This window comes from Phoxinus phoxinus, assembly GCF_949152265.1.
Source record: "Phoxinus phoxinus genome assembly, chromosome: 16".
Classification (NCBI taxonomy): Eukaryota; Metazoa; Chordata; class Actinopteri; order Cypriniformes; family Leuciscidae; genus Phoxinus; species Phoxinus phoxinus.
The window spans coordinates 10,201,192-10,273,280 of NC_136891.1; the positions used below are offsets into that span (position 1 = coordinate 10,201,192).

General features: G+C 35.7%; 4 protein-coding genes across 4 annotated transcripts; all 4 read left to right on the plus strand.

Annotated features, from left to right (window-relative positions):
• Positions 1 to 967: 967 nt before the first annotated feature.
• Positions 968 to 4,627, plus strand: LOC306983643 (adhesion G protein-coupled receptor F5-like; the record flags this gene model as incomplete). Its single annotated transcript, XM_079584199.1, has 5 exons — positions 968 to 980; positions 2,286 to 2,429; positions 2,547 to 2,711; positions 3,290 to 3,439; positions 3,534 to 4,627. 5 exons carry the CDS (start codon positions 968 to 970, stop codon positions 3,734 to 3,736), a joined length of 675 nt encoding a protein of 224 aa, XP_079440325.1. The 3' UTR covers positions 3,737 to 4,627.
• A 20,297-nt stretch (positions 4,628 to 24,924) lies between these two features.
• On the plus strand, positions 24,925 to 28,276 carry LOC306983644 (uncharacterized protein; the record flags this gene model as incomplete). The annotated part of the gene is made up of 5 exons (XM_079584200.1): positions 24,925 to 24,985; positions 25,150 to 25,296; positions 25,432 to 25,578; positions 25,798 to 25,944; positions 26,114 to 28,276. 5 exons carry the CDS (start codon positions 24,925 to 24,927, stop codon positions 26,299 to 26,301), a joined length of 690 nt encoding a protein of 229 aa, XP_079440326.1. The 3' UTR covers positions 26,302 to 28,276.
• Positions 28,277 to 33,168: 4,892 nt separating this feature from the next.
• On the plus strand, positions 33,169 to 37,608 carry LOC307012703 (uncharacterized protein). The gene is made up of 7 exons (XM_079639663.1): positions 33,169 to 33,309; positions 33,417 to 33,563; positions 35,787 to 35,933; positions 36,212 to 36,358; positions 36,454 to 36,600; positions 36,914 to 37,060; positions 37,239 to 37,608. Exons 1-7 carry the CDS (start codon positions 33,249 to 33,251, stop codon positions 37,400 to 37,402), a joined length of 960 nt encoding a protein of 319 aa, XP_079495789.1. The 5' UTR covers positions 33,169 to 33,248; the 3' UTR covers positions 37,403 to 37,608.
• A 19,257-nt stretch (positions 37,609 to 56,865) lies between these two features.
• On the plus strand, positions 56,866 to 70,809 carry LOC307012700 (uncharacterized protein). The gene is made up of 24 exons (XM_079639659.1): positions 56,866 to 57,006; positions 57,180 to 57,326; positions 57,609 to 57,755; positions 58,038 to 58,184; positions 58,358 to 58,504; positions 58,782 to 58,928; positions 59,394 to 59,540; positions 59,714 to 59,860; positions 60,143 to 60,289; positions 60,572 to 60,718; positions 62,224 to 62,379; positions 63,030 to 63,139; positions 64,155 to 64,216; positions 64,314 to 64,453; positions 64,577 to 64,789; positions 66,703 to 66,906; positions 67,037 to 67,183; positions 67,293 to 67,468; positions 67,559 to 67,729; positions 67,903 to 69,266; positions 69,550 to 69,591; positions 69,699 to 69,761; positions 69,858 to 69,924; positions 70,289 to 70,809. Exons 3-20 carry the CDS (start codon positions 57,695 to 57,697, stop codon positions 68,122 to 68,124), a joined length of 2,691 nt encoding a protein of 896 aa, XP_079495785.1. The 5' UTR covers positions 56,866 to 57,006; positions 57,180 to 57,326; positions 57,609 to 57,694; the 3' UTR covers positions 68,125 to 69,266; positions 69,550 to 69,591; positions 69,699 to 69,761; positions 69,858 to 69,924; positions 70,289 to 70,809.
• The last annotated feature ends 1,280 nt before the right edge of the window (positions 70,810 to 72,089 follow it).

Sequence of the window (72,089 nt, forward strand, 5' to 3'; positions counted from 1 at the left end):
CTGATAAAGTGTGTAACTATAATAGCCTCTTTCCATAATATGCCAATAATGGATTTTTGAGGGTAACTGATATGTGATTTACTCCTGATAATGTAGCCCACAAGACCTTACACTGTTTATTTAAAAACTCAGCCCACTTCTCTGTTCTCTTCACCCAAGAGAACAAGGAAATAATAGGGATAATTAAACTGGTCTAGCAGGTGAACCACACGCAATCACATTATTGTGGTGACCTGCACAAAGACATGCTAATTCCAGGAAGATTTTGTGGGTGGATCATTTGACAAGGAAACCTGAAACTAGTTCGGCATCTCTTCATTGTTGTTTCCAGAGGTAAGGTAAGGTGACAAATCAATGTTTATTCTTTTGAATGTATAACTGCTTTAAATGTCCTTTTTGAAATAGGCCTACATTCATTGAAAGCCTTGACTTTAAAATGTGCTGTTCAATGCTTTACTTTTGAAAGTCATTTCTGTCTGTTATTAATATAAACGAGCAGAAATTTGACCTAAATTCAGGTGTGCGATTGCTGTTGACTGGTGCGCAACCAATCCTTATTTGTGTTTGCAGTTTGTGTCATTGTAATATATTATGAAACAATGCTTTTTTATTGCAGGGTACTTTACTTCCATAAAAAAATGGACCCTAATGTAGATATTTAAAAATTAATGGATAGAACGGTCAAACATATAGTTCCTCTGATTTTTAAGGAATTAATTATTTTTAAGTCATGTAATGACAATTTCTGCTGATTTGTGACAAATAGCACGAAAATTTGACTGGCTTGAGCACTGGACATTAAAAGACCTTAAACATCTTAAATCAAAATGTTATCATTGTCCACTGATTATCTATGACAGAATTTCCTATTTTACAGATAAAAGGTGTCTGGATGATCCATAAAATTGCCTTTTGTTCTGAAGAAATATGTTGAAGTGATTTTGACTAACATACATCAGTGAGAAACATGGCCGGTCAAGGTACGATCAACTCAATTATTTTTGGTTCACTGTTACTACGTTTCTCACAAAAAATGTAATGCAAGTCATTGTAGTCAATTATCTCAAACCACTTGAGCCTTAAGGTTTTAGATCTTATATAATGCAAAATATTTTCTGGGTTTGTTTACGATATCTCACTAAAAAATGGATTGAATTTGGTGCTCTTACCCTGCAAAAATGCTTACTGTTGAAACTTTCAGTTTACATATTTGCATTGAAGACAGAATTCATGCAGTAAATTTCATTATCTTTTCCGAGACCGTAATAAATGTGTTTTTTTTTTCTGATATCTGATTATATGCTATATATTTATGTATGTTTTATTTCTCAATTTCTCTGATACAGGACAAGTATTAAAGTACTTTGCAGGAATCGTAATAATGCTCCTGCTGGCCCATGAATGTGTTGTTGTGGAAACACTTGATTTCCCAGAAACAATAGATTTAGAGGTAAGGGAAGGTTCTTTTTTTCCACTGCGGGAACATAAACATAAACCATGTACTGTATGAAAAACAACAGATTCCTGTCTTTTTAAGATTAACTTGCTATAATATAGTTTTCACTAATAATTAAATATGTTGTAAAAGCACTTTTAAAATGTTTAACATGAAATGTATAGCATAAAACAAATGTATTGTAAAGAGCCATGGTTCAGTGTTATTTTAGTTTTATTATAGTTGGATTCAAATTTTGAATGTGCATTTATTTTTATAATTTTTAATTGTTTATTTTTTAGTAATTTTATGTGCTTTTGTCTTTTTATCAGTTTTTCTTAAAATTTATTTTTATTTTGTGTTAGTTTTTATTTATTTCTAGCTAATAATTTTAGTACTTCAACATAAACTTGTGTCAGATTATTGCCACGGCAACATTTCTAGTTTCCGTTTAGTTTGTTTTTCAACTAATTTATATTTTATTTTATTTCATTTAGTTAATGTTATTAACCCTGCCATGGTCACATGATCAACTCACATTCTAAAAGTTTATATATAAATAGATAAATGTATTTTTGTGTTGTTTTATTTTTACAGCTTAGCTTCATTGACGGGCAACTGCATCATAGATTACCAAGAAGCACAGGTCAGGATTCACTGTTTTGTCCTCTACTCACACACTATTATAATAATTGTTTGATGTTATTTATATAAGAATCAAGACATTAACTTACCTTGTTATTTTTGTCTGGGATTTTGTCTGTCAATGTTTTTGTCTTACCTTCAAGAGTACAGGTCTCCTTATGACCGCACAATGATTAAAATCTCATTAATTTTCTCATATGTATAGAGCTATTGGAGTTCATTGTGGTTGTGGAATTTAATGCATCCCAAGCTGTGGTGATTGAACAGATCAGAGCGTCATTGGCCTCCATCACGTTTCCTCTTCGTTTGGACAATAGTACTGAAATTACTGCTGCGAACATCACAACAGGTGAGCCTGTTAAACCGGTGATCAAAAGCTATTTACGTAATTCTTACTGCTTCATTTTCATCTTTAATTGTTGTGCAAATATTCTGTTGCTAACCAGTTCTGTTATATTTACATTAGTGTGCCAGCCAAATGTGACCGAATACCAGTGCGTATGTGAAGATGGTTATGCATGGTCATACAACAACTGCAAGACATATGAGGCCTGTGATGACATCCGTTTGGGCTCATGTGGATGTATCAGTGGTATTCCGAGTGATGGAGAGATGTGTGTGCTGGAGAGCGGTAAGAATCATGACCAAACAAACCAACTGCAAATGTACTCTAGAAAGCTGTTTATGTAAAAAATGCTACAAAAAAAAAAAAAAACCCTGTTAAATGGTATACTGTAAGTTACCTTAACATACAGTAAAAGTATTAATTTGCATATAATTTAGTGAAAATCTATATTTTAATTAACAAGACCATATACTGTATGCATGTTTACATTCAAATATATGTTTAAGTAAAAAAATAACTTATAATTTATGGTAAAAAGCAATGTTACCAAAAGTCCCTGTGTCATGCATCATATCAATATAGATATATTTTTAAATAGTTATCAATTATGTAAAAATGGACGGTGTTATGGTTTTTAAGGTAAAAAATAAGATTTACTGTAGGTTGGTACATTAACATATCAGTTACCAAAATGTACAAATATATACTGTAAAATATATGGACACCAAAATGCCTCTCATGATGCCTAGAAATTTTTTAGGTTTTAGGTTTGTACTGTAAATTGAACAAAAAACTACTTTTGGAACTACTTTTGATTTTTTTTTATACAAAGTACAATAATATGCTTGTTGTGTCTGTCACAGAACTGCCCTTCACAGACATCTTGTTTGAAATTGAGATGGAATCATCAAGCATCTCTGTGATCGATGAGATGAGGAGATATTTTCAGAACATCACCTTTCCACTTCAGTTAGATGAGCTGGTTGAAGTATTAGATGTGGACATCACGACAGGTGAAGAACATCACATGACCTTCATGATCTTCTGAACACAAACACAGCAGTCCTGATCTGTTAAAAAATGACCTTACGTTTAATCCTTTCTTAGTGTGCAATTTCAATGACAGTGGATACAAGTGTGTATGTGAGGATCAGTATTTCTGGCCGTGTGAAAAGTGCGCAGAATATGGGAGCTGTGATGACATCGCTAACAACACATGCAGATGCATTAATGATATTCCAAGTGATAGACAGTTCTGTCAACCAGTCAACGAGATAACAAGTAAAATAGTTTTATACATTTCTGTGTAATCACACAGAAGATCTCTGTTATTGTTATATATTATTTCTAATCCATTCTCATCCTTTTCCTGGAAGATAACACTGCATGTGGGCAACCACCAACAGGTACATAAAAACATCTGATTTAAACACCGAAGTTCATATAACTTCAGTATTTTCATGCACATTGGAAGAGAAGAGTGAATATTCCTAACTCTTTTTATCTTTCCTACACTCACTCCAGTTCCAGCTGAATATATAACTGAAATCCAGATAGATGCCGAGAATACTGCCATCATTGATCAGCTGATGAGCTATTTGATGTCTTTGAATTTGCCCTACACAGTCAGTGACAGCACTAACATCACAGAAATCAACATAACTACTGGTACGAGCTCTGTCTCTGCTTTGACTTGTACTTTCTTGTACATCATATATACTGCTATGAATGATAAACGTGTGGATTCTGCTTTTCAGTGTGTTCATTGAACCAAACTCAGTATCAGTGTAAATGTGAGGGTCTGTTTGTTTGGCCAAATGACACGTGTCACTCATATGAGGCCTGTGATGACATCATTGATGGTTCATGTACATGTATCAACGGCCTTCCAGTGGATGGACAGTTCTGCCAGTTAAAAGAAGGTGAGCCATTACATTCATAAATCTGTAAAACAGCAGCATTCTCCCGTTAACTTTTTATATTTGACTTATGACTTGTAGCACCCCAATGCAACTAAATATCATGAACAGTGATTTCACACTTTTATTTTTAAGCACACTTTTAATCTTAAACTTAATTGGTTATCTTTTCTTAATATCTGGTATACCGATAATTGTAACCATTTTAGTGAGTCTCTAAAGAAAAGTTTCCAACAACAGTTTTCACAGTAACTTATTTAATGAAGTGTTTGAATAATTTCTCAACTTAAAAAAACAAACAAACAAAAAACAATTAATTAAAATGAGAAATGTAAAATGAGAAACTGGAAACATAGAAATTCATTAATTAATAAAATATTGGCAATGGATATAATGTTTTTTATATTGGTAGTCAAATTATTATACAGATATTGTGTCAAAAAGCAGAAATCACATAAAAATGGGTTCAGCATATCACTGCATAGAGATCGGCCGATTATGATTCAGATTATTTTTATACACCAGAGTAAGAACTTTCATAAAAATACAGCAACACAACAACATTCCAGAAGAAGGCCGTGGCATCAAGACAAACCTGTTTTTGACTGTGAGGCTAGTTTCACTTTTGTTCTGCTATACTTGCCTCTGTTCTTTCTTTCTTTTTTTGCAGCACCACCTTCTAACTACGAGATTGACATTGATGTGAGATTCTTTGACTTGTTCCTGGTGAACTACTTAAGAAGTCTAATCACGAACATCAGCCTGCCTCTCATTCTGAGCAACAGCATAAATATCACAAATGTCGATGTGACTACTGGTGAGAGCAGAAAGCTTTGTTACATCAGTGTTTGCACAAAATTTTGTAATTTTAATACGATTGTTATATATTTCTTATCATGTATGATCATAAAATCATAAGATTTGGGGTATTTTGAGGTGAGACTGTATATTTCCTTCTGCACTACTGAATGTCTTTGGATATTAACATGCACATAAACACAAAGTTGCTGCCATAATATATGTTCACCTACAAATGCAAAGATTCAGAAATGCTTTCTTGGTTTTACACTTAACACTAATGTTTTTAAGTGACTTCTATTGATTGTATGAATATAGCCAAAAAGTCACCATCATTTTTTTTTTCACAGTGTGTGGGTTAAATGGAACACAATATGAGTGCAAGTGTGAGGAGCGTCATGTTTGGCCCAATGACACCTGCAGGGCCTATCATGAGTGTGATGAGATTGTGGGAGGCACTTGTGGATGTATTCAAGCTCTCCCTTCAGAGGGTCCGCTTTGCCAGAGAGGTGAGAAAACACATTAGATCACAAATGTACTGAGTGTAATTGTGGTAACATGACCAGTAGGATTTTACTCAGTGACACTTGACACGTTTTGGTGGTTTAGAAATCGTAAAAAAAAATTCAATAGCTTCTCACTCCTTTTTTTCCCCAGACATCAATGAATGTGAAGATGCAGTGTCAGTTTGTGGTCAATACTCAGATTGTATCAACATCATTGGGAGTCACATGTGTTCATGCTGGAGTGGATTTAATACCTCCAATAAAGACAGTCCTGTGAGCCGCAACAACTCATGTCAGGGTGAGTATTATCAACTGATTTTGTTTTCTATTTTTATCTCATAAATTTGAGAGTACAGAGCTGTTGTATCTTTGCAGTTTGTGTGATTACTAGTGTGAGTTTTAGCTGTTCCTGTTTGAGGAGTAACATCATCACCCATGGTTTTAGGTGTTTGTCTAATTTAAACCAGTAAAAATATATAGTTTTGTTATTTCTCTTCTTTTTTTTCCTCCATAGATATAAATGAATGTCTGGTCAGTCCATCTGTATGTGGTCCATATTCCAACTGTACAAATGAAATAGGAAGTTACAATTGCTCATGTTTGGATGGATTCACTGTAACAAACTCAAATCTCACCATCAGCATCAATAACACATGTAGAGGTAAATCCTATGTTTATATATAGTATAATTTAGGAAAATAACCTAGTGTAGTTTTTTAGACTTTTAATTTTTTTAAATAAAATCATATTTAACACTGTTTGTTGTTTAATTAAAAATTGAAAGCAATTAGGTAATTAGTTTTTTAACTGTTGCATACTACATTTTATTCGTCCTCTATTTATAGTTACCAAAACATAAGAAAATTGACATTCATATGTCAGTGTTCCTGATAACAATAATACCTTTTTCATATCGTCTTGTAATATAGATGTGAATGAATGTCTAAAGACATCAGAGTTCTGTGGTCCAAACTCTCGTTGCATCAACTCAATCGGGAGTTACAACTGTTCCTGCTTAATTGGGTTTTCTGAAACAAATATGAATCAACCAGTCAGTACCAGTAACCCATGCAATGGTAAGCATTTAGAAAATATACTTCATCATGATGTATTTGATTAATATTGTATGTAGATTTGACAGAAATATCAATTCAATCTATTATATGGTTTGTTGTGTGTTTTTGTCATTTCTGTTTTTATCCATGATAAAAGCTGCTTAAATACATAATCAAGTTGTTTTTAAAAAAACTGTTACATAAAATCCTATTGGCCTGAAAAAAACATTGTCTGTTAATAATTTTATTTTGTGAACTTTGATTATTGTATTTGTAGGTAAAAGGCATTGTCATGATTTCTTTTTTAAAATCTTTTTTTCTACAGTGACTCTTCCTTTGACTGAATATTTGATTGAAATTCAGATCAATAGTGTGGATAGTCGCATCACTGATCAGCTGAGGACCCTTCTGATGTCTTTTAATTTGCCCTACATACTCAGTGACAGAACTAACATCACAGAAATCAACATAACTACTGGTACGAGCTCTGTCTCTGCTTTGTAATGTTAAATAGCTAAGAATAAACTCTGTACATCATGAATACTGACATAGATTATTTTATGTTTGGACTCTTCTTCTGCTTTTCAGTGTGTTCATTGAACCAAACTCAGTATCAGTGTAAATGTGAGGGTCTGTTTGTTTGGCCAAATGACACGTGTCGCTCATACGAGGCCTGTGATGACATCACTGATGGATCATGTACATGTATCAATGGCCTTCCAGCGGATGGACAGTTCTGTCGAGGTGAGACACTGGCATCATTCTATGACAACATCAGTTTTATCCCTTTAATTAATTTGTTCTGGTTCTTTTTCTGCTTTGATTTAACTGCATATTGACACTGGGATTTCAGACTGATTATGTGTTTATGTATTGTTATTAACATTATTTTATTTTTCTTGCAAATAACTGTAAGGCACATGGTCTATTATATGGAGTTTTCATCATAAAAATATGAATTTTCACAGTACACAACAACTCAACCTGCTTCTGTTTGTTCTTGCAGTGCTGCCTTCTAAGTACATGATTGACATTGATGTGAGATTCTTTGACTTGTTCCTGGTGAACTACTTACGAGATCTCATCAGAAATATCAGCCTGCCTTTGACTCTGAGCAACAGCATAAATATCACAGATATCGACATGACTACTGGTGAGAGCAGAATGTTTCATCATGTCACATACTAAGATGAGTTCAGTATTAGGACAAATTGACAGTTTGAACACAGATTAATAAATCCTATTCTATTACAGTGTGTGGGTTAAATGGAACACAATATGAGTGCAAGTGTGAGGAGCGTCATGTTTGGCCCAATGACACCTGCAGGGCCTATCATGAGTGTGATGAGATTGTGGGAGGCACTTGTGGATGTATTCAAGCTCTCCCTTCAGAGGGTCCGCTTTGCCAGAGAGGTGAGAAAACACATTAGATCACAAATGTACTGATTGTAATTGTGGTAACATGACCAGTAGGATTTTACTCAGTGACACTTGACACGTTTTGGTGGTTTAGAAATCGTAAAAAAATGTCAATAGCTTCTCACTCCTTTTTTTTCCCCAGACTACAATGAATGTGAAGATGCAGTGTCAGTTTGTGGTCAATATTCTGATTGTATTAACATCATTGGGAGTCACATGTGTTCATGCTGGAGTGGATTTAATACCTCCAATAAAGACAGTCCTGTGAGCCGCAACAACTCATGTCAGGGTGAGTATTATCAACTGATTTTGTTTTCTATTTTTATCTCATAAATTTGAGAGTACAGTGCTGTTGTATCTTTACAGTTTGTGTGATTACTAGTGTGAGTTTTAGCTGTTCCTGTTTGAGGAGTAACATCACCCATGGTTTTAGGTGTTTGTCTAATTTAAACCAGTAAAAATATATAGTTTTGTTATTTCTCTTCTTTTTTTTCCTCCATAGATATAAATGAATGTCTGGTCAGTCCATCTGTGTGTGGTCCATATTCCAACTGTACAAATGAAATAGGAAGTTACAATTGCTCATGTTTGGATGGATTCACTGCAACAAACTCAAATCTCACTATCAGCATCAATAACACATGTAGAGGTAAATCCTATAATCATGTTTATATATAGTCTAATTTTGGGAAATAACCTAGTGTAGTTTTTTAGACTTTTAATTTTTTTGAAATAAAATCATATTTAACACTGTTTGTTATTTAATTAACAATTGAAAGCAATTAGGTTATTATTTTTTTTAACTGTTGCATACTACATTTTATTCGTCCACTATTTATAGTTACCGAAACATAAGAAAACATAGATTTGAATTAAAGTGACATTCATATTTCAGTGTTCCTGATAACAATAAAACCTTTTTCATATCTTCCTGTAATATAGATGTGGATGAATGTCTAAAGACATCAGAGTTCTGTGGTCCAAACTCTCGTTGCATCAACTCAATCGGGAGTTACAACTGTTCCTGCTTAATTGGGTTTACTGAGACAAATATGAATCAACCAGTCAGTACCAGTAACCCATGCAATGGTAAGCATGTAGAAAATATACTTCATCATGATGTATTTGATTAATATTGTAAGTAGATTTGACAGAAATATCAATTCAATCTATTATATGGTTTGGTGTGTGTTTATGTTATTGACCTTTTCATCCATGATAAAAGCTGCTTAAATACATACTGGAGTTATTTTAAAAAAAATCTGGATGTTTTTATCTTTTTTTTCTACAGTGACTCTACCTTTGACTGAATATCTGATTGAAATCCAGATCAATAGTGTGGATAGTAGCGTCACTGATCAGCTGAGGACCCTTCTGATGTCTTTTAATTTGCCCTACATACTCAGTGACAGAACTAACATCACAGAAATCTACATAACTACTGGTACGAGCTCTGTCTCTGCTTTGTAATGTTAAATAGCTCAAATTAAACTTTATTCATAATGAATACTGACATAAATTATTTATTGTTTGGACTCTTCTTCTGCTTTTCAGTGTGTTCATTGAACCAAACGCAGTATCAGTGTAAATGTGAGGGTCTGTTTGTTTGGCCAAATGACACGTGTCACTCATACGAGGCCTGTGATGTCATCACTGATGGATCATGTACATGTATCAATGGCCTTCCAGCGGATGGACAGTTCTGTCGAGGTGAGACACTGGCATCATTCTACGACAACATCAGTTTTATCCCTTTTATTAATTTGTTCTGGTTCTTTTTCTGCTTTGATTTAACTATGTATTGATACTGGGAATTCAGACTGATTATGTGTTTATGTATAATTATTAATATTATTTTATTTTTCTTGCAAATAACTGTAAGGCACATTGTCTATTATATGGAGTTTTCATAAAAAAAATATGAATTTTCACAGTACACAACAACTCAACCTGCTTCTGTTTGTTCTTGCAGTGCTGCCTTCTAAGTACATGATTGACATTGATGTGAGATTCTTTGACTTGTTCCTGGTGAACTACTTACGAGATCTCATCAGAAATATCAGCCTGCCTTTGACTCTGAGCAACAGCATAAATATCACAGATATCGACATGACTACTGGTGAGAGCAGAATGTTTCATCATGTCACATACTAAGATGAGTTCAGTATTAGGACAAATTGACAGTTTGAACACAGATGAATAAATCCTATTCTATCACAGTGTGTGGGTTAAATGGAACACAATATGAGTGCAAGTGTGAGGAGCGTCATGTTTGGCCCAATGACACCTGCAGGGCCTATCATGAGTGTGATGAGATTGTGGGAGGCACTTGTGGATGTATTCAAGCTCTCCCTTCAGAGGGTCCGCTTTGCCAGAGAGGTGAGAAAACACATTAGATCACAAATGTACTGAGTGTAATTGTGGTAACATGACCAGTAGGATTTTACTCAGTGACACTTGACACGTTTTGGTGGTTTAGAAATCGTAAAAAAATGTCAATAGCTTCTCACTCCTTTTTTTCCCCAGACATCAATGAATGTGAAGATGCAGTGTCAGTTTGTGGTCAATACTCAGATTGTATTAACATCATTGGGAGTCACATGTGTTCATGCTGGAGTGGATTTAATACCTCCAATAAAGACAGTCCTGTGAGCCGCAACAACTCATGTCAGGGTGAGTATTATCAACTGATTTTGTTTTCTATTTTTATCTCATAAATTTGAGAGTACAGAGCTGTTGTATCTTTACAGTTTGTGTGAATACTAGTGTGAGTTTTAGCTGTTCCTGTTTGAGGAGTAACATCACCCATGGTTTTAGGTGTTTGTCTAATTTAAACCAGTAAAAATATAAAGTTTTGTTTTTTCTCTTTTTTTTTTTCCTCCATAGATATAAATGAATGTCTGGTCAGTCCATCTGTATGTGGTCCAGATTCCAACTGTACGAATGAAATAGGAAGTTACAATTGCTCATGTTTGGATGGATTCACTGTAACAAACTCAAATCTCACTATCAGCATCAATAACACATGTAGAGGTAAATCCTATAAAATCATGTTTATATATAGTCTAATTTTGGGAAATAACCTAATGTAGTTTTTTAGACTTTAATTTTTTTTTTAATAAAATCATATTTAACACTGTTTGTTATTTAATTAACAATTGAAAGCAATTAGGTTATTATTTTTTTTAACTGTTGCATACTACATTTTATTCGTCCTCTATTTATAGTTACCAAAACATAAGAAAACATAGATTTTAATTAAAGTGACATTCATATTTCAGTGTTCCTGATAACAATAATACCTTTTTCATATATTTCTGTAATATAGATGTGAATGAATGTCTAAAGACATCAGAGTTCTGTGGTCCAAACTCTCGTTGCATCAACTCAATCGGGAGTTACAACTGTTCCTGCTTAATTGGGTTTACTGAGACAAATATGAAGCAACCAGTCAGTACCAGTAACCCATGCAATGGTAAGCATGTAGAAAATATACTTCATCATGATGTATTTGATTAATATTGTAAGTAGATTTGACAGAAATATCAATTCAATCTATTATATGGTTTGGTGTGTGTTAATGTTATTTACGTTTTCATCCATGATAAAAGCTGCACTTATTAAAAAAAAAATCTGGATGTTTTTATCTTTTTTTTTCTACAGTGACTCTACCTTTGACTGAATATCTGATTGAAATCCAGATCAATAGTGTGGATAGTAGCGTCACTGATCAGCTGAGGACCCTTCTGATGTCTTTTAATTTGCCCTACATACTCAGTGACAGAACTAACATCACAGAAATCAACATAACTACTGGTACAAGCTCTGTCTCTGCTTTGTCATGTTAAATATCCAAGAATAAACTCTGTACATCATGAATACTGACATAGATTATTTGATGTTTGGACTCTTCTTCTGCTTTTCAGTGTGTTCATTGAACCAAACTCAGTATCAGTGTAAATGTGAGGGTCTGTTTGTTTGGCCAAATGACACGTGTCACTCATATGAGGCCTGTGATGTCATCACTGATGGATCATGTACATGTATCAATGGCCTTCCAGCGGATGGACAGTTCTGTCGAGGTGAGACACTGGCATCATTAAACGACAACATCAGTTTTATCCCTTTTATTATTTTTTTCTGGTTCTTTTTCTGCTTTGATTTAACTATGTATTGATACTGGGAATTCAGACTGATTATGTGTTTATGTATAATTATTAATATTATTTTATTTTTCTTGCAAATAACTGTAAGGCACATGGTCTATTATATGAAGTTTTCATCATAAAAATATGAATTTTCACAGTACACAACAACTCAACCTGCTTCTGTTTGTTCTTGCAGTGCTGCCTTCTAAGTACATGATTGACATTGATGTGAGATTCTTTGACTTGTTCCTGGTGAACTACTTACGAGATCTCATCAGAAATATCAGTCTGCCTTTGACTCTGAGCAACAGCATAAATATCACAGATATCGACATGACTACTGGTGAGAGCAGAATGTTTCATCATGTCACATACTAAGATGAGTTCAGTATTAGGACAAATTGACAGTTTGAACACAGATTAATAAATCATATTCTATTACAGTGTGTGGGTTAAATGGAACACAATATGAGTGCAAGTGTGAGGAGCGTCATGTTTGGCCCAATGACACCTGCAGGGCCTATCATGAGTGTGATGAGATTGTGGGAGGCACTTGTGGATGTATTCAAGCTCTCCCTTCAGAGGGTCCGCTTTGCCAGAGAGGTGAGAAAACACATTAGATCACAAATGTACTGAGTGTAATTGTGGTAACATGACCAGTAGGATTTTACTCAGTGACACTTGACACGTTTTGGTGGTTTAGAAATCGTAAAAAAATGTCAATAGCTTCTCACTCCTTTTTTTTCCCCAGACTACAATGAATGTGAAGATGCAGTGTCAGTTTGTGGTCAATATTCTGATTGTATTAACATCATTGGGAGTCACATGTGTTCATGCTGGAGTGGATTTAATACCTCCAATAAAGACAGTCCTGTGAGCCGCAACAACTCATGTCAGGGTGAGTATTATCAACTGATTTTGTTTTCTATTTTTATCTCATAAATTTGAGAGTACAGAGCTGTTGTATCTTTACAGTTTGTGTGATTACTAGTGTGAGTTTTAGCTGTTCCTGTTTGAGGAGTAACATCACCCATGGTTTTAGGTGTTTGTCTAATTTAAACCAGTAAAAAATTATAGTTTTGTTATTTTTCTTTTTTTTTCTCCATAGATATAAATGAATGTCTGGTCAGTCCATCTGTATGTGGTCCAGATTCCAACTGTACAAATGAAATAGGAAGTTACAATTGTTCATGTTTGGATGGATTCACTGTAACAAACTCAAATCTCACTATCAGCATCAATAACACATGTAGAGGTAAATCCTATGTTTATATATAGTCTAATTTAGGAAAATAACCTAGTGTAGTTTTGTAGACTTTTAATTTTTTTAAATAAAATCATATTTAACACTGTTTGTTGCTTAATTAACAATTGAAAGCAATTAGGTAATTCGTTTTTTAACTGTTGCATACTACATTTTATTCGTCCTCTATTTATAGTTACCAAAACATAAGAAAACATAGATTTGAATTAAATTGACATTCATATGTCAGTGTTCCTGATAACAATAATACCTTTTTCATATCGTCTTGTAATATAGATGTGAATGAATGTCTAAAGACATCAGAGTTCTGTGGTCCAAACTCTCGTTGCATCAACTCAATCGGGAGTTACAACTGTTCCTGCTTAATTGGGTTTACTGAGACAAATATGAAGCAACCAGTCAGTACCAGTAACCCATGCAATGGTAAGCATGTAGAAAATATACTTCATCATGATGTATTTGATTAATATTGTATGTAGATTTGACAGAAATATCAATTCAATCTATTATATGGTTTGTTGTGTGTTTTTGTCATTTCTGTTTTCATCCATGATAAAAGCTGCTTAAATACATAATCGAGTTGTTTTAAAAAAACTGTTACATAAAATCCTATTTGCCTGAAAAAAATCATTGTCTGTTAATAATTTTCTTTTGTGAACTTTTATTATTGTATTTGTAGGTAAAAGGCATTGTCATGATTTCTTTTTTAAAATCTTTTTTTCTACAGTGACTCTACCTTTGACTGAATATCTGATTGAAATCCAGATCAATAGTGTGGATAGTAGCGTCACTGATCAGCTGAGGACCCTTCTGATGTCTTTTAATTTGCCCTACATACTCAGTGACAGCACTAACATCACAGAAATCAACATAACTACTGGTACGAGCTCTGTCTCTGCTTTGTAATGTTAAATATCTAAGAATAAACTCTGTACATCAAATACTGACATAAATTATTTAATGTTTGGACTCTTCTTCTGCTTTTCAGTGTGTTCATTGAACCAAACTCAGTATCAGTGTAAATGTGAGGGTCTGTTTGTTTGGCCAAATGACACGTGTCACTCATACGAGGCCTGTGATGTCATCACTGATGGATCATGTACATGTATCAATGGCCTTCCAGCGGATGGACAGTTCTGTCGAGGTGAGACACTGGCATCATTCTATGACAACATCAGTTTTATCCCTTTTATTAATTTGTTCTGGTTCTTTTTCTGCTTTGATTTAACTGCGTATTGACACTGGGATTTCAGACTGATTATGTGTTTATGTATTGTTATTATCATTATTTTTTTTTTCTTGCAAATAACTGTAAGGCACATGGTCTATTATATGGAGTTTTCATCATAAAAATATGAATTTTCACAGTACACAACAACTCAACCTGCTTCTGTTTGTTCTTGCAGTGCTGCCTTCTAAGTACATGATTGACATTGATGTGAGATTCTTTGACTTGTTCCTGGTGAACTACTTACGAGATCTCATCAGAAATATCAGCCTGCCTTTGACTCTGAGCAACAGCATAAATATCACAGATATCGACATGACTACTGGTGAGAGCAGAATGTTTCATCATGTCACATACTAAGATGAGTTCAGTATTAGGACAAATTGACAGTTTGAACACAGATGAATAAATCCTATTCTATTACAGTGTGTGGGTTAAATGGAACACAATATGAGTGCAAGTGTGAGGAGCGTCATGTTTGGCCCAATGACACCTGCAGGGCCTATCATGAGTGTGATGAGATTGTGGGAGGCACTTGTGGATGTATTCAAGCTCTCCCTTCAGAGGGTCCGCTTTGCCAGAGAGGTGAGAAAACACATTAGATCACAAATGTACTGAGTGTAATTGTGGTAACATGACCAGTAGGATTTTACTCAGTGACACTTGACACGTTTTGGTGGTTTAGAAATCGTAAAAAAATTGAAATAGCTTCTCACTCCTTTTTATTTCCAGACATCAATGAATGTGAAGATGCAGTGTCAGTTTGTGGTCAATACTCAGATTGTATTAACATCATTGGGAGTCACATGTGTTCATGCTGGAGTGGATTTAATACCTCCAATAAAGACAGTCCTGTGAGCCGCAACAACTCATGTCAGGGTGAGTATTATCAACTGATTTTGTTTTCTATTTTTATCTAATTAAATTGAGAGTACAGAGCTGTTATATCTTTATAGTTTGTGTGAATAGTGTGAGTTTTAGCTGTTTCTGTTCGAGTTGTAACATCACCAAACAAATAATTATTTTTAATTTTTTCCCCATCTTGGAATTATAATATCAATACTTTTGTTTAAATACCAAAAGTCTTTCATGTCTTTAGCCTCTTTGCCTTAATACAGTCAAAACAATAGTTCTATTTTTCATTTGTTTTTTTCCCCCCATAGATATAAATGAATGTCTGGTCACTCCATCTGTATGTGGTCCAGATTCCAACTGTACAAATGAAATAGGAAGTTACAATTGCTCATGTTTGGATGGATTTACTGCAATAAACTCAAATCTCACCATCAGCATCAATAACACATGTAGAGGTACATTCTATAATCACATTTATTTATAGTCAAATTTAGGGAAATAACCTAGTGTAGGTTTTGTAGACGTTTCATTTTCAATCAAATCATATTTAACACTCTTTGTTGTTTAATTAACAATTTAAAGCAATTAGGTTATTTTTTTAACTGTTGCATACTACATTTTATTCGTCCTCTATTTATAGTTACCAAAACAAAAGAAAACATAGCTTTAAATTAAAGTGAAATTCATATTTTAGTGTTCCTGATAACAACTATACCTTTTTTATATCTTCCTGTAATATAGATTTGAATGAATGTCTAAACACATCAGAGTTCTGTGGTCCAAACTCTCTTTGCATCAACTCAATCGGGAGTTACAACTGTTCCTGCTTAATTGGGTTTACTGAAACAAATATGAATCAACCAGTCAGTACCAGTAACCCATGCAATGGTAAGCATGTAGAAAATATACTTCATCATGATGTATTTGATTAATATTGTAAGTAGATTTGACAGAAATATCAATTCAATCTAGTATATGGTTTGGTGTGTGTTTATGTTATTGACCTTTTCATCCATGATAAAAGCTGCTTAAATACATACTGGAGTTATTTTAAAAAAAATCTGGATGTTTTTATCTTTTTTTTCTACAGTGACTCTACCTTTGACTGAATATCTGATTGAAATTCAGATCAATAGTGTGGATAGTAGCGTCACTGATCAGCTGAGGACCCTTCTGATGTCTTTTAATTTGCCCTACATACTCAGTGACAGAACTAACATCACAGAAATCAACATAACTACTGGTACGAGCTCTGTCTCTGCTTTGTAATGTTAAATATCTAAGAATAAACTCTGTACATCAAATACTGACATAGATAATTTGATGTTTGGACTCTTCTTCTGCTTTTCAGTGTGTTCATTGAACCAAACTCAGTATCAGTGTAAATGTGAGGGTCTGTTTGTTTGGCCAAATGACACGTGTCACTCATACGAGGCCTGTGATGTCATCACTGATGGATCATGTACATGTATCAATGGCCTTCCAGCGGATGGACAGTTCTGTCGAGGTGAGACACTGGCATCATTCTACGACAACATTAGTTTTATCCCTTTAATTATTTTGTTCTGGTTCTTTTTCTGCTTTGATTTAACTGCGTATTGGTACTAGGATTTCAGACTGATTATGTGTTTTATGTATTATTAATATTATTTAATTTTTCTTGCAAATAACTGTAAAGCACATGGTCTATTATATGGAGTTTTCATCATAAAAATATGAATTTTCACAGTACACAACTCAACCTGCTTCTGTTTGTTCTTGCAGTGCTGCCTTCTAAGTACATGATTGACATTGATGTGAGATTCTTTGACTTGTTCCTGGTGAACTACTTACGAGATCTCATCAGAAATATCAGCCTGCCTTTGACTCTGAGCAACAGCATAAATATCACAGATATCGACATGACTACTGGTGAGAGCAGAATGTTTCATCATGTCACATACTAAGATGAGTTCAGTATTAGGACAAATTGACAGTTTGAACACAGATTAATAAATCCTATTCTATTACAGTGTGTGGGTTAAATGGAACACAATATGAGTGCAAGTGTGAGGAGCGTCATGTTTGGCCCAATGACACCTGCAGGGCCTATCATGAGTGTGATGAGATTGTGGGAGGCACTTGTGGATGTATTCAAGCTCTCCCTTCAGAGGGTCCGCTTTGCCAGAGAGGTGAGAAAACACATTAGATCACAAATGTACTAAGTGTAATTGTAGTAACATGACCAGTAGGATTTTACTCAGTGACACTTGACACGTTTTGGTGGTTTAGAAATCGTAAAAAAAATTCAATAGCTTCTCACTCCTTTTTTTCCCAGACATCAATGAATGTGAAGATGCAGTGTCAGTTTGTGGTCAATACTCAGATTGTATCAACATCATTGGGAGTCACATGTGTTCATGCTGGAGTGGATTTAATACCTCCAATAAAGACAGTCCTGTGAGCCGCAACAACTCATGTCAGGGTGAGTATTATCAACTGATTTTGTTTTCTATTTTTATCTCATAAATTTGAGAGTACAGAGCTGTTGTATATTTACAGTTTGTGTGAATACTAGTGTGAGTTTTAGCTGTTCCTGTTTGAGGAGTAACATCACCCATGGTTTTAGGTGTTTGTCTAATTTAAACCAGTAAAAATTTCTAGTTTTGTTATTTTTCTTTTTTTTTCTCCATAGATATAAATGAATGTCTGGTCAGTCCATCTGTATGTGGTCCAGATTCCAACTGTACAAATGAAATAGGAAGTTACAATTGTTCATGTTTGGATGGATTCACTGTAACAAACTCAAATCTCACCATCAGCATCAATAACACATGTAGAGGTAAATCCTATAATCATGTTTATATATAGTCTAATTTTGGAAAATATCCTAGTGTAGTTTTTTTAGACTTTTAATTGTTTTGAAATAAAATCATATTTAACACTGTTTGTTGTTTAATTAACAATTGAAAGCAATTAGGTTATTATTTTTTTGACTGTTGCATACTACATTTTATTCGTCCTCTATTTATAGTTACCAAAACATAAGAAAACATAGATTTGAATTAAAGTGACATTCATATTTCAGTGTTCCTGATAACAATAATACCTTTTTCATATCGTCTTGTAATATAGATGTGGATGAATGTCTAAAGACATCAGAGTTCTGTGGTCCAAACTCTCGTTGCATCAACTCAATCGGGAGTTACAACTGTTCCTGCTTAATTGGGTTTACTGAGACAAATATGAAGCAACCAGTCAGTACCAGTAACCCATGCAATGGTAAGTATGTAGAAAATATACTTCATCATGATGTATTTGATTAATATTGTAAGTAGATTTGACAGAAATATTAATTAAATCTATTAAATGGTTTGGTGTGTGTTTCTGTCATTTCTGTTTTCATCCATGATAAAAGCTGCTTAAATACATACCGGTAATCAAGTTGTTTAAAAAAAACTGTTACATGAAATGCTATTGGCCTGAAAAAATCATTATCTGTTCATAATTTTCTTTTGTGAACTTTGACTATTGTATTTGTAGGTAAAAGGCATTGTCACGATTTCTTTTTTTAAATATTTTTTTTCTACAGTGACTCTACCTTTGACTGAATATCTGATTGAAATTCAGATCAATAGTGTGGATAGTAGCGTCACTGATCAGCTGAGGACCCTTCTGATGTCTTTTAATTTGCCCTACATACTCAGTGACAGCACTAACATCACAGAAATCAACATAACTACTGGTACGAGCTCTGTCTCTGCTTTGTAATGTTAAATAGCTCAAATTAAACTTTAGCTCAAATAGCTCAAACTTTATTCATCATGAATACTGACATAAATTATTTAATGTTTGGACTCTTCTTCTGCTTTTCAGTGTGTTCATTGAACCAAACTCAGTATCAGTGTAAATGTGAGGGTCTGTTTGTTTGGCCAAATGACACGTGTCACTCATACGAGGCCTGTGATGTCATCACTGATGGATCATGTACATGTATCAATGGCCTTCCAGCGGATGGACAGTTCTGTCGAGGTGAGACACTGGCATCATTCTACGACAACATCAGTTTTATCCCTTTTATTAATTTGTTCTGATTCTTTTTCTCCTTTGATTTAACTGCGTATTGATACTGGGATTTCAGACTGATTATGTGTTTATGTATTATTATTATTAATAATATTATTTTATTTTTCTTGCAAATAACTGTAAGGCACATGGTCTATTATATGGAGTTTTCATCATAAATTTTCACAGTACACAACAACTCAACCTGCTTCTGTTTGTTCTTGCAGTGCTGCCTTCTAAGTACATGATTGACATTGATGTGAGATTCTTTGACTTGTTCCTGGTGAACTACTTACGAGATCTCATCAGAAATATCAGCCTGCCTTTGACTCTGAGCAACAGCATAAATATCACAGATATCGACATGACTACTGGTGAGAGCAGAATGTTTCATCATGTCACATACTAAGATGAGTTCAGTATTAGGACAAATTGACAGTTTAAACACAGATGAATAAATCCTATTCTATTACAGTGTGTGGGTTAAATGGAACACAATATGAGTGCAAGTGTGAGGAGCGTCATGTTTGGCCCAATGACACCTGCAGGGCCTATCATGAGTGTGATGAGATTGTGGGAGGCACTTGTGGATGTATTCAAGCTCTCCCTTCAGAGGGTCCGCTTTGCCAGAGAGGTGAGAAAACACATTAGATCACAAATGTACTGATTGTAATTGTGGTAACATGACCAGTAGGATTTTACTCAGTGACACTTGACACATTTTTTTTGTTTAGAAATCATAAAAAAAATTCAATAGCTTCTCACTGCTTTTTATTTCCAGACATCAATGAATGTGAAGATGCAGTGTCAGTTTGTGGTCAATACTCAGATTGTATCAACATCATTGGGAGTCACATGTGTTCATGCTGGAGTGGATTTAATACCTCCAATAAAGACAGTCCTGTGAGCCGCAACAACTCATGTCAGGGTGAGTATTATCAACTGATTTTATTTTCTATTTTAGTCTCATTAACTTGAGAGTGCAGAGCTTCTATATCTTTACAGTTTGTGTGAATGCTAGTGTGAGTTTTAGCTGTTCCTGTTTGAGTTGTAACATCACCCAACAATGTATTTATTTTTCTCTTTTCAATTTTCTTGGAATTATAATGTATATGAATATCTTTAGCATTTTTTGCCCAAAGTAAAACATAATCTATTTTTTTATCTTCTTTTGAAGACACCATTCACACAAAAATACTTTAATACTGTAAAAAAAAATAGCAGCTGTCAGAATTTCACTGTAAAGATTTTTTTCCAGTTTTACAGGATTCCTGTATTTTTTTCTTAAAAATTCAAGATATAATTATTTTTTTATTAAATTATTTAGTTAATATACCTACTTACTACCAAAATCTGCACCACAATAATACTGGTGGCACAATAGAAAGCCAAATGATGAATCAGAGGTCAATAATGGTCAATAATCGTACAGTAGACAGTACACAGGGTCATACACACAAAGACAAAGCATCATCAGGATAACACATATGCCACTAAAAATAATGCAATCAACTTTAACTATATAACATAAAATGTAACACAAAATACACTAATGTGCATTACTGATTACAAAAATAAGAAGAAACAAACTTATTTATAATAATTGTAATCATATGTGCTGTGTACTGCTGGGACTTCTGGGAATGTCCACCTTTTAAGGTGAATTACTGAAATAAATGAACTTTTGCACAATATTCAAATTTTTCGAGTTTCACCTGTATATGGTAGATTAACTTACAGTTAACAAATTTACCATTTTTTACTGCAGCATTTTCACAGTATTTTTCAGTGTAAAAAAAAAAGCACAATGTACAGAAATGCTAATTTGTACATTTTGTATTGAATTGTAAACTTACACAGCATCGTAATTTCAGTGTTTCCGACTTGGGACATACATTTTTGACCTTCATATACTGCAAGAATGAGTGATTCAAACTTTTTCTTTTTCTATATCTTCCGTTTACTAAAGATGTGGATGAATGTGTCGAGAGATCAGAGGTCTGTGGTCCAAACTCAATCTGCAACAACACTGTTGGGAGTCACAATTGCTCGTGCATGACTGGATATAATGTAACAGACCCAAACCTCCCTATAAACAGCAATAACACATGCAAAGGTATGATTGACAGCTGAAGCTCTGAACATTTTGTTTCTGTTTGCACTGCCTGAACCTTCCGTTAACCTTTCACTTTATTAATTATTTTATGTCAGATATTCAAGAATGTTTTGACTCACCATCAGTGTGTGGGTCGAACTCTTACAGTTGTAAATATAATTGCAGGAAATTAAACTTAAAAAAAATAAAATAATAATATATATATATATATATATATATATATATATATATGTTGCCGGCTGACCGCTTGTCATCAAAGGAATGAAAGGTCCAAAACACAGGCAAACTTAAATTTGGGGTCTTTTATTTCCGACTCTGACCATAGGGACACAGCATTAACAATAGCTTTGGCTTTTTGGGGTTGAATATGTTTTAGAAACCAGAGCAGGACAAAAATAAATGTAAAAGACAAAAAAAAAAACTGGGAACAGTTTCCACTTTTAAATCTATGAATTTTGCAAAAGTACAAAACAAAGCAAAAAACCCATAAATGTGGCTTTTCTTTAAGGATAGCTAAGAAAACAACGGTAGTGGACTTTAAACCCTTTCTGTATTGATGAGCACAATTAGGATCTCACAGAGCACTATTCAGCACTATTTCTCCCCTCTGTATTTAACAAGAAATATATCACTTAAATGTTACACAAACAATTATACACATATTACTCATTACAGAACAGGCAAGTAAACAAAACAAACTTACGCTTTATGATTAGTCAATAAACCGTGTTTTTGACACGAGGAGAAACACTTCACGGATCACGATCAATCGTCATCAATCACTACTCAATCACATCGATGTTCTTCTCTCCAACTCAATATTTGGATAATAAAAGTGAATATTTCACCTTTTTGGTGTTTTATCCAACTATTACTTGTATAATTACAAAGCACAGATGATGTTATACACACTCTGTTAACCGCGCTGCTACCGCTCAAAACTTCCGCGAGACTAACCCCCAGACGAGATCTCACCCACCGAAATCTTAAAGGGCCAGCGTCATAATTTAACAGACTGGAACAGGTATTGTATGTATCATTCACGCATTACTAGTACTAAATGACATTGATCCCCATTACCCATTTACATGTAAGAACTCTTTCCTTCCCCTGGTTACACATATATATATATATATAATTGCTTATTTTAATAATATTGTGTTTTACCCCCATAGATATAAATGAATGTCTGGTCAGTCCATCTGTTTGTGGTCCAGATTCCAACTGCACAAATGAAATAGGAAGTTACAATTGCTCATGTTTGGAAGGATTCACTGTAACAAACTCAAATCTCACCATCAGCATCAATAACACATGTAGAGGTACATTCTATATTCATACATGTTTACTCTAACTTTGAATAATTAGCTCGAGTTTATGTAAATGTGATTATTTTTTTTTTTGGATGTCATTTTTGTAAGCTAATCATTGTTATTCTCATTATTGATTCTCATACTTATGAGTGACCCAAACTCTTTTTTTTCCCATAACTTCATTTTAATAAAGATGTGAATGAATGTGTTGAGAGATCAGAGGTCTGCGGCCCAAACTCAATCTGCAACAACACTGTTGGGAGTCACAATTGCTCGTGCATGACTGGATATAATGTAACAGACCCAGACCTCCCTATAAACAGCAATAACACATGCAGAGGTATTACTGACAGCTGAAGCTCTGAACATTTTGTTTCTGTTTGAACTGCCCGAACCTTCTGTTAACCGTTCACTTTATAAATTATTTTATGTCTGTATTCATGAATGTTTTGACTCACCATCAGTGTCTGAGTCGATCTCTAATACTGCCTTCTCGTGCTATCAGAATTATCGGAAATACAAGTTTACTAGTTAAAAATTGGACACGAATGCCCTCTCATGTCGTATTCACCACTGGGAAGCTCTGGGATAATTTTGATACCCAAGTTCCCGAGTTGGTTGTACCATAAACTTTAAACATGGCGGAGGGGAGAACGATTGCAGCTGTGACTGTTATTTTTTATTAGTTTTTTTCACAACATCTTCATCATTTTATTTTGTTGTTTAAGCACTGCATATTTATATATATGAATATTAATTTGAAGCATATTGTATGTTCTATACACAGCGAAAATAGCATGTATTCGACAGAAATTCCAGAATCTTTAGCAAGCTGACTATCTAGATAGCGGGATGAATGTTTATATGATTTTCAATGAATACGACGCTAAATATAATTTTGGCTCAATAAGATTTTCCCAATAAATAGGCAAGAATAAACGTGGTGCCCTCCATGATTCCTGTTCTTTCTGACAACAAAGCACTTGAATGCAAACAAGCTCATAATCATAACTTCAGAAGTTTAAAGTAGAACATTTCCGATAGCACGTAAAGGCAACATTACTGTTGTATTTGTAATTGCAGGAAATGAAACATTTTCTTTTTAAATACCGGTACTTGCTTACATTAATAATATTGTGTGCACCCCCCAATAGATATAAATGAATGTCTGGTCAGTCCATCTGTATGTGGTCCAGATTCCAACTGTACAAATGAAATGGGAAGTTACAATTGCTCATGTTTGGAAGGATTCACTGTAACAAACTCAAATCTCAACATCAGTATCAATAACACATGCAGAGGTACATTTTGTACAGAATGTTTTGACTCGTGTGTGGGTCAAACTCTTACTATGGTAATTCTATTTGCAGGAAAGGAAACTGGTTTTAAATATTTGCTTGTTTTAATAATATTGTGTTTTTCCCCCATAGATATAGATGAATGTCTGGTCAGTCCATCTGTATGTGGTCCAGATTCCAACTGTATAAATGAAATGGGAAGTTACAATTGCTCATGTTTGGATGGATTCACTGTAACAAACTCAAATCTCACCATCAGCAGCAATAACACATGTAGAGGTACATTCTATAATCAGATTTGTTTACTTTAACTTTTTGAATAATAAGCTAGAATTTTTCAATGTAATTGTTCTTTTATGTCATTTTTGTAAACATTTTATTCTCATTTATTTACATATGAATGAGTGACCCAAACTGTTCTTTCCCTCATAACTTCCTTTTGACTAAAGATGTGGATGAATGTGTTGAGATATCAGAGGTCTGCGGTCCAAACTCAATCTGCAACAACACTGTTGGGAGTCACAATTGCTCGTGCATGACTGGATATAATGTAACAGACCCAGACCTCCCTATAAACAGCAGTAACACATGCAAAGGTATGATTGACAGCTCATTAATTATGTTATGTCAGAGATTCTTGAATGTTTTGACTCACCATAAGTGTTTGGGCTGGACTCTTACTGTTGTAGTTTTAATTGCATGAAATAAAACTGTTTTTAAATAATTGCTTGTTTTAATAACATTGTGTTTTCCACCATAGATATAGATGAATGTCTGGTCAGTCCATCTGAATGTGGTTCAGATTCCAACTGCACAAATGAAATGGGAAGTTACAATTGCTCATGTTTGGATGGATTCACTGTAACAAACTCAAGTCTCACCATCAGCATCAATAACACATGTAGAGGTACATGTTATATTCACTTTTGTTTACTCTAACCTTTAATAATTAGCTAGAGTTGATCCATTTTTATTCTTATTTATTTACATATGGATGAGTGACTCAAACTGTTCGTTTCCTCTCAATTTCCTTTTACTAAAGATGTGGATGAATGTGTTGAGAGATCAGAGGTGTGCGGTCCAAACTCAATCTGCAACAACACTGTTGGGAGTCACAATTGCTCATGCATGAGTGGATATAATGTAACCGACCCAAACCTCCCTATAAACAGCAATAACACATGCAAAGGTATGATTGACAGCTGATGCATTACTGTTTGAATTGCCCTAATCTTCTGTTAACTGTAACCTTACATTTGATCAACTATTTTATGTCAGATATTCATGGATGTTTTGACTCACCATAAGTGTGTGGGCCAAACTCTTACTATTGTAATTCTAATTGCAGGAAAGGAAACTGTTTTTAAATATTTGCTTGTTTTAATAATATTTTGTTTTACCCCCATAGATATAGATGAATGTCTGGTCACTCCATCTGTATGTGGTCCAGATTCCAACTGTACAAATGAAATAGGAAGGTACAATTGCTCATGTTTGGATGGATTCACTGTAACAAACTCAAATCTCACCATCCGCTTCAATAACACGTGTAGAGGTACATTCTATATTCAGATTAGTTTAGTCTAACTTTTTGAATAATAAGCTAGAGTTTTTTAATGTAATTGTTCTTTTATGTAATTTTTGTAAACATATTATTCTCATTTATTTACATATGAATGAGTGACCTAAACAATTCTTTCCCTCATAACTTCCTTTTACTAAAGATGTGGATGAATGTGTCGAGAGATCAGAGGTCTGCGGTCCAAACTCAATCTGCAACAACACTGTTGGGAGTCACAATTGCTCGTGCATGAGTGGATATAATGTAACAGACCCAAACCTCCCTATAAACAGCAATAACACATGCAAAGGTTTGATTGACAGATCATTATTTTATGTCACATATTCTTGAATGTTTTTACTCACCATAAGTGTTTGGGCCAAACTCTTACTATTGTAATTCTAATAGCAGGAAAGGAAACTGTTTTTAAATATTTGCTTGTTAAATATATAACCTCCCTATAAAAAAGCAATAACATATGCAAAGTTATGATTGACAGCTAAAGCATTACTGTTTGACCTGCCTGTATCATCTGTTCCCTTTCATGTTGGTCACTTCTACGTTCGTCGGAGGGAGAGACCAATCTACTTAGAGAAAAACAAAACCAGCCAATGCACATTGGCATACGATAATTGCGGCAGCTGCTTCTATCACTCAGCGTGGGTATATAATGAGCAGAAGGTGCAACGCATCTTTGCATTTCGCTTCGGAGCCGAGCTGATTCATGTTCTGTTTCAGCAGTCTTACTTCTAAAGTAGAGACAACTTTTTGAGTGTTCTTTTTGGAAGAAGTCACTGCGCGCTACAGCAGGATCACCTCAGGAAAAAAACATTTAAAAAACTGCTTTCACAGCTCTGAGCATGACTCAGTTGGCCGCGGACATCCCCCTGTGCGCTTCAGCACTAGAGGGAGCTGATTTTCCTAAAAGAGCTTACACGAGTGTGACATTCCACTTGTGTGTTTCTGGATGCGGTCATTGTGACGGCCACGATCACTGTCTCACATGCCTGGGCTTAAGCATGCTGAAACTGAGTTTGTGGGTGGTTGATGTTCTTTCCTTTCTCGCAAGGGCTTGAGCATTCAACACGGCAACCCAGCGCGTCGTGCGGCGCACTAAATGCGTGGTTGAGACTCGAGTACCTCCAGAAAAGGGCTAATTTGGCTAATAGCACTGGAGATCTGAGGATTACATTGAGCAACGAGACCACCTCCTCGGACCCCTCACTCCTCTAGCGCATCGCAAGCGTGTTGAGACTGTGTTCGTGGGTGATTCATGTTCTCTCAGGAGAACATGCCCACGTCGGTGTGTTGTTCATCTTGCCTTTCTCGTAAGTTTGACCGTGAACGGCCATGTTCACGGTCTCACATGCCTGGCAGCTTACGGATGGGATTGCTGGTCCTTCTAATGGGGGACCTAGCATTTCATTCGGGGCTCCAGCTGAGGATCAGATGTCGACCGGTGCATCGGAGAGAGGACTGTTATACTTTGGAAATGATGATGCTAAGCTTCCCATTATAGTAGTGTGTGCTCATGCTGAGTCAGATTCAGAGTTGACAGCCACGCCTTTCCCAGGCTGCGCTGGGGGTGCAGCGCGGCGCGTAAATCGCCTTGCTGCCCCCGTGCTGTTGTTTCCGGATGTGCGTGAATAACTTTGGCAGTATGGAAGCATAATGGCGCCAATATGGCAAGCCAAACATGCCTAGATCTGCAGAAAAAGTTTTTCCTCTCTCACTACCCTTGGTGGTGGGGTGGCAGTGCTACCCTGCATGTGATGGCCACCCTGAAACAATGGAGGGCCAAAACACTCATAATGCAGGAGGGTAGTTCTAAGCCGGGGTTGAGCTGTGCATGTTGACTGAGATTAAGGCGAGACACGGCAGGCAATTTTGAGATTTTGGGCTATTTGTCTTCAATAACATGTCTTCTTTCAGACTTGTGGTGAAAAAAAGTCCAAAATACACATTTAGGTCTTTATTTTACTACACTTTGTCTATTTGCGTCTGTAGATTTCTCTGAAATTCAACAAAAGTTGGCGTTCTAAATCAACGCGCTGCTCCGCGATCTCTCTCTGCTTCCTTTTAATCACGCACACGTCTGGAAAGCTCTCTCTCCTCTGTACAATGCTTTCGGATCCAAATATGGTCATTTCCTTTTAATCAGCAACCAATCGTGAAAGTAAAATTGGCATTTAACCCTAAAAGCGAAATCCCATTGGCTGATGTCAATTTCTTTTCTTTTTTTTCTTTTTTTTCCCACAATTTAACACATATTACACACACAACACCAAAAAGGATACCACTAAAAAATGTCGACAAGACACACCACAATAACAATAACAACAACAACAACAACAACAAAAAAGAAGAATATACACAGTCTGTGGGTTATTCATTATTGCATTTAAGTTGATAATTGTATAGTCAATGTAATACTAAGGCCCATGTGGTTTGGAACTCTTGCAGTCTTGAATGCTGTTTACTTGTAATTTCCTCAATGGGCAACAAATCTATTATCTGATCTAGCCATTGACCCAATGTGGGTCCTGATTGGGTAATCCATGCTGTAAGTATGCATTTTTTTGCAAAATAAGAAAACATTGTAAACACACATTTTTTTGTAAAAGGAAACTTATTTGCAATATCATAATTCAATAAATATAACATAGGGCATAACTCAAAAGTACAGTTACACATATCTTGAATTACTTTATGAATCTTCTCCCAAAAAGAAGAAATAACTTTACTATACCAAAATAAATGCAGGAATGTTCCTAATGCAATTCCACATTTTCTACACATAGGGGAGTTTGTATCATTAAATGTATTAAGCTTCACTGGAGTTATATAGTATTTATACAGAAATTTATAATTAGTTTCTTTAACTTTAATGTTCACATTCAAGGGTAAGGTCAAATTAATACACAAAGTTAACCATTCTTTTTCGCTGAACTTCCTTCCCTGCGCTGAAGCTCTAATTCCCAATTTGTTCTCAGAGAAAAAAGGAATTTGGGGAGCTTTCTAACAGAATTTTATACAAATGAGAAATCTTCCCTTTGACCGAAGTAGCAGAGATAATACATTTTTCCAGCTCTGTAGGATATAATCTAAGTTGTCCCTTTTTATGTAGAGATGTAATAATGTGACGAACCTGCAGATGTTTAAAAAAATCGGTTCTAGGAATTTGATATTCAACACAAATAGCAGTAAACGATTTAACAGACTTAGAGTCTTCATCAAACATATGCGCAAAAGTTTTCAGCCCATGAATCGAAAATCGGTTTGGGACAGTGCTAAAAAATCAGGGTTAAATGCAATAGGAGAGTTTTTACTTATGCCCTTTTGTGCTCAAATACCTATTACAATCCTGCCAAGCTTTCAGTGTGGCTGATGTCAATTTCTGACAACGTGATTCGTTTAGATGCATCACGTGACGCGCTCTGACATTTAGATGTGTGTTTTTGACTGTTTTTCTGCTCAGTTGAAGGCCATAAATGCTGTGTTTATAAGTTTTGATGTGATTTAGGTGGTTTGTATTGTTGTTGCTAATGATTTGATAAGATATTGTGTCAGTAAATAGTTGTTTCCACTAAAAAAGTGATTTTTTACATTACAAATCTTTTAATGCCTTTTTCTCAAAATGACTTTTCTCTCATACTCCAAGTCCAAAATCTCCTCTTCAGTAGCACCTATACACACCAAACTTTCCAGTCTTGTACCTAGTTATATTATGAAGACAATTTCAGAGGGATTTGTAAATATATTATTCCTAGCCTGATTTATATAACATTTTATTCCAAAAAACATTGCGAAAATAAATTTTTTAAGGCTATTGACAGTATATTCTGATTTACAGGATAACAAAAGTAGATATCCATAAATCCCTCTGTAATTTTTTTCCCATCTAATATGTGAACACAATGGAAAAAATAATTTTGAACCTGGCTTTATCCAATTCTGAGTTTTCGTTTTTTTAAATATAGGCAAATTAGCGCATAGTGTATAGACCTAGGATAAGCATGGGCACCGTGTGTGACATCATGGACTGCCATCTGCCAATTAAATTGCCATGTCTGGACGGGGGTGAAGGATTGTCACCCCTGCTTAAGACAGAAGGTCACTCCTGACTGGAATCTCCCAAAGAGAGCTGTCGAGGAGGGACACAAGGTCCGAAAAAACAGACTCAGGCAGAAGTGGAGTATTAGCAGAAGACAGGCCCTGTCCCAGCGAACTCTCTCCAGAACTCCCGGGAGCAGAGGAAGCGGAGAAATGCATATAGATGTAGCCTTTCCCATATCTCCACCAAGGCATCCAGCCCAAAAGGAGCAGGGTGTGTAAGGGAGAACCACAGAGGACAATGTGCCATCTCTAGAGATGAGAACAGATCTACTTTTCCTCGACCAAAACTCTTCCATAGGAGCTCCACCCCCTCAGAGTGGAGTCTCCATTCCCCTGGCCTCAGCCCCTGCCTCGACAGGATGTCTGCTCCCTGATTTTGTTTCCCAGGGATATAAACTGCTCTAGTCATTGCATCAATACGTTGAGTGTACAGGAGCAGTTTGGTGACAATAGGCGTTGCTTTTTAAAGTTTCAAGAATTGTAGACAAGACAATAACTTTAATACTAATTTTCAGTAGATTCGTAATCATGCAATCTTTACCAAAATTGGCCCATAACATCTTCAAATAAACTCTATAAAGTCACTTATTAGATTTCAGTAATATTAAGAAAAAATTTAAGAAAATTGCTGATGAAGACACCATACAGTAAATTAGACATTATATTGACAATGATTGTTTTGCATCACCAAAAACTTTCTAACCATCGTCATATTTCCATTGCCACCTACTGCTCAAAAGTAATAAAGCTGATTTCATCTAAGAGTTGGATTCCTACGGCTAATTTTCAGTTTATTCATAAGGATTACATAGAAACAAATAATGAATGTGTTCCATAAAACAATGTGTTAAATTATAATTTTTTTCTGCAGATTTGAATTGTAAAATTACATCATAAAATTTCTGTTGACTTTTTTAGAGATAATTTTGTACATTTGGTATTAGATTGTAAATATTGCAACTCTCAGAACAGTTTAATCTTATATGTATGATGCAACAATTTTTTTTTTTTTTTTTTTTTAAGATGTAGATGAATGTGTTGAGAGATCAGAGGTGTGTGGTCCAAACTCAATCTGCAACAACACTGTTGGGAGTCACAATTGCTCGTGCATGAGTGGATATAATGTAACAGACCCAAACCTCCCTATAAACAGCAATAACACATGCAAAGGTGATTGACAGCTGAAGCACTGAACAGTTTGTTACTGTTTGAACTCTCTGAATCTTGTGTTAACTGTAACCTTACCCTTTATAATTAATTTTATGTCAGATATTCATGAATGTTTTGATTCCCCATCAGTGTTTGGGTCGAATTCTTACTGTTGTAATTATTGGAAATGTAACTGTTTTTAAATATTTACTTCTTCTTTTAATAATATTGTATTTTCCCTCCATAGATATAAATGAATGTCTGGTCAGTCCATCTGTATGTGGTCCAGATTCCAACTGTACAAATGAAATAGGAAGTTACAATTGCTCATGTTTGGATGGATTCATTGCAACAAACTCAAATCTCACCATCAGCTTCAATAACACATGTAGAGGTACATTTTATATTCAGATTTGTTTACTCTAATTTTGAATAAGTTATAGTTTATCCATGTCATTTTTTGTATTTAATTTTAATTTTAAGTTAAAGGGTTAGTTCACCCAAAAATGAAAATAATGTCATTAATGACTCACCCTCATGTCGTTCTAAGACCCGTAAGACCTCCGTTCATTTTCGGAACACAGTTTAAGATATTTTAGATTTAGTCCGAGAGCTTTCTGTCCCTCCATTGAAAATGTATATACGGTATACTGTCCATATCCAGAAAGGTAATAAAAACATCATCACAGTAGTCCATGTGACATCAGTGGGTTAGTTAGAAGTTTTTGAAGCATCGAAAATACTTTTTGGTCCAAAAATAACACAAAATAAGACTTTATTCAGCATTGTATTCTCTCCCGGGTCTGTTGTGAATCTGCGTTCAGGACTCCACAGTAGAGCCCGACCGATAAAGGATTTTGAAGGCCGATACCGATACAAATATTTGTTGGTTTTAAAATCCGATATTCCGATATATCGGCCGATATTTAAAAAAATAATAATAATTCAGAAACGCGCAACAAAACATTAACAGATTTCCCTAACATTAGTTATTTGTAGTAATAAACATACAAATAAAATGATTGCTGCTACAGCCACAACTATTACTACCAGCATTATTATTATTATTACTATTGAGAGTAATAATTACAAAAAAATAAATAAAAATGACATTATTACTATCATCATCATGACTTTTATATTATCATTAAACAAGATAAAGGTTTTTATCAACCTAAAAAACAAAAAAATTTCAACCTATTTTAGGACAAAAAACCTTGTCTTATATTCCGGTATACTACAATGTCAGCTTGCTTATCCCTTTACCTGCACTTTTTAAATTCTTTCCATCAAGCTCCATCAAACCATTTTCAATCATCAGTTGCTGCCTGCCTTCAAAAACCTACTATTTAGCGATCTAAATCCATTATGTGACTCGTTAATGCTGCGGCTGAATGACCGTCTGCAACGCACACTTGGCGTCATTGGATTTCACACACGTGTAAAAGAAAAGCTAACTTTTATGCACAAGCTACGTTTGATACTTTTTCTCTATGTCTAAATGTTCACTCCTCGCAAGTCTAACTTACATTTTACAATGCAGGGCCTCTAACTAGAGATATGCTAGTTATAAATACAGTAATCATTACTTTATTTAGGCAGAATAAGTTCGTTGTGGTTTCCAAGCTCGTTAACGTTAGCGGTCTTCCACTGATAGTGGCATTAGCTAGTCTATGATGTGCCATAATTTAGCAATGGATAACGTCATACTGCAAATTGTAAAACATACATTTTCAATATAACAGACCAAGGAGAGATGATACGTCTCATTGCTATAACTATCACGCTATTAAATAAATATTTCAGTCACATTGTCAAAAGTTTAAAGGACAGTCAGTCAACTACACTGTAACAACGTAACGTTAATTCCGCTTCACTCTCTGCTTATTTAACAGCAGCAAAACTGGACATGATAGTCACAAATTTTGTCATGCTTATTTGATGTAGATGTAGATGAATGTGTCGAGAGATCAGAGGTCTGCGGTCCAAACTCAATCTGCAACAACACTGTTGGGAGTCACAATTGCTCGTGCATGATTGGATATAATGTAACAGACCCAAACCTCCCTATAAACAGCAGTAACCCATGTAAAGGTATGACTGACCACTGAAGCACTGAGCAGTTTAAATGTGTACTGCTGTCTAAATATTTTGTCAAATCAAATGTTACCTTTCTCCTTATCAATTATTTTAATTTTCAGATATTTATGAATGTCTTGACTCAGTATCAGCATGTGGGCCCAACTCTCACTGTTACAATTACAATGGAAGCTTCTCATGCTTCTGTTGGGAAGGATATAACGTCTCAGATGGGAATAAGGTGATTTCCAAAAGTAACCCATGCATCGGTAAGTTTGCACTGTGTAATATTCTCTGTCATGATTGTTGCATAATTTCAGATATGTCGATAATCATTGTTTGTTTAAAGGGTAACTAAACACTAAAACAACTTTTTGTAGTTAATGATCTGTAAGAATGGAGCTTCATAAATGCTGTTCATTGATTCGAGTAAATTTTTTAACATTTGAGTATAAAGTGTTTTAATTTTCAAATATATGGTGTAAAAACATCTGAGTGCTGCCCTCTTCAGGTTAAACGGAATCTCCTGAAGTAGGGGTACTCTCTGACGTAGGGTACTCTGTGACGCTACTCTGCCACGCCCCTGGCAGCCGCTGGTATAAAAGCATCTGGTTCCGTCAAAACCACTGTAGCGAGTCAGGAGTTGGAAAATGGAATTACGAGTATTGAAAACCACCAGGATAGCGTATTTTAGCATCTAGTTAGCATAGCATTTATATGCTTATTATAGTTATTTAGATTATTTCGTGTAGCCTAGGTAGTTAATTAGCATAGTTGTTAGTATTGTTAGAAGCATAGTTAGTTAGTAGTGAAGTATAGCATCAGTTAGGATAGTGTAGATTTTTAGCATTAGTTTTATCTGTGTTTAGTACAGTGGTTAGGCTGGTATAGGTGTAGTGTTGCCGGTTGCAACAGCGCTGCTGGACTGCATATCTTTTCACCAGACTTGGAAATTAGGCGCCAGTGTTTACATGCACTTGTGTGCCAAACGCTGTTCTTCCTGCATGGACTCCACAACCGCCGGCGCGTTTTGCTGAATATTTTTTTTCACATAGCGGCAAAATAATAATTAACGTAGGTCAATAGTAATAATAATCCACTCAGATACTGGCCCCATTCTCTCTTGCGCGGCTGCTTCGCTAGCATCGTCGGATGCCGATCGCGATGCGGGAGTTAATGCGATGCGACACCGCAGTTTGAGCTCGCGGCTCGAATTGATATGGTTTTGGCTCTGTGTCCACAGACCACAGGGGAAGGTGGGGGAGAAAAGTCCTCGACTTCAAATGACCGCTCTGTTGCAAAGCTACTTGCGTCACTCCAGTCACTCTCCATCTTAGCGAGTCTGACAGCAGCTGTCAATCACTGCGTCACTGCGGGTCTCAGGTGCACGCCCCCCCCCCCCGCTCAGCCCCGCCCTCGGTTCGTCCGTTGGGCTCTGCCCACTTTTCCAGCATTTTTCAAATATTGCCAGTGGGTGGAGTCAGGCTCTGACCAGGGGTTTAGTTCAAGGGGGTAATCCATCCGCCGGAAACTGAAGCCTCCGCGGGCGCCGCCATTGTAGCAGAACTTCACCTGCTGTTAGCATTCCATTGACTCCCATTCATTTTTGCGTCACTTTGACAGCGAATAACTTTACATCTGAAGCGTCCAAAGACTCCATTTGTCCATTATTTATTTCTAAAGAAACTCGACAATGTATAAAAGGCTCCATTACCTTGTACCTTACGTTATGGCCCCGTAGAAGCCGTTTTTGTAAAAATAGGCTAACGATTGCGTCATAACTCACGCGACTCTCTGTCGCACTGTAGAGAAATTACCGTACAGACCGGCGTAGAAGCTCGCAGGCAATCGGGGGAACGTGGAGGCATTAAGTCCGATAAAGTGAAGGGAGTAGCCCACAGAGTGTGATAAAGTTGATCCTGCTGCTAGCTCATGGACAGCTAATACTCACGCTCTCCGTCTCTGCGAGATTCGGAAGGGAATCATTCAGATTTCTCTACGCACAGCTACTAGAAGACTGACAGATCAGGAAGTGAGTGCTTCAAATGGGCTTCACTTTTCTCCGTTGAAGTCTATGGGGTCGCTGTGTCCATCTTATATACTGTCTATGGTTTAGTTACCCTTTAAAGAGTTTTTTAGAAAAATCGGTTTACTTTTCATTCTCCTAAAAAAAATTATATATGCAAATTGCATAAAACACTTTGTAAGTCATACTATATCTTTCAAATATCCCTTTTCTTTTTTTCTTTTTTTCTTTTTTTTTGCACATGCAGTTTGGACTTGTAAGTTTAGGGCTGAAATACTATTTTTATCCAGCACTTTTTCTTTCAGAGATACGTTTACATTATTCCAGTTTCTACCTTCTTGATTTATACTATCCTTGCTATAGTATAGACATATGAATGCCTTGAAATAACAAATGCATTTCATTCATTTAGTTGTTTATATTAATGATTATTATTTTTATTTTTTTCTTAAATATTTTTCCGTAGATATAGATGAATGTCTGGTCAGTCCATCTGTATGTGGTCCAAATTCCACCTGTACAAATGAAATAGGAAGTTACAATTGCTCATGTTTGGATGGATTCACTGTAACAAACTCAAGTCTCACCATCAGCTTCAATAACACATGTAGAGGTACATTCTATATTCAGATATATGTGTTCTCTAACATTGAATAATAAACTAAATATTTGTGTGGACCATTAGTCCAATCAATTTGATTAAAATAAATAGCAAATATGTTGTTTATGCTAAATGTATGGAGTTTTAGTGTTTCATACTCTGAATAAAATATTCTAAATGGAATATTAGATTGTAAAGTTAGGCAATTAATGAGTTGACCTCCACATTCTGTATGAGTGACCTAAAGAGGAAACGGTTATTTTTATGCCTGTGATTTTCTTTTAATAAAGATGTAAATGAATGTGTCGAGAGATCAGAGGTGTGTGGTCCAAACTCAATCTGCAACAACACTGTTGGGAGTCACAATTGCTCGTGCATGAGTGGATATAATGTAACAGACCCAAACCTCCCTATAAACAGCAGTAACACATGTAGAGGTATGATTGACAGCTGATTCTCTGTACATTTTGTTACAATATGTACTGCCTTAATCTTCTGCCAACTGTTTACTTTATCAATTACTTTGTTTCAGATATTCATGAATGTCTTGACTCACCATCAGTGTGTGGGCCCAACTCTTACTGTTACAATTACAATGGAAGCTTCTCATGCTTTTGTTGGAATGGATATAATGTCACAGATGGTAATCAAGTTATTAATAAAAACAACCCATGCATCGGTAAGTTTTTGTTTATTAGATATTCTGAATTGCAATTTGCAAGTAATTTTCATGTTTTTAAACTTTTTGGTCTATTGCATAATTTAAAAATGTATTTTTTTTTTTAGAGATTCAAATTCAAAATACATAGTTTTAGAATAGATTCAGGATCCAGATAGATTTTTTTAATTAATTATTTATTTAATTTTAATTTTTTAATATTAACATTACTTTCTTAATTTGTATACTCCTTATATAGATGTCTTCATTTCCTTTTGGTGTTTTTATAAATCTAACTGTTTTTAAATAATAACTTTTATTTATATTTTTTTAGATATAAATGAATGTCTGGTCAGTCCATCTGTATGTGGTCCAAATTCCAACTGTACAAATGAAATAGGAAGTTACAATTGTTCATGTTTGGATGGATTCACTGTAACAAACTCAAGTCTCACCATCAGCATTAATAACACATGCAGAGGTACGTTTTGTATTTAGATTTCTGTTGACACTATCCTTCCATAATAATCCATATGATTTTTACTTTGCATTTATTTTTTGTAAATAAAGCATTCTTGCAAAGATGACAAAGAATATGCTGACCTTCACATATGAGTGACTCAAACTTTTCTTTTCCTCTGAACTTTCTTTTAATGAAGATGTGGATGAATGTGTCGAGATATCAGAGGTCTGCGGTCCAAACGCAACCTGCAACAACACTGTTGGGAGTCACAATTGTTCATGTTTGGATGGATTCATTGCAACAAACTCAAATCTCACCATCAGCATCAATAACACGTGTAGAGGTACATTCTTCAGATAAATGTGTAACATTGAATAATGAGCTAGATGTTTTTGTGCACCATTAGTCCAATCAATATTACTAAAATAAATAGCAAATATGTTTTTAATAGCAAGCAAGCAACTTTATTTATATAGCACATTTTTTAAACAACAGACGTTGCCCCAAAGTGCTTTACAAAAAATAAAAACATTAAAATCATAGAACAAAACAAACATAACTTAGTCAAAAGCTAAAGAAAATAAATACGTTTTTAAATAAGACTTAAAAGTTGCAATCGATGGAGCTGACCTCACGTGGAATGGGACAGTTTGGGACTATAACTGTCAATAAATTGACAGTTATTCCACAGTTTGGGACCTACCACAGAAAAAGCATGATCTTCTTTTGATTTTAAATTACAACGAGGGATCTTTAAAAACCGTTGATCAGAGGACCTAAGAACTCTAAAAGGAGAGTAAGGAATAATAAGATCACAGATATACGGTGGGGCAAGGCCTGACAGGGCCTTGTAGACAAACAAGATAACTTTAAAATCAATCCTAATTACCGGTAATAGTAACATGATGATTTTTTTTTTTAAGTTTGCTTTAGATAAAATATTCTAAATGGAATATTAGATTGTAAGGTTAGGCAATTAATGAGTTGACCTCCACATTCTTTATGAGTGACCTAAAGAGGTAACTTATTTTTTTGCCTGTATAAAGATGTGAATGAATGTGTTAAGATTTGAGGTCTGCGGTCCAAACTCAAACTGCAACAACACTGTTGGGAGTCACAATTGCATGAGTGGATATAATGTAACAGACCCAAACCTCACTATAAACAGCAATAACACATGCAAAGGTATGATTGACATGTGAAGCACTTAGTGCTAATACATTCATGACAAAGAACATAAGTACTGGGAGGCTAGTAACTTTTTTATTATTATTGTATTGTTTCTCTTTTATTACAAATGAAGTGTTAAAGGATAATTCCGGTATTTAACACCTTGAGTCTATATTGTAGTTTGTTTTGGATGAACAAGAGTGGTGGACAACATTTTTTTGACAATGGTTCCTCTCTCGAGTTTTTGACTATAAAAGAATTGGCCATGGACCCATTTAACATTGGAGTCAATGGGCATGTCCGAAAATGTCATTAAAACAACCTTTAACATTAGTTTTCAAAACTGTGCAACTCACTGAGTGATTAGTGATGTTAGTTGATGTTCCAGAAACAAAAAGTGTTGTGAAATACAGTTTCTGTCGTGTTTTATTCGTCATTTTGTAAAATCCCATTGAATTCTGTTGAAGGACTGAGTGCTCGTTAATATAAATGCGCTACCGGAAACGGAAATGGGGCTGTTTACATTTGGTCGATGTAGTCTTTTTGCTCGCTTCCGTTTCTCATAAGGCTAGCGAGCAGAGCAACTGTGCTCCGGGAGAGTAAGCGAAATAAACAAACAAAACATCGGTTATCGCCATCAAGTGGTCGGGAGTGTGCTAACGCTTCAGATTCAAATATTGAGCGGAAGTTACACGGTTGTGAAGTGTCTGAAAAAATAGTTCCACTATAGCAAAATAAACGGATTGGAATCATATATTGCGACGATATATTGTTTATAATCATCAACGAACACCACTAACCACTCGGTGAGTTTAACAGTTTTGTAAACAAACATTATTGGCTGTTTTAATGACATTTTCGGACATGCCCATTGACTCCAATGTTAAACGGGTCCATGGCCAATTCTATTATAGTCAAAAACTCGAGAGAGGAACCATTGTCAAAAAAATGTTGTCCACCACTCTTGTTCATCCAAAACAAACTACAATATAGACTCAAGGTGTTAAATACCGGAATTATCATTTAACAGTAACATTGCCAATATCGTTCCGGGTTACTTGACTGTAACCCTGTTCCCTGAAAAAGTGGAACGAGATGCTGCGCTGCTCAGCACATTGGGAACGTCTTTAATCGTGACCAGCTGTGAATATTGTGTGTAACACGTCAATAGAATTGACCCGGAGGTAATATAGCCTCGGTCGATGACGTCATGGTTGCGCACCCGCGACGCGAGGCTATAAATAGATGAGCCACAGGTGCATGGTCAGGATCATTTTTTCTGAAGATCAGTCCTGTGACATCATCAGCACGGCAATGCAGCACAGCATCTCGTTCTGCTTTTTCAGGAAACAGGGATACAGTCAAGTAACCCGGAACGTTCCCTTTCAAAAGCTACAATCGATGCTGCGCTGCTTAGCGCATTGGGAACGAGAATACCCTCGCCGCCGTGCTTAAAGGTGTCTGGACCCCTACGGTTGTGCAGGTGTGCTCACAAGAACGCAAGAAGGCTCTAGACACTAGCTTGTGATGTCGACTCAAGGACATGAGAGCCCAGAGTGGCATGAACTTCCAAACTATAAAATCTTATGAATGTGTGTGGAGAGGACCAGCCTGCCGCATCACAAACAAACTGCAAGGGGGTACCTCTTGCCAAGGCAGCAGAGGAGTTGACCCCTCTGGTGGAGTGAGCCCTTAGACCCGTTGGCGAAGCTTGGCCGCGCCTCATAGGCACGAGCAATAGCATCCCTGACCCAATGTGACATGGTCTGTTTAGTGGCGGTAGCACCTCTGTATGGAAGTAAATTAATGACAAATGTTTTTGAAACAAAAAGCCTGTTAAATTGCACTACTTTAAAAAAATATGCATTGTATTTACCATGCTTGCATTTTAATGCATTGTATTTTAGGACTTGCATTTTTTATTGACTCAAATTCAACATGGTTGCATATTTAAGCTGTGAATATTTCAATTCAAATTCTTTCAAACACATTTTCATTATTCAAAATTCAATAATCCATATTCACCTTTCATATTTCACTTCCAAAATATTCAAACGGTTTAAAAATACAACCTATAATATTCAACAGGCAATTTTCGGTCCATTTTATTTCGCTTTACAAATTCGCTTCCACAAATTCAGTGGTTCAAATTCGACAGTAAATTCAACATTGACATCCAGGAACTGCAGGAAAAGCAGTAGATTAGCGAGCATAATCTCCATCTGCTGTTAATCAACCTCACCAGCAGGGGGTGCAAGCGCGTGTTGTTGACGAAGACCAGAGCAACAGTAAGAGCAAGCCATTCATTCATAAAAACTAATTTATAGAAATGTTAGTGTATTTGTGATTATTATTAGGGCTGTTTTTATGTTTAAACATGTTTAACTTTATATTGCGGCGATATGCTGCAGCACTAGGGTTTCCCTCAATACTTCAGGATTGCTGGACATATAAAACGCTTAACATAGCTTAACTAATACAGTGATAGCCTATAAAAGACCAAACTCCCACCTTATTGAGAAGGCTGTACTATATGCCTATAGGCAAGCAGATGGACTCGGAATATGAACTTAACGCGCAAAGTTTCACGCAGCGTTTTCTTATACTGGCATAAAGTTGGCTTGACATGTCACATGGGACATGCGCACATTTAGGGACTGTCTCTAAAGTTACATACGACATTGGTATACACGTTTCTAACCTCAATAGCATTGGGAGAGAATGACTTACAGAAAACTGGTAGGCTAGGTGTCCAGCAATCGATTTAAATAGTAGGCTACATTGGGATTCATTAGATCTAATAATATTAGATAATATATATTATTAGATCTAATGAAACCCAATGTAGCCTACTATTTAAATCGATTGCTGGACATCGTAATGTTTTTGTACACATCTGATTTATGATTTGACATTGTATTAGCAACACACACACACACACACACACACACACACACACACACACACACACACACACACACACACCTGTCCCACCCACTACGCCACTGCAGTATATCACAGGAAACGCTTAGTGTGAAACTTTGCGCGTTAAGTTCATATTCTGAGTCCATCTGCTTGCCTGTAGCCATATAAGTACAGCCTTCTCAATAAGGTGCGAGTTTGGTCTTTTATACCACTGTATTAGTTAAGCTACGTTAAGCGTTTTATATGTCCAGCAATCCTGAAGTATTGAGGGAAACCCTAGTGCTGCAGCACATCGCAGTGATATAAAGTTAAGGCAACTAAACAACCAAGAGAAATATCTACCTCAAATTTAACATTTGTTCTGTACATCAGCATCAGGGGAATAACATTATAATCTTGTTCACGGAAGAGAAAGATGAATGTAGGCTACACAGGGACCGTGAAGACACTGAATTAAACATAAAAACAGCCCTCATAATAATCACAAATACACTTACATTTCTATAAATAAGTTTTTATGAATTAATGGCTTGCTCTTACTGTTGCTCTGGTCTTCGTCAACAACACGCGCTTGCACCCCCTGCTGGTGAGGTTGATTAACAGCAGATGGAGGTTATGCTCGGTAATCTACTGCTTTTCCTGCAGTTCCTGGATGTCAATGTTGAATTTACTGTCGAATTTGAACCACTGAATGTGGAAGTGAATTTGTAAAGCAAAATAAAATGGAACGAAAATTGCCTGTTGAATATTATAGGTTGTATTTTTAAACAGTTTAAAAATTTTGGAAGTGAAATATGAAAGTTGAATATGGATTATTGAATTTTTAATAATGAAAGTGTGTTTGAAATATTTTGAATTAAAATATTCACAGCTTAAATATTCAGTCATGTTGAATTTGAGGCAATAAAAAAATGCAAGTCCTAAAAATACAATCCATTAAAATGCAAGCATGGTAAATGCAATGCATATTTTCTTCAAGTGGTGCAATTCAACAGGCTTTTTGTTTCAAAAACATTTGTCATTAATTTACTTCCATACCTCTGTTGCTGCCCCCATAACAAACAAATGGTTGCTCTGACTCACGCCACTGGCTAGTGCGGTGGACGTAGACCTGAAGAGCACGGACTGGACACAGCCTGTGAGATCTTTCCTGTTCCGGCGTTGTGAACGATAGAGGGCAGAAGGCCTCTAGAGTGACCGGATGTACAGCCGAGAATGGTACCTTAGGTTGTACTCACACTAGGCATGGTTGCCATGAACCGGGCCCTAGTACGATTGTCCCCCCTCCCCACTCCCCCTCTGGCCTGCACTCACATAGGGTTTCAGCATTCGTGCCGGAGCACGCTTACGTCATTATGGTGCGAGGAGACAGTCAGGCTGACGGAGAAGATTTCAGAACTAGAGACACGCACCCAAACTTTAATCGAGAATAGTAAGAAGAGTGCTAGAGCTTTATATACTATTTTGGATGCGCCTAGCCTAGTTAATTCTTTACATGAGTCGGTTCCGGCTGAAGTAGAGCCTGTGCAGCAGGGCAGATGGGTGACAGTGAGAGATCGCTCTAGTCGCGGATCAAAAAAACACTTTTCCGTTCCGATAACAAATCGATTTGCCCCGCTCAGTGAAACACCCACTGAGAATTATTCTGATTGTGCCCTAGTTATTGGCGATTCTATTACACGGAACGTGAAAATAGAGACACCAGCCACCATAGTCACATGTTTGCCGGGAGCCAGAGCGCCTGACATCAAAGCAAATTTGAAAGTGCTGGCTAATGCTAAACGTAAATTCTCTAAGATTATTATTCACGTCGGCACTAATGATGTTCGACTCCGCCAGTCGGAGATCACCAAAATTAATATTAAAGAGGTGTGTGAACTTGCAAGTACGATGTCAAGCACTGTAATTTGCTCTGGCCCCCTTCCTGTTAAGTATCAGTTAAGTATACTTAACTGGATCGAATTATGTAAAACACTTAAATGTAAGATCAAAACCAACAGAGTATTTTGAATCTCTTTTGCACTGATAAGAAAACAAGCGAGCAGATCACACCGGCGTGATTGCCGACCCCAGAGGGTTAACCGTTTTACTTTAGTAGGTTTTGGCCACCATTAAAGACGCCAGTAGATCAACTTTACTTCTCTTTAATGGCTTTGGATTGGTCAAGCCTGTGATGGTTCACGTGCACTTACTTAAGGTAACATTAAATTAGAACAGAAGTCACCGGAAGCGTCCAAGCTAGGTTAATCAACCAGCATCTAACTGGTCCTAGACGGACAAACACATCCTCTCATCCAAGTAGCCTGCACACTTCCTGATATCAGTTATTAGCCGTCGCTAATCTCTGAAGCAACCTTGTGGTAATATACAAATCCGTTAATCTTACTTGGGAAAAACAAGTCTCAGAGTCGTTCAGAATAAAATCAAACGTTTATGATTTATTGACCAGGTAATGAAATAATAGTTCAAAGTCCAATTCAAAAGGATAAAATCATCAGTTTAAGCAAATCATGACAATAATTCAGAAATCACAGAATTTGTAGAGATTATTACCTGTCAACAAAATTACACACATCACTTGTGTGGGCAGTCAACCTACAGACTCCTAGAACCTTCTGCTCCTTTTCCTTATAAACCCAGAAATCCACCAAATGGTGGTGTCTGTCATTATAATTAAATTTCAGACCCCTATTGAGGGGTTCACCAATGTGAGATCAGAATTTGCAACCAAATGGCTTCTTGGTACCTGTGGCAGAGAATACTTATTTACATACAGGAGGTGGTTTGAATGGAAGATCAGGGGGTTGCACACCTTCAAGGAGTACATCACATTTTTCATATCTTAGAACTTCTTTTAGCTTTTCATTATGATTGGGAGAGTGAGACCATTTTACCAGGCGCACTTTAAATGAGACCAAACATATATAGTTACTTTTTTCGTACACACATAACATTGCATAGGTTTTCAGTGTATTTCAGGTGAGGAGGTGGGGGATGAAGGGAGAGATGGTGTGTGTGGGTGTGTGTGGCAGGGTGGGAAATTAACTTTTTTGTCCTCCAGCCACAGTGGCTGGTGGATGCCCAATTTTACCAGCCACTTATATTTTTTACCAGCCACTTTTTCTGGAATTCAAATTGCAAGAAAGAAATTGCTTCAATACGTTTTTTTATTATTTCAGGGTACCCCCAGGATCCTCCAGCTTAAATTCAAGGCTTTTTAATAGACCTTTTTAATACCATTTCAAATGAAATTCAATGCCAACTTCGTACCCATTCCAACATAAGTATGAGGGGAAAATATCAAATCTGTATAAATTTTAAACCCTGGAAAATAATTATGTAGGCTACTATGTAGGCTACTTGAATTAAATAAAACATTTTATTTAAATGATCAGTCATATTTAATACATACGCAACAGCGTTGTATTGCTTATGAATGCAAACTTTTAGTCATTACTTTTAGTAAACTGCAGTTACTTTAGGTAGCTATTTTATATGTAGTCTTTAGACAGAAAATGGCCATTCAATTAAGCCTCTCTAGGCCATTCAATTAAGCTTATGAGAAATGATTTACATTGCACTCTTTAGCAGTAGCACTTGTGCAATTCTACATATCCCTTTTCCTAAGTTCCGTGGTTCTCCAATTTTTTTGAGTGCCCTCTCTTCCACTTAGACTGCAGTCACACCTTTTCCATTAAGGGACCATATTACCCTTACCCTTTAATAATTTTTTTCATTTAATTTTTTACCTTTATAATACCTTTTAAAAATAAATAATGCTTTAAATAAAACAATGTTCAATAAATATGCAATGTTAAAAAACGTTTTTAATATTAATAAAAATATAATATTAAAATAGCCAGTAGGTGGCGGTGATCGAGTCATTCATTCATTGAATCTCACGATTCGTTCAAAGCCACAGATTTCGTTGCAAAATAGAGCAATAAGCCTGACTATACTGTTTTAAATGCAGTAGGCTACATCACTTAAATGTTACCCTTTTTTTTACTGTTGTATAAAATCAATGTCACATTTGAAATCGTGTGGATATTCGGGAAACATTGCATTCTTGCTCATATATGATCAACATTAAAAACACTGCTGGATATCAGCCTGCATTTTGATCGCAGATTTAGTCGCACAAACAGCGCAAGCTGCTCGTGACAGAACACAGACCGACTGAATGACACTTTAATTTAAGTAGAAAATCTCAAATAAAGATCGCTGAACTCCAGCTTGTCTGTGTTTTCAGATCATCAGCGCTTCAGCAGTGTAGAGAGCGCTCGCGCATGGTTAAAAATAATTTCCCTTTCTTCTGCACCAGCTCAGCTCAGCTATATATATACACTTTTTATTTTATTTTTATTCTCAGCTTAGCTATGTGTATAAGTTATACAGTATAACGGTCTCTTCAGCGCCGTGACACACAGCGCTGAAAACCAATCAAAAGAGTTACTCGACAAAAGTGTATTATTGTTACTTAGCAACCGCATTCTTTGACAAAGGCTGTCCAATCCGTACAAAGAAATCACTCGCAGCATGTGTTTATTGGTTACTACTTAATACATTCAATGTTAAGTCAATGTAAAGACGCGTTTATGCGCGTCTGGTGGTCCTGTCCTGGTCCCTCGGTGGATGCGAATTTTTGCAAACTGTATTCGCTTTTGGTGCGAACGCAGCATTATTATAATCCACCCGCCACTGTAGCTGGTATACACGGCAAAGTGACGGCGGGTGCTAATTTCCCACCCTGGTGTGTGGTGTGTGGTGTGAGCTGTGTCCTGTTGCATATGCGAGATTCAGTTCAAGTGTTAATTCCCAAGAAAGCCTTTTGTTTCATCTAGGGGGCGCTCAGACGAACTGGCACCAGCCTTACAATGTGGAATTTGTGACACGACCGTCTTAACGGTTAACATCTTGAACTTGAGTGCTTTGACTGTACTGTTTAAGCCTTGAAGATCTAAGATTGGACGCAACCCCCTGTCCTTTTTGGGGACCATGAAGTATCTGCTGTAATAGCCCCACTCCCTCTCGGGCAGAGGAACATGTTCTATGGCCTCTTTGCTCAGAAGAGTTTGTAGCTCTTGTGACAGTACATGCATCAGCTCCGGTCTTACGGAAGTGGAGACCACGCCGTTGAAACGCGGAGGACGATGAATAAATTGGATTCTTCTGTTTCCTATTTGTACTGTGCTTAATACCCATGCAGAAATGCCTGGCAGAAGTTTCCATGCTGCCAGACTCTCTGAGAGTGGTACTAATTGTAATACTTCCTCTTGAGGGGATGTTAGATGTTCCGTGTCCTGGATGACAGCAGGAAGCAACGGAACATCTAACATTTCGCTGGAAACCGTTGTCCCCTGAAGCACCAAAGGTGGCGGGGATGGAAAGGTTTCGTGAGGGTAACGGGATGGTAACGCCCCATCTTGTGGGGAGCTACCCCACCAGACCGGGCGTCAGACCATCAAGACTTCCTCTTCTTATTGATGATAGTTCTGAGGTCTGGCTTGGGAGGTTGCTGAGCGCGACGAGTCTGTCCCCAGTTCTTAGGGGGAGCGCGACTCGCCACGCTCTGCTTCTTTACCTCCCGGGATTTTGAAGGACCGGGGAGAGGTTGGGTGGCTAATGTCCCCTCCCCATGAGTGCGGCGAGGAAGAAACTGTACAAAAGCTTCCTTGTGTTTTTTAACCTCTCTGAACCTGCTGACGACTGTGTTGACAGAGTCGCCAAACAGGCCAGAGGGTGAGACTGGGGAATCTAACAGGAACACCCGGTCTTTGTCTTTAATTCCTGTTAGATTCAGCCACAGGTGCCTCTCCGTGCTGACCAAAGCAGACATTGAATGTCCGATGGCACGGGCCATTTTCTTGGTCACACGAAGAGACATATATGTGGCTCTCCGCAGCTCCGAGAAAGACTCCTCATCGATAGTACTGCCCGCACTCAAATCCTTCAGTAGGTCAGCCTGGTATGCCTGTAACACTGCCATAGTGTGCAGCGCAGCACCAGCCTGACCTGCAGCCTGATGAGCCTTACCCACGAGCGCTGATGTTTCTTAGGTAGGTTTCTTAATAGAAGATGCCAAAGCAGGCGAGAGATAGCTTGCAAGTGTCTCTTCCACCGGCGGCATCTCCACATACCCCCGTGACTTCGCACCCACGATAGTCAAAAAAGTTGACGTCGAGGGCACAATGACACTGGAAGTATGGTTTACTCCATGATTTAGACAGCTCGTCGTGGAGGTCCTCGAAGAAGGGGAGAGACTGATGTTTTGGTCCCTCCTCCTGCCAATGGACAGAAACCTATCCCCCAGTTTAGATTGTTTGGGGGTCTCTTGATCGCGTGGCCAGTCAAGCTGCAACCTAGCCACCGCGCGAGGGTACACCTCGAGCAATTCCTCTACAGATTTACTCTCACGATAGGAACGCCAGAGGCTGGCCGCTCACAGTCCGCAGACCCAAGAGACAAATCATCGTCCTCCGCGTGAGCCGAAGAAGCACCGTAGTGCGCTTCGGGATCACGCGAAGAAACGTGTGGATCTGGTGATACAGCAAGCGAAAGGGACGGACCCGTCTCTTGCTGATCACTCAGATCCATGCGAGAGCCCCACTGTGGTATTGTGGGTGCGGACTGGAAATAGTTCAGACGAGAGCGCAGCATTTTCACTGTGAACAGTTCACAATGCTCGCACTCGCCTTTCTCAAACGCCAGAACCGCGTGCTATTTCCCCAAACAAACAAAGCAGGAATCATGTGTATCCAGCTCAGACATGGGACGGGAGCATGGAGGAACACAACGCTTACTCTGCTGTTGACTCATTTCTTCCCCTTTTTTAACTTTTTAAACTCTTAACAGATTTTTAGAGAAAAAGATTGAGAAATGAGAATTTTCTGCACACTGCCAATAGCAAACTAACTCCTAACAAAGATCTGAGGTCAGATATAGAGTGATAGAAAAAGAGTTTTAGACGCACACATGTACAGAATGATCTGAAGAAAAAAGATTTCGACCATGCACCTGTGGCTCATCTATTTATAGCCTCGCGTCGCGGGTGCGCGCTGATGACGTCATCGACTGAGGCTATATTACCTCCGGCCCCGGGTCAATTCTATTGACGTGTAACACACAATATTCACAGCTGGTCACGATTAAAGACGTTGCCAATGCGCTGAGCAGCGCAGCATCGATTGTAGCTTTTGAAAGGAAACTATGTATTCTAAAACAAAATCTGAGATGTTGCTTAAAACTGTGAAGATTCACTCAGAGTTCCCCACATTTCCCCAATAATTATTTGTATCTCAGTGCATGATATTATTTTCATCACACAGGAGTTATGCAAGTGTTTAAGACAAACATAAGCCAGAATTCTTTTAAAATTCTTTCTCAGTTAGAAGTTTTACATGTTTTAGTGATTTATATCTGCATGGTATACATAAAAAAAAAACATATTTTTCACTCTAGATATAGATGAATGTCAGTTCAGTCCATCTGTGTGTGGTTCACATTCCAACTGCACAAATGAAATAGGAAGTTACAATTGCTCATGTTTGGATGGATTCACTGTAACAAACTCAAGTCTCACCATCAGCTTCAATAACACATGTAGAGGTACAGTTTAGATTTGTGTTTAGTCTAACCTTGAATAATAATTGCAAATGTATACATATAATATTTACATCGAATTTTGTAAATGAAGCATTGTATTATAAAGATGACAAGGAATGAGATTAAACTGACCCAAACTGTTCTTTTTCCCATATCTTTCTTTTAATAAAGATGTGAATGAATGTGTCGAGATATCAGAGGTCTGCGGTCCAAACTCAATCTGCAACAACACTGTCAGGAGTCACAATTGCTCATGTTTGGATGGATTCATTGCAACAAACTCAAATCTCACCATCAGCATCAATAACACGTGTAGAGGTACATTCTATATTCAGATATATGTGTTCTCTAACATTGAATAATGAACTAGATGTTTTTGTGCACCAATAGTCCAATCAATATTAATAAAAATAAATAGCAAATATGTTTCTAATAATAACATTGATTTTTTTAAGTGTTTCCTACTTTAGATAAAATATTCTAAATGGAATATTAGATTGTAAGGTTAGGCAATTAATGAGTTGACCTCCACATTCTGTATGAGTGACCTAAAGAGGAAACTGATATTTTTTTGCCTGTGATTTTCTTTTAATAAAGATGTGAATGAATGTGTCGAGAGATCAGAGGTCTGCGGTCCAAACTCAATCTGCAACAACACTGTTGGGAGTCACAATTGCTCATGTTTGGATGGATTCACTGTAACAAACTCAAATCTCACCATCAGCATCAATAACACATGCAAAGGTATGATTGACATGTGAAGCACTTAGTGCTAATAAATTCATGACAAAGAACATGAGTACTGGGAGGCTAGTAACTTTTTTATTAGTATTGCATTGTTTCTCTTTTTTACAAATTAAATGTTAACAGTAACATTGCAAATATCTATGTATTTTAAAACAAAATCTGAGAATGTTGCTTAAAACTGTGAAGGTTTTATTGTGGAGGTCTGTTGTGTGAAGATTCACAAAAACACTCGGGAGTTCCCCACATTTCCCCAATAATTATTTTCATCTCAGTGCATGTTATTATTTTCATCACACAGGAGTTTGTAAGTGTTTTAGACAAACATAAGCCAGAATTCTTTTAAAATTCTTTCTCAGTTAATTTAGTTAACCTTGTATAGATACAGATGTTTTACATGTTTTAGGTATTTATATCTGTGTGTTATACTACAGACAATTTTTTTGTTTGTTTTTTTCCACTCTAGATATAGATGAATGTCAGTTCAGTCCATCTGTGTGTGGTTCACATTCCACCTGTACAAATGAAATAGGAAGTTACAATTGCTCATGTTTGGATGGATTCACTGTAACAAACTCAAGTCTCACCATCAGCATCAATAACACATGTAGAGGTACAGTTTAGATTTGTGTTTAGTCTAACCTTGAATAATCATTTCAAATGTATAGCCTACATATAATATTTACATAGAATTTTGTAAATTAAGCATTGTATTATAAAGATGACAAGGAATGAGATTAAACTGACCCAAACTGTTCTTTTTCCCATATCTTCCTTTTAATAAAGATGTGAATGAATGTGTCGAGATATCAGAGGTCTGCGGTCCAAACGCAATCTGCAACAACACTGTCGGGAGTCACAATTGTTCATGTTTTGGTGGATTTATTGCAACAAACTCAAATCTCACCATCAGCATCAATAACACGTGTAGAGGTACATTCTATATTCAGATATATGTGTTCTCTAACATTGAATAATGAACTAGATGTTTTTGTGCACCATTAGTCCAATCAATATTACTAAAATATCAGTAAATATGTTTTTAATAATAACATAGATTTTGTTAAGTGTTTCCTACTTTAGATAAAATATTCTAAATGGAATGTTAGATTGTTAGGTTAGGTTAGGTTAGGCAATTAATGAGTTGACCTCCACATTCTGTATGAGTGACCTAAAGAGGAAACTGTTATTTTTTTGCCTGTCATTTTCTTTTAATAAAGATGTGAATGAATGTGTCGAGAGATCAGAGGTCTGTGGTCCAAACTCAATCTGCAACAACACTGTTGGGAGTCACAATTGCTCGTGCATGAGTGGATATAATGTAACAGACCCAAACCTCCCTATAAACAGCAGTAACACATGTAAAGGTACAGCAAAAGCTTATGATATAAATTTATGACAAAGAAAATGAGTATTGGGAGGTGTATAATACATTTTTGTCAATTTGTTTCTTTTGCACATGCTGTTGTCCAAATGTAAATGTTGTGGTCAATTGTGTTTAAAAATGTTGATTATTGTACTTTCTCAATCTGTATTCTCCTTGTATAGTTATTATTTTAGTATATGATGTTGTGAGATAACATTTGTCTTTCATGCTTTGTGTTTATTTGTATGTATTAAAACAAATGTTAATGTATTTTCCCCCATAGATATAGATGAATGTTGGTTCAGTCCGTCTGTGTGTGGTTCACATTCCAACTGTACAAATAAAATAGGAAGTTACAATTGCTCATGTTTGGATGGATTCACTGTAACAAACTCAAGTCTCACCATCAGCATCAATAACACATGCAGAGGTACAGTTTAGATTTGTGTTTAGTCTAACCTTGAATAATAATTTCTAATGTATAGCCTACATATAATATTTACATAGAATTTTGTAAATTAAGCATTGTATTATAAAGATGACAAGGAATGAGATTAAACTGACCCAAACTGTTCTTTTTCCCATATCTTTCTTTTAATAAAGATGTGAATGAATGTGTCGAGATATCAGAGGTCTGCGGTCCAAACGCAATCTGCAACAACACTGTTGGGAGTCACAATTGCTCATGTTTGGATGGATTCATTGCAACAAACTCAAATCTCACCATCAGCATCAATAACACGTGTAGAGGTACATTCTATATTCAGATATATGTGTTCTCTAACATTGAATAATGAACTAGATGTTTTTGTGCACCAATAGTCCAATCAATATTAATAAAAATAAATAGCAAATATGTTTTTAATAATAACATTGATTTTTTTAAGTGTTTCCTACTTTAGATAAAATATTCTAAATGGAATATTAGATTGTAAGGTTAGGCAATTAATGAGTTGACCTCCACATTCTGTATGAGTGACCTAAAGAGGAAACTGATATTTTTTTGCCTGTGATTTTCTTTTAATAAAGATGTGAATGAATGTGTCGAGAGATCAGAGGTCTGCGGTCCAAACTCAATCTGCAACAACACTGTTGGGAGTCACAATTGCTCATGTTTGGATGGATTCACTGTAACAAACTCAAATCTCACCATCAGCATCAATAACACATGCAAAGGTATGATTGACATGTGAAGCACTTAGTGCTAATAAATTCATGACAAAGAACATGAGTACTGGGAGGCTAGTAACTTTTTTATTAGTATTGCATTGTTTCTCTTTTTTACAAATTAAATGTTAACAGTAACATTGCAAATATCTATGTATTTTAAAACAAAATCTGAGAATGTTGCTTAAAACTGTGAAGGTTTTATTGTGGAGGTCTGTTGTGTGAAGATTCACAAAAACACTCGGGAGTTCCCCACATTTCCCCAATAATTATTTTCATCTCAGTGCATGTTATTATTTTCATCACACAGGAGTTTGTAAGTGTTTTAGACAAACATAAGCCAGAATTCTTTTAAAATTCTTTCTCAGTTAATTTAGTTAACCTTGTATAGATACAGATGTTTTACATGTTTTAGGTATTTATATCTGTGTGTTATACTACAGACAATTTTTTTGTTTGTTTTTTTCCACTCTAGATATAGATGAATGTCAGTTCAGTCCATCTGTGTGTGGTTCACATTCCAACTGTACAAATGAAATAGGAAGTTACAATTGCTCATGTTTGGATGGATTCACTGTAACAAACTCAAGTCTCACCATCAGCTTCAATAACACATGTAGAGGTACAGTTTAGATTTGTGTTTAGTCTAACCTTGAATAATCATTTCAAATGTATAGCCTACATATAATATTTACATAGAATTTTGTAAATTAAGCATTGTATTATAAAGATGACAAGGAATGAGATTAAACTGACCCAAACTGTTCTTTTTCCCATATCTTCCTTTTTATTAAAGATGTGAATGAATGTGTCGAGATATCAGAGGTCTGCGGTCCAAACGCAATCTGCAACAACACTGTCGGGAGTCACAATTGTTCATGTTTTGGTGGATTTATTGCAACAAACTCAAATCTCACCATCAGCATCAATAACACGTGTAGAGGTACATTCTATATTCAGATATATGTGTTCTCTAACATTGAATAATGAACTAGATGTTTTTGTGCACCATTAGTCCAATCAATATTACTAAAATATCAGTAAATATGTTTTTAATAATAACATAGATTTTGTTAAGTGTTTCCTACTTTAGATAAAATATTCTAAATGGAATGTTAGATTGTTAGGTTAGGTTAGGCAATTAATGAGTTGACCTCCACATTCTGTATGAGTGACCTAAAGAGGAAACTGTTATTTTTTTGCCTGTCATTTTCTTTTAATAAAGATGTGAATGAATGTGTCGAGAGATCAGAGGTCTGCGGTCCAAACTCAATCTGCAACAACACTGTTGGGAGTCACAATTGCTCGTGCATGAGTGGATATAATGTAACAGACCCAAACCTCCCTATAAACAGCAGTAACACATGTAAAGGTACAGCAAAAGCTTATGATATAAATTTATGACAAAGAAAATGAGTATTGGGAGGTGTATAATACATTTTTGTCAATTTGTTTCTTTTGCACATGCTGTTGTCCAAATGTAAATGTTGTGGTCAGTTGTGTTTAAAAATGTTGATTATTATACTTTCTCAATCTGTATTCTCCTTGTATAGTTATTATTTTAGTATATGATGTTGTGAGATAACATTTGTCTTTCATGCTTTGTGTTTATTTGTATGTATTAAAACAAATGTTAATGTATTTTCCCCCATAGATATAGATGAATGTTGGTTCAGTCCGTCTGTGTGTGGTTCACATTCCAACTGTACAAATGAAATAGGAAGTTACAATTGCTCATGTTTGGATGGATTCACTGTAACAAACTCAAGTCTCACCATCAGCATCAATAACACATGCAGAGGTACAGTTTAGATTTGTGTTTAGTCTAACCTTGAATAATAATTTCTAATGTATAGCCTACATATAATATTTACATAGAATTTTGTAAATTAAGCATTGTATTATAAAGATGACAAGGAATGAGATTAAACTGACCCAAACTGTTCTTTTTCCCATATCTTCCTTTTAATAAAGATGTGAATGAATGTGTCGAGATATCAGAGGTCTGCGGTCCAAACTCAATCTGCAACAACACTGTCGGGAGTCACAATTGCTCATGTTTGGATGGATTCATTGCAACAAACTCAAATTTCACCATCAGCATCAATAACACGTGTAGAGGTACATTCTATATTCAGATATATGTGTTCTCTAACATTGAATAATGAACTAGATGTTTTTGTGCACCATTAGTCCAATCAATATTACTAAAATATCAGCAAATATGTTTTTAATAATAACATAGATTTTGTTAAGTGTTTCCTACTTTAGATAAAATATTCTAAATGGAATATTAGATTGTAAGGTTAGGCAATTAATGAGTTGACCTCCACATTCTGTATGAGTGACCTAAAGAGGAAACTGATATTTTTTGCCTGTGATTTTCTTTTAATAAAGATGTGAATGAATGTGTCGAGAGATCAGAGGTCTGCGGTCCAAACTCAATCTGCAACAACACTGTTGGGAGTCACAATTGCTCATGTTTGGATGGATTCATTGCAACAAACTCAAATCTCACCATCAGCATCAATAACACATGCAAAGGTATGATTGACATGTGAAGCACTTAGTGCTAATAAATTCATGACAAAGAACATGAGTACTGGGAGGCTAGTAACTTTTTTATTAGTATTGCATTGTTTCTCTTTTTTACAAATTAAATGTTAACAGTAACATTGCAAATATCTATGTATTTTAAAACAAAATCTGAGAATGTTGCTTAAAACTGAAGGTTTTATTGTGGAGGTCTGTTGTGTGAAGATTCACAAAAACACTCGGGAGTTCCCCACATTTCCCCAATAATTATTTTCATCTCAGTGCATGTTATTATTTTCATCACACAGGAGTTTGCAAGTGTTTTAGACAAACATAAGCCAGAATTCTTTTAAAATTCTTTCTCAGTTAATTTAGTTAACCCTCTGGAGTCTAAGGTGTTTTTGGGGTCCTTGAGATGTTTTGACATGACCTGATATTTGTATTTTTTTCAGTTGCTTATAAACATATTAATGGCAAAGGTGTAATTACACTCTATTTAGCACGAACATGTCTATCATAATATGTGAGCAACATGCATGTACATGTTTGCATTTTTGAGAGAATATTATTTATGCATGGTTATTCAAAAAACTAAAACTTAAATTGTCTGATATAAGACCACAAACGACAAACTTCACATATTCCCACAATACTTTTGACTAATGGGTGCTGTCGGCTAAAGTGTTTACTTTAAAATGATCTGAAAATCATCCGGGCTAATCGTTCACATTAAACAATAGATTGATTTAAATTTTGTAAGACACTTTTTGTTTGGAAAGGCAATATGCAGGTGGGCGTGAATGATCCAACAAGGTCATGAATAATGTCCTCATTCCCACCTGGAGAAGACAAAGAGCTGCTAATGCTGCATACTAATGAGCAATTCATAGGTGTCACTGAGCCACAAGATGCAAAGACAACACACACACACACATATATATATATATATATATATATATATAGCCTATATATATATATATATATATATATATATACATATACACACACACACACACACACACACACATATATATATATATATATATATATATATATATATATATATACATACACACACACACACATATATATAGGCTATCCTCTCCCCAAATTTGTCACTAATAAAACAAAAACAAAAAATTTAAAGACAAGGCTTATATTGATATTTTAAGATTTTGTTTGCACCTTGTAAATTAGGTTTTGATGTGGCAGTAAAAACTTTATAATATATCCAAAACGAAATGTTGTCTTTCATATTTAGTCTGTAACATATTGTCTTTCATAGGCTAATATATATTAGGGCATAAATGTTAATTTGCAGTTTAATATGTTGCTTATCCAAAGACATTTTATTTCAACGTATTCAGTCGATTTTTACTCATCTCAGTAGGCAATATAGATAGTTTCATTCACACACAGACACGCGCGATCTGTAGCAGCTAAACAACAACGTGCGTCTGTGCCGTTCATTCATTCAAACACAGAAACGCGATTCAAATTTAAACAGTCTTTTGCGGTTTAACGTTACAGACACCATTTCATATCGCGATTAGAACAAAGCACTTACTGATGATCTGCAGCTGGATCCGTTGTTAGGCTACTCCAGCACGTTTGAGGTAAAATTTCCAGGATTATCACGATATTATTATTCCTCACAGCGAGTGTTTTCCAGCTGTTGTGGGCGTTGACTGGTTTGCATGTGTTGCTCCAGATAATCTGCGTTTGAATAGCGGCGCGCTCTCGATGGGCGTGTCACATTAGCAGAGTAATGAGCTGCCAGAACGATAATGAGACCGGATGATCTCTCGCTCTTTATATATAGATTACATAAACAGAGAATATTTCTTTTAGTTTTGAATTAGATAATTTAAAACTACACACTTAAATGATTACAGAGATATATAGCTCATGTCTGAGTGAATAGTATTCGCTGAGTTTTGTTTGAGTTTAGAGAAGTGCTTCAGAAAAAAAGTTCACGGAGACGGAGAGGCAGAAAGCACTCCCTGTTTACTTTCTTTATTTTACAAAAGCACAATGTTTTATTTCGATTGTAAGTGGACACATAAAAAAGTAGACATTTAACAGCTTATTTTTTCATATTTCTTAAGGCTGTATGACCAAAACTGACGGAGTATTTTAGGTCTATTTTGCTGCTATGTAAAAAAAAACGAGCAAAACGCGCCCACGCGTTTGCCGACCTCAGGGGATTAACCTTGTATAGATACAGATGTTTTACATGTTTTAGGTATTTATATCTGTGTGTTATACTACAGACAATTTTTTTGTTTGTTTTTTTCCACTCTAGATATAGATGAATGTCAGTTCAGTCCATCTGTGTGTGGTTCACATTCCAACTGTACAAATGAAATAGGAAGTTACAATTGCTCATGTTTGGATGGATTCACTATAACAAACTCAAGTCTCACCATCAGCATCAATAACACATGTAGAGGTACAGTTTAGATTTGTGTTTAGTCTAACCTTGAATAATCATTTCAAATGTATAGCCTACATATAATATTTACATAGAATTTTGTAAATTAAGCATTGTATTATAAAGATGACAAGGAATGAGATTAAACTGACCCAAACTGTTCTTTTTCCCATATCTTCCTTTTAATAAAGATGTGAATGAATGTGTCGAGATATCAGAGGTCTGCGGTCCAAACGCAATCTGCAACAACACTGTCGGGAGTCACAATTGTTCATGTTTTGGTGGATTTATTGCAACAAACTCAAATCTCACCATCAGCATCAATAACACGTGTAGAGGTACATTCTATATTCAGATATATGTGTTCTCTAACATTGAATAATGAACTAGATGTTTTTGTGCACCATTAGTCCAATCAATATTACTAAAATATCAGTAAATATGTTTTTAATAATAACATAGATTTTGTTAAGCGTTTCCTACTTTAGATAAAATATTCTAAATGGAATGTTAGATTGTTAGGTTAGGTTAGGCAATTAATGAGTTGACCTCCACATTCTGTATGAGTGACCTAAAGAGGAAACTGTTATTTTTTTGCCTGTCATTTTCTTTTAATAAAGATGTGAATGAATGTGTCGAGAGATCAGAGGTCTGCGGTCCAAACTCAATCTGCAACAACACTGTTGGGAGTCACAATTGCTCGTGCATGAGTGGATATAATGTAACACACCCAAACCTCCCTATAAACAGCAGTAACACATGTAAAGGTACAGCAAAAGCTTATGATATAAATTTATGACAAAGAAAATGAGTATTGGGAGGTGTATAATACATTTTTGTCAATTTGTTTCTTTTGCACATGCTGTTGTCCAAATGTAAATGTTGTGGTCAATTGTGTTTAAAAATGTTGATTATTATACTTTCTCAATCTGTATTCTCCTTGTATAGTTATTATTTTAGTATATGATGTTGTGAGATAACATTTGTCTTTCATGCTTTGTGTTTATTTGTATGTATTAAAACAAATGTTAATGTATTTTCCCCCATAGATATAGATGAATGTTGGTTCAGTCCGTCTGTGTGTGGTTCACATTCCAACTGTACAAATGAAATAGGAAGTTACAATTGCTCATGTTTGGATGGATTCACTGTAACAAACTCAAGTCTCACCATCAGCATCAATAACACATGTAGAGGTACAGTTTAGATTTGTGTTTAGTCTAACCTTGAATAATCATTTCAAATGTATAGCCTACATATAATATTTACATAGAATTTTGTAAATTAAGCATTGTATTATAAAGATGACAAGGAATGAGATTAAACTGACCCAAACTGTTCTTTTTCCCATATCTTCCTTTTAATAAAGATGTGAATGAATGTGTCGAGATATCAGAGGTCTGCGGTCCAAACTCAATCTGCAACAACACTGTCGGGAGTCACAATTGCTCATGTTTTGGTGGATTTATTGCAACAAACTCAAATCTCACCATCAGCATCAATAACACGTGTAGAGGTACATTCTATATTCAGATATATGTGTTCTCTAACATTGAATAATGAACTAGATGTTTTTGTGCACCAATAGTCCAATCAATATTACTAAAATAAATAGTAAATATGTTTTTAATAATAACATAGATTTTTTAAGTGTTTCCTACTTTAGATAAAATATTCTAGATGGAATATTAGATTGTAAGGTTAGGCAATTAATGAGTTGACCTCCACATTCTGTATGAGTGACCTAAAGAGGAAACTGATATTTTTTTGCCTGTGATTTTCTTTTAATAAAGATGTGAATGAATGTGTCGAGAGATCAGAGGTCTGCGGTCCAAACTCAATCTGCAACAACACTGTTGGGAGTCACAATTGCTCGTGTTTGGATGGATTCATTGCAACAAACTCAAATCTCACCATCAGCATCAATAACACATGCAAAGGTATGATTGACATGTGAAGCACTTAGTGCTAATAAATTCATGACAAAGAACATGAGTACTGGGAGGCTAGTAACTTTTTTATTAGTATTGCATTGTTTCTCTTTTTTACAAATTAAATGTTAACAGTAACATTGCAAATATCTATGTATTTTAAAACAAAATCTGAGAATGTTGCTTAAAATTGTGAAGGTTTTATTGTGGAGGTCTGTTGTGTGAAGATTCACAAAAACACTCGGGAGTTCCCCACATTTCCCCAATAATTATTTTCATCTCAGTGCATGTTATTATTTTCATCACACAGGAGTTTGCAAGTGTTTTAGACAAACATAAGCCAGAATTCTTTTAAAATTCTTTCTCAGTTAATTTAGTTAACCTTGTATAGATACAGATGTTTTACATGTTTTAGGTATTTATATCTGTGTGTTATATACAGACAATTTTTTTGTTTGTTTTTTTCCACTCTAGATATAGATGAATGTCAGTTCAGTCCATCTGTGTGTGGTTCACATTCCACCTGTACAAATGAAATAGGAAGTTACAATTGCTCATGTTTGGATGGATTCACTGTAACAAACTCAAGTCTCACCATCAGCTTCAATAACACATGTAGAGGTACAGTTTAGATTTGTGTTTAGTCTAACCTTGAATAATCATTTCAAATGTATAGCCTACATATAATATTTACATAGAATTTTGTAAATTAAGCATTGTATTATAAAGATGACAAGGAATGAGATTAAACTGACCCAAACTGTTCTTTTTCCCATATCTTCCTTTTAATAAAGATGTGAATGAATGTGTCGAGATATCAGAGGTCTGCGGTCCAAACGCAATCTGCAACAACACTGTCGGGAGTCACAATTGTTCATGTTTTGGTGGATTTATTGCAACAAACTCAAATCTCACCATCAGCATCAATAACACGTGTAGAGGTACATTCTATATTCAGATATATGTGTTCTCTAACATTGAATAATGAACTAGATGTTTTTGTGCACCATTAGTCCAATCAATATTACTAAAATATCAGTAAATATGTTTTTAATAATAACATAGATTTTGTTAAGCGTTTCCTACTTTAGATAAAATATTCTAAATGGAATGTTAGATTGTTAGGTTAGGTTAGGCAATTAATGAGTTGACCTCCACATTCTGTATGAGTGACCTAAAGAGGAAACTGTTATTTTTTTGCCTGTCATTTTCTTTTAATAAAGATGTGAATGAATGTGTCGAGAGATCAGAGGTCTGCGGTCCAAACTCAATCTGCAACAACACTGTTGGGAGTCACAATTGCTCGTGCATGAGTGGATATAATGTAACAGACCCAAACCTCCCTATAAACAGCAGTAACACATGTAAAGGTACAGCAAAAGCTTATGATATAAATTTATGACAAAGAAAATGAGTCTTGGGAGGTGTATAATACATTTTTGTCAATTTGTTTCTTTTGCGCATGCTGTTGTCCAAATGTAAATGTTGTGGTCAGTTGTGTTTAAAAATGTTGATTATTATACTTTCTCAATCTGTATTCTCCTTGTATAGTTATTATTTTAGTATATGATGTTGTGAGATAACATTTGTCTTTCATGCTTTGTGTTTATTTGTATGTATTAAAACAAATGTTAATGTATTTTCCCCCATAGATATAGATGAATGTTGGTTCAGTCCGTCTGTGTGTGGTTCACATTCCAACTGTACAAATGAAATAGGAAGTTACAATTGCTCATGTTTGGATGGATTCACTGTAACAAACTCAAGTCTCACCATCAGCATCAATAACACATGCAGAGGTACGTTTTATATTCATATTTTTTTACTCTAGCCATGGTTAATTTTTTAGTTTTTATCCATGTGATTTTTGCCTTGTATATTATTTAAAAAAAATAAGCATTCTGTTGTAAAGATGCCAAAGAATGAACTGACCTTCACATATGGAGTCACAATTGCTCGTGCACGAGTGGAAATGTAACAGACCCAAACCTCCCTATAAACAGCAATAACACATGCAGAGGAGTGATTGGCAGCTAACTAGCATACTAACACTGCATAGTATGAAATCATTAAAAAATAAAGGAGTATAAGCCGGAGAGGCTCATAATCAATCGTTTTTGGTTTTGCTCAACAGTGTCAACAGTAACATCACCAGGATGTACTGTATGTATTCTAAAACAAAATCTGAGGTGTTGCTCAAAGATATTGATATTTTTATATTGAGGTCTGTTGTGTAGCCAATGTGACCACTGACCAGTTGTGTCTTCAGGGATTCAATTTTTCTATGCGGATAGAAAAATATGATCAAATTTCCATATTTCCGTAGGGTAGGGCTGATCCCTGTAAGATTATTGAAATTGCGAAATGGCCTTAAACAGCTTCTGAGTCTGAAAGCGCTGAATATGCTCACGGCGGCATCTGCTAGATACCGTTAGAATTTTACCCAAGGTTTAAATCGCCAAATGCAAGTAACATTTATTTCAAACTGTTACTCGCCAATTGGTTAGTAACTTTTTGTAAAGAATTTTGATCATACACGATTGTAAGAATGTGACGGATAAACATTCTTGTAGTCGGATAAAAAATGTCTAACGTTACGAAACCTATCTGGCAACCTTGAGTCAGGGGGGAGGGGGAGGGGATACAGCGCTCTACAGTAATTTGAAAGTGATTGCAGTACCAGTTTTGGCCACAATCTTACATACGGTTCCTTTAACATTCGAAAGCAAATTAATTAAGATAACCATAAATGTTAGTATTATAATCTAAAAAATTAAATACTATTAGAATAATATTAATTATTATTGTTGTTGTTATTATCATGTTTCACATGCCTGCTCTTGCACTCTAATCAAGTATTTTTTGTTTAGGAAAACAAAATAGGCAGCCAAAGATAAACATTTAATTCCTTTAACATTTAGCTCCTTTAGCTATATAATTTTTAACATTTGATTATTGGTGTCATTTTTTTCGAGAATTAAATTAAATTTTTGTACATTTTTACATTTACATTAAATTACAATTATGTCTTTTCTATTTTATTTTGTGTTTTTTTTCTGTATTACACCGGTTATGTACTGTAGAAAAAAACCCGGATATACCACAAAATGTTTTTGATGACAACACATGGATACAGTAATATAACCTTTTTACAGTTATTAGAATGCCAATTGAATTATTTTCCATACCAGAGCATATTTTTATCACAGAGGAGCTGTGCAAGTTTTTTTTTTTTTAAATCACTTATGTCAGCCAGAGAAATGATTAATGCATTATTTAACTATAAACCCTACTACAACTACAGCACCCTCTACTACTATATCTACGAACCCTACCACAACTACTACAACTACAGCACCCGATACAACTACAACTTCTATAACTACGAACCCTACCACAACTCCTACAGCAACGCCTATAATTACAACACCTGCTAAAGATATACCTATTACAACACCAGGTATGTTCTGAAAAGAAGAATGACAAAATGAATGTAATTTTTTTTATCTGTTCAGGAAAACAAATTGTAGACAACCAAGAGTGTGTGTGTGCATGTGCGTGCGTGCGTGTGTGCGTGCATGGCTTCTCGTCCTAAGCACGCTGTTATATTTTCTTATGTGAATTCAGAAAATCATAGAAATATGCAATATGAGGTTTATAATTATTTATTTATTTATTTATTGCTCAAATACTCCTAAACTGATAACAGCACCAGAAGGTATGTACAGCAAAATAAGATATTTAAATATTTCAAATATTTGAAATTCTATTATTATTATTACTGTATTTTTGTTAATTGTTCCATAAAGCTTTTTATACAACACATGTATTCATCTGTTTCATTCATGTGACTTTTTTCGTTCATCCGTCATAGTTTTGAACGTCAACAGGGCAAAATAATGACAGTGAATACAAAAACACATGAACAGAGATGCTAATAATCAATTGATTTTATCCATACCAGGCCATAGGTACACAGAGATGCTTGGTTCTTTGCTCATGTGTTTTTTAATCCCCAACATTTTTTCCTGCTGATGGTCATAAATGCGGTCGGTGAATGGAAAAAGTGACAGAAAAAGATAAATAAATGCACTTTTTTGTCTTTTTTAGACTTGTTTACAGTTAAAATGTCAATGAAATTAAATCAACCTTTTGAGACCAGTCTCAACGACCCCAACGACGAGACGTACAAGCGTTATTATAGTCAAATTACATCAGCGGTGAGTATTTCATATTTTGTGTAGAACATGTATTGATTGTTTATACTTGAAGTTTAATTACATTTTATATAAAAGCATCCTTAAGATACTGTGAAGAACAAGATACTGTATTCCAGTTCAGCTTGAACTCTCGACCTCTAGAGGGCATGCAAATGATTAATGCAAGATTTATTATGCAGAGTATTTTTTAGGACTTTTTCCTCACATTTAAATCACATTTGTTACGTTCCTAATTCATAGTCTAGGGGTAAACTAGAAACGAACAACAACAGTTAGGGGAGACGTCAATGTATCCATCTCCAGACCCAGAGTCACAAACATAATAGCCATAAAGCGAGAAGCAAAATAAAGTGTAATTAAAATATAATACAAATGACCTCAGGAAACGGAAACACAAACATAACAAACAAATTAATCTGCTAACTAATTGGAGAAGAAAAATCACTTGCCTAATAAAAATAAATACCCAAAAGGAAAACAATCCACTTACCTTTCTCCATTGTCTATCCACAAAACAAGAGAAAAGGTTTAAAAGAAACAAGGGACAACCCACTCCTCACAAATGGGGCTGGGAATGCATATATAAAGAAAATTATCAAGCGGAACAAATCGTCTCACCTCTCTTTGCTTCTCTGATTGTGTACTGCTTATACTGTACATTGACGCTATGAGCCAATCGGATAACTCGAAGCACCTGGTAATCAGCAACAGTTGTACGCAATCTGCACAGACAAAAACAAGCAAACACCAGAACGCAGAAACACTTATTTTTTCTTTATTTTTTTACATACGTCACATGACATAACACAATAAATAAATAACTATCCAGATGGCATAAATATATCTGTCTAATGAGAGAAGACCAAAGAATGATCATTTTCTGTATGGTCGGGTTTAGTCTCTATATCTCTGGTTCTTGCCACAGAGTAATTTCATTTTAGACTGCATACTTTAATTTCAATTTGATCAGAGGTACACTTCCTAATGTTACAGTGGTTACTCTTACTTTGTACAGATTGAAGACAATTACAAAGATGTGTCTAACTTCAAACCTCCAGTAAAAATCACTGCCTTCAGGTAAGGTCCACAATCTAAACTTTGACGCAAAATTTCCATTTTGGTTGTTACTGCTTGTATTAATACTCATTGTTGTGGTTTGTATGTTGCTCCAAAGGCCTGGTAGCATTATAGCAGACTATGAAATATTTTCAACAATCAACAGCCCAGACAATTTTGTAGATGCAAACAGTAAGGTTGCCGAAAAACTCAGATCCCTTCGATATAATGTTACTATGGCTGATTTTGCTAAAAGTGGTAAGGTAGTCAGTATATAATCTTAAAAAATATATTATTTTTTTATACGCATGATTATTGCTACTAACCTTTAATAAAAATGATAAATATGAAATAAAAAGGTTTTATGGATTTTACTTTCAGAACAAGCAAACTTTTCCCTTGGAAAACAATGGTATCCTGAGCAAAATATGACACTGGAATGTAAACGCCCAGTTTCTGTTAATGGTACAGTTAATGGTACAATGAAGTGGACAGTGAATGAAAATGATATACAACAGAACGAAAAATACTCAATCATCATTTCACAAAATGTTAGCATTCTCACTGTGAAAAAAGTTGATGAGAAAGACAAAGGTGAGTCACATTCATCTTTTTCCAATCAATAATAACTTTTAAAGCTTAAAACTTTTAAAGATTAAAGCTATGTGTCAATTGTGCGTATGTGTTATCTGGCCCAAAGCTGTGAAACAGTCTACCTTTGTTTATTAGGTCTGCTTCCACTATACTTGGATGTAAGTCAAAGCTTGAGACATGCAGTATTTGTTTGCTCTGGCTTATGAATCATGATCAACTCTGTACTTTGTGTTCATTCAAAATTAAAAGTTTCTTCCTTCCATGAAGCACAAAATAAGAAATAACATCCACGTTGCAAACAAGTAAATTTATTGGAATATTACAATGACTTGGACTTTTTAAAATGGAATCACCTGTATCACGAAGGTGTTTTCATAGTTTTAAACGTAGTTAGTCCAGTTTGAATATCCATCGCTATATGCGCACAGTGTTTTTTTTTAAATGTGGTTTAAATGTATCCACTAATTAGTTTAATTAATTAGGGAAATTGAATGGAATAGAAACTGAATAGAATTAGTCATATGGGTGTAATAATTGTGTTATACCTATACATATATGTTATAGGCTATATGTTATAGGCTACACACTATTTGATAATGTTCTCTACACACTCACACACACATAATAAATAAATCAAGTCAAAATGTATTTCTATAGCACATTTAAAAGCAACAGAGTTCCACTAAAGTGCTGTACAACAAAACGTCAAGCATGTAAAAGAAAGCATTACAAGAAAACATGCAGTGTACAAAATATAAACACATTAATAAAATACAATCAAAAAACTTCAACAAAAAAAACCCTTAGATTAATCTTAATCGAAAGCCAGACAGAACAAATACGATTTAAGAGCCGATTTAACACTGGCTAGTGAAGGAACAAGCCTCACATTTACGGGCAAATTGTTCCAAAGTTTAGGTTCTGCAGCAGAGAAGGCCTGACCATCCTTAGTTTTACGTGGGACAGTTAAGAGAAGCTGATTACTAGACCTATGTGCTTTTTGGGGAGAGTAGGGTGTACTCACACTAGGCACGGTTGTCATGAACCGGGCCCGAGTACGATTGTCCCCCCTCCCCCTCTGGCCTGCACTCACATAGGGTTTCAGCATTCGTGCCGGAGCACGCTTACGGAGCACGCGGCGTTTCAGCATTCGTGCCGGAGCACGCTTACGGAGCACGCGGCCGGGTCTCTCTCTCTCTCTCTCTCTCTCTCTCTCTCTCTCATCTCTCTCTCTCTCTCTCTCTCTCTCTCTCTCTCTCTCTCTCTCTCTCTCTCTCTCTCTCTCTCTCTCGCTCTCTCTCTCGCTCTCGGCTCTCGCTCTCTCTCTCTCTCTCTCTCGCTCTCTCTCTCTCTCTCTCTCTCTCTCTCTCTCTCTCTCTCTCTCTCTCTCTCTCCTCTCTCTCTCTCTCTCTCTCTCTCTCTCTCTCTCTCTCTCTCTCTCTCTCTCTCTCTCTGCCCTGTCCTGTCCTGTCCTGTCCTGTCAAGCGCGCCTTGTTAAACCGTGACGTCCTGTTCCGTGCTCCAGCACGGTTAGCGCGCCCGAGTCCAACTGAACCGTGCTCTGGCCCACCTCTTCCAAGCGGGCCAGGGCCGGCTAATCGAGCCGCGCCCGGGCACGGTTCGGAGCACTCACACTAGTCAAACGAACCGCGCTTTGGTGGTCAAACGCACTCGGGCACGGTTCAAACTGGCTAGTGTGAGTACACCCTAAGGAATCAGAAGGTCACTAATGTATGTTGGTGCGACACCAGATAAAGCCTTGTACACAAAAACAGACTTTTGATCATCCAGTCAGAGGATATCGAACAGCTGATTTTAGAACACATTATTTTCATTGGTTGTATGTCTACTATAGCAACAAGGAACATGTTTCTGCAATAATTTGTTATTTATTTATTTATTTTTACTTGCAGGTAGATACGCATGTATCATAGAAAGGAAAATACCTTACATTCAGTGGGAAGATATATCTATTGAACCACAACCCAATATCATAGTGGGTAATAACGAAAGAAAGTTTCAGTGTAAGGATCAGGCTGTGGAACTGACATGCTGTGCAACACAGTTACAGTATAAGGTTGAATGGATTCCTTCTGGTGATCAAGTGACTTCTCCAGGTTGTACTTACCGACAGACAATACATTCTTACAAAAGTTACTGATTTCAGTTGCAAGTGACAAGTTTTTTTGAATTCACCATGTTTTACAATTTTTTTCAATGGTTCTATTTACCTTTTCATGGAAACAGACAACAAGGGATGCATCACACTAACACATCAAATCAGTGGTGCAGATTGTAGTAAAATTGAAGAATTTACATGCCAACTCAAGATCCCGGAACTTCAAGACTTATCTTATGGCAAGAGCAAAGTCAAAATTCTGAAAGTCGTTGATGGTAAACCTTCAGCTTTTCTTAATTTGATGAAGCAGAATGTTCTTTCATCGGATTCAGCTGTCTTAAATTTTTTTTGTTTTTCTGAAACTCAATCAAATATTTTCTCCAGGAATTAACTGTAACAATAAAACACTTGGAGATGGGAAAGACGGTGACCGTTTGACAGGACCCTGTGAAAAAGGCAAAGAAGGCAACATAACTTATGAATGTATATCACCTGACTGGACGGAGAAGAGCAGGAACTGTATACTTCAAGATATCTTAAACATTGAAAAGAAAGTTGAGGTAATCTTCAACATCTATGTATTAGTGGAAAAAATAAATCAACTGTCCATTTAAAATATTTCTGATAATTTCATTTCTTCTTTATTTTAGATTTTGGCTCCACGGGACATACCCAACGTTATTGATGAGCTTAGGGATGCAACAGTGACCAATACACAAGAGATAACACAGTCTCCTAAGACTGTCCAAAAAATTGTTGAGATACTTGTAAAAATTGCTAATATCTCACAAAGCATTATCATCAATCAGCCTGTGATGGAGGTATGTACATTATGTATGCACGAAAGACATCCGTCAAACTGTGGCTAGTCACTATAACTGTAACTTTTTTTTAAACTTTTTTATCACAATATAATATCTATACATTATCTTCGATATCCTATCTGATAAAAAACATGGTTTCTACTAAACTTTATTTTCAATTTCATTTCCAGGATTTTCTTAAAACAGTGAATGTCCTTGTTTTAGATGAAAGCAGTGCATCATGGAACAATTTGAATGCCAACAACGCATCAAACGCCAGCGTTGCACTTCTGAGCGCTATTGAGAATATAAGTAACCGTCTCACAAATGCCAATTTTTCAATTATTGAAAAATCTATTGAGTTGAATAGAATTGTAACAAACAGCTCTCATATAGTAGAATATCAGGACTGAAAGACTCATCTACTGAGATTCTGATACCACAGATTCCTGTATCCACCCCCATAACCATCATAATCTTCACCAGTCTTGATAATGTCCTACCTACTCGTAATGCTAGTAATAAAAATGACACTAATGTACACATCAATGGAGATGTGGTTGTTGTTAAGGTTGATGTTAATGTAACACTTAACAACATTTCTTTTGCGTTTGACATTAAGAATGCATCTTTGGGAAATCCTCAGTGTGTCTTTTGGAACTTCAGTCTTGACGCATGGGATTCCACTGGATGTGAAGTAAAGCCCTCAGGGAACAAACCTGGCAATTTCACATGTGAATGCAACCACACAACCTCTTTTTCAATCCTAATGTCACCGTTTTCTATTGAAAGTGAAAGTGTTGAAAGTTATATCTTGGCTTATATAACTTACATTGGTGTAACTATTTCAATGGTCAGCTTGATTTTGTGCCTCATTATTGAGATTATCGTATGGAAGTCAATGACAAGAAATGACACATCCTACATGCGACATGTGTCCATAGTCAACATTGCCGTGTCCCTGCTGATCGCAAACATCTGTTTTATCATTGGAGCCGCAGTCGCAGAACAAGAGCAACCGACATCAGTGGGTCGCTGCAGTCCAGCGGTTTTCTTCATGCACTTTTTTTACCTGGCTCTTTTCTTCTGGATGTTAATTTCAGCGCTGTTACTCTTTTACCGTACAGTCATGGTCTTTTCCCAAATGTCAAGGGCCACAATGATGGCCATTGGCTTCATAGTCGGTTATGGTGCACCTTTGCTCATAGCGGTCATTACTGTTGCATCGACAGCTGGACCGCAGAATTATATCACGAAACAATTCGCATGCTGGCTGAACTGGAATGAATCTAGGGCCCTGCTGGCATTTGTGATTCCGGCTCTCACTATTGTAGCCATAAACCTTGTGGTTTTGATTGTGGTTCTGTATAAGATGTTGAGGAGAGGAGTTGGTGCCACAACTCAACCGGATGAGAAACATGCGCTGGTGATCATTGCCCGATGTGTGGCCATATTGACTCCTATCTTTGGTCTAACATGGGGATTTGGAATTGGAACCATGGTGTCCCGTGACGTAGGCATTCATGTGGTGTTTGCACTCCTCAATTCACTGCAGGTATCACTTTCTGTCTTTGTATTTTTACTTTATATTAAAGCTATATTTTGTGTGATTGATTTAAATGCAAACATTAAAACAATAATTATAATGCAAATAATGTATAATTATCTATACTTTAATTATCATAATCTATACTTCTAACAATCCATTATAAAGCCTCACAACACCATAAAATAATGCAGAATACGTTATTTTCAATGTTATGAATATGAAATTAACAGCATTATAATAAGTATTATTTATTCATACCATTTTCCTCATATTTGTAACACTTCTGCAGGGATTCTTTATTTTGGTGTTCGGAACGCTTTTAGACAGCAAGGTAAGAATTGATTTTTGGTTTTGCAAGTTGACAATTTGTTCAAATGATATTAGAGGCATTAATTTCTACTGCAGTGCTTTAACTCATTTTGTCACATATGGTTGCAGATCCGCGAGGCACTGGCAGGAAGGCTGTCACTAAGGAACCTTACCAGCTCTAACCGTACCAGGGTAAATGCCAACAAAACAATAAATGTGATGCATGAGTTCTTCCTAATGATAGATGTACTCAGTTTACGGCTGATATCTTAAATCTCTACATTACAGAGTACTAGTGCAGGACCATCATCTTCAAGCGGGCCGGGTTTCCTTCAATGGATGCGTAGGAAAAGAAGTAAGTCTTACTATTCAAATGTATACATTATTGGCCTGTTTCACAAACCAGGCTTAAGCCTAGTCCCAGACTAAAATGAATTTTTGAGCTGTCTGAACTGAAAGCAACTTCCAACTTTTGTCTCAAGATGAGACGGGAGAAAAAACAGTAGTGTTTTGTCAAAAAAAAAAAAAGTAATGTTTTGTCAAAAAAAAAAACCAGTAATGTTTTTTCTAAGGCACATTTATAAAAGCGTATTAAATGTCCTTTTATTGAACAAAGGCCTTGTTTATTCTAAGCTTTGTCTGTGAAACCAGGCCTATATATCATATGACATGACAAGAATATTTCAAGTAACATAAAAAATAAAAATAATTATTTGCAGATGTGTACAACATATCTGAGGCAGCAACATTTTCAAACATGTCCAGTGGCTCAGAAACTTATACGAATGCATAAGCAGCTACTTCATTAGGGATTAGTTTGCTTTATTAAATATTAAACATTCTTTTCTGAACACGTTTTTAACACTTCAAGTATATGTAAACTGCACTATCTGTTACTGATTTCTGGGAAGAAGTTTTTCTCTGTTCTGAAGTATTAATAAAAATGGCCAATAATATACAGATCTAATGTTTAATTAAGGATACATTTTATTATAAGGCTGTGATTTGCATGAATGGATGCACTTTCATTTATAACAGAAAAATCATATCAATAATATAGATCTAGAGAAATAGCTTTATTTGTGTTTTCTGGTGTATTTGATGTTTTGATGTATTTTTTCTTTGCCATTTTAAATCATCAGTTTTCTTGTCAAGTTGGTGTCATTATATCATGCTGTTCTACACTGTATGGATAATTAAATAATAATAATAATAATAAAAATATTTTTAGCTGCACCAGAAATGAAAAGCCTCTTTATTTTACATTTATTTGAAAGTTGATAATCATGGCATGGCTCTCTTGTTATTCTTATTTATTGCATTTGGCAATAATGATGAAATAATCATGTTTCCAAATAATTTATTATTATTTTAAGCCATCACAGTATTAAGGTTACAGTTTCTTATTCATTTTCACAATTATTTGAGCTTGGTCAACCTCACCTACGTAATATTATACATTATACAAGTATGAGGACTTTGATTCTGAATCCTTTGCATCTCTTTCTGTTCCTGTATACTGTATGTTTTCAGCAACCCTTGTTTCCCTAAAGCAAAACTAACACTTTTGATCATATTTGATGAGAAAATATAAAACAAGTTAGCCTAAAATCTTTGTCAATTATAATAAGGTTAAATTTTTTATAAAATAGAATTTATTTACAGTTGTGCTAGAAAGTTTATGACCTTTACAAAATGTAAGTATACTTTGGCATTAGATCTTTATAAAACATTGAGCATAGGAATATTTTGATATATTTTGATTAAAAAAAAAACTTGTGAAAAAGAAGAGTGCTTAATTGTATTGAAAGCGTACTTTTTACTTCAAATCTTAAAGTGCCCCTATTATGGATTTTTGAAAATGACCTTTCGTGCAGTGTGTAATGTAAATGTATGTGAATGTAATCAGTCTGCAAAGATAAAGTTAGTTTATCTCAAAAGAAAGAGTCAACTCTGAACCGCCCAAACGAGTTGTTTGGACTTATTTTTGCGAAGTTCACACGTCACGACTTACTACATTTGCATAATGCCCGCATACGTTCTGTGTGGACATGGCATCTTGCTGTAGCTCGTTCGTGTTGATATCATGCCGTCAAGACGCTGTGCTCTCTGTTGTGAAAGTAAATTCGGTGTATTTTCACTTCCAAAGGATGAGGAAGAATCAGTGGTTAAAATTAATCTTTACCACTATACTAGCAGTATAATGCCAAACTTTTGCTGTGTTCCCTTCATTTTACTGACTGCTTTTCAAATCTCGGAGTTCAACACGGGATTCGCAAAACACTTGCTCTTTAAAGATGGGCCAGCCCAGTAACCAGTTTATTTGGACTAACTTGCTCCTCAGAATCACAACCTGTAAGTAGGCTATGACTATTTATTAATGTAGCCTATAGAGGGTTTTCACCAACGTCACGTTCTGGGCGGTAACCCGGATGCGCGGCCATTATGGAGGTACTCGGATGTAAACAACAGCATGGATTGCACTGTGTTTGTACGACTGAACACATTGTTGCACTTATA

Excerpts from the sequence above, each read along its gene's own strand:
- LOC307012703 (XM_079639663.1), top strand. The coding sequence starts at position 33,249 with ATGATTGGATATAATGTAACAGACCCAAACCTCCCTATAAACAGCAGT. Across the intron at positions 33,564-35,786 it reads CAAAAGTAACCCATGCATCG|ATATAGATGAATGTCTGGTC; the intron begins GTAAGTTTGCAC and ends ATTTTTCCGTAG. Across the intron at positions 36,359-36,453 it reads CAGCAGTAACACATGTAGAG|ATATTCATGAATGTCTTGAC; the intron begins GTATGATTGACA and ends ACTTTGTTTCAG.
- LOC307012700 (XM_079639659.1), top strand. The coding sequence starts at position 57,695 with ATGAGTGGATATAATGTAACACACCCAAACCTCCCTATAAACAGCAGT. Across the intron at positions 58,505-58,781 it reads CATCAATAACACGTGTAGAG|ATGTGAATGAATGTGTCGAG; the intron begins GTACATTCTATA and ends CTTTTAATAAAG. Across the intron at positions 67,184-67,292 it reads AATTCTGAAAGTCGTTGATG|GAATTAACTGTAACAATAAA; the intron begins GTAAACCTTCAG and ends TATTTTCTCCAG.